General features: G+C 40.1%; 1 protein-coding gene and 1 long non-coding RNA gene across 6 annotated transcripts; both read left to right on the forward strand.

The window, feature by feature from the left end:
- Window positions 1–6,561: 6,561 nt before the first annotated feature.
- LOC147655140 (uncharacterized) lies at window positions 6,562–26,805 on the forward strand. The gene is made up of 4 exons (XR_015283847.1): window positions 6,562–6,849; window positions 17,645–17,786; window positions 20,697–20,809; window positions 22,702–26,805. It is a non-coding gene; the product is annotated as an uncharacterized LOC147655140 (long non-coding RNA).
- An 8,001-nt stretch (window positions 26,806–34,806) lies between these two features.
- ETAA1 (ETAA1 activator of ATR kinase) lies at window positions 34,807–44,171 on the forward strand. Of its 5 annotated transcripts, XM_086879253.1 has the most exons (7): window positions 34,841–35,065; window positions 36,583–36,720; window positions 36,986–37,062; window positions 38,564–38,682; window positions 39,009–40,818; window positions 41,038–41,149; window positions 42,940–44,171. In XM_086879253.1, exons 1-7 carry the CDS (start codon window positions 34,885–34,887, stop codon window positions 43,053–43,055), a joined length of 2,553 nt encoding a protein of 850 aa, XP_086735379.1. In that variant the 5' UTR covers window positions 34,841–34,884; the 3' UTR covers window positions 43,056–44,171. The 5 variants fall into 5 exon arrangements, with proteins under 5 accessions (XP_086735378.1, XP_086735379.1, XP_086735381.1 ...); XM_086879252.1 differs by having other exon boundaries at window positions 34,807–35,065; window positions 39,009–41,149; XM_086879255.1 differs by having other exon boundaries at window positions 35,021–35,320; window positions 39,009–41,149.
- The last annotated feature ends 27,918 nt before the right edge of the window (window positions 44,172–72,089 follow it).

The following is a 72,089-nucleotide window of genomic DNA, read 5'->3' on the forward strand; positions in this document are numbered from 1 at the left end:
GCCTCCTATACACACATACATATATATCTGCTTCTAAAACAACTGGTATGAACCCTACACTACTGTTTCTTCAGGAAAGAGAGGTTCAAGCAAAGTATCTTCCACTATATGAAGGTCTGAACTGAAGGTAAACTCTGGGAAATAATTCTGTGCACAAGTGTTTAGTATGCCTATGTGGACAGTTCTGGTTTGAAAGCAAAAATATTCTTTTACATCACTGCATAAAACACAGGGGTCAGAGCAGTGGAAAACTCAGTAATTACTGGGCACCAGAAGGACTGAAAGCAAAGGGGAAATTGAACTTTAATAAATAAATAAATAAACAAGCAAATAAATAAAATCATATGCATTCCATGAAGGAATCTTTAGCATTTCTAAGTTGTCACTTCAAAGAACTCGGTAGTTCTTACTGGAGCTACTTACCACAAAATTCTGATCAAAAAATGTATGACTAAGCGTTAGTCATAAAAAAAAAAAAAATATTTTGAGACCTTACAACAAAAAGCCCACAAAAATTTAATTTCAGATAATAGGATATAGGATGTAGAAAGGACCCCTGGGTCACTGAGTCTATCCCACAGCTGCCACACCTAGAATTGCAAAACTCAGGGAAGACAACAGCCATCTCCAACGAGCAGGCTGGTGGCTCCCTTTAGAGCCTTTTATCCCAAGGGGTATCCCTCAACTACCAACAAATACTTGGGAAATCATAAGGGGGCAGATCTCCATCACACACTCAGCTCCCTCAAAGCAGGGTATAAACACCAGCCCTGACCAGACAAGATCTCAGGCACAATATTGCTTTCTTGTAGCTTAACCTGAGGCCCGAATGGCTCCTGCAGCTCTGCCCTCCAGCAGAACCCACAGGTGAGACCTGAGAGCTCTCCTGCTCAGCTGAAAGGGCTCTCCTTGGATTCAGCATGAGGATCCCTCAAACAGGGCTCCCTACAAGTTTCCTCTTGTGGTATGAAGCACATGATGTGTCCACTTAGAGGGGAAAAGTGTTGCTCTTCTCCTTCTTACACGCTTTCCACACCAGCTGCCTTCAGATTGCCGGATTAGACCTGGAAGTTTTCAAGCGCTTTTTTGATTAGGAGAACCCAACCCAGGTTTGATTTTGCTCTGCACGAATTTCCTAGGTCTAAACTATATTTATAGTGCAAGCTGGATTCCTCTGGCTCAGCCTTAGCCACCAGCCTGAGGTGCTTCTTTTCTAAATCTCAGGTTTGGCGATGAGGATCAGACACCTGCAGAGCAGGGCTGAACATACCTGCTGGCACAGCTGCCCTCGGGAGGGAGGGTCTCTCTTATTGACAGAAGAAATTGCTGAGAGCAAACAGATTCCCAGCTTAAGCCCCTCAGCTATGTGTTAAATTTTAATGTGAGATAAAGCCAGCCCGTTTCTACATTACACTTTTTAGGAAGTTTGACCTTCTCCCAAAAAAAATGATACACAACTAACTTCTAGCTGTGATGCCCTTTACAAAGCAGAACTTTCACCAGAGAAACAAGAGCTATTCCTTCATACTCTGCCAAATGAAACTTCTGAAAATTTGTTTATCCCCCTAAACAAGTGTGTTTTCTCACTCAGTAGCTGTCACACCCTCTGGCTCTCTGATACAGATATTTTTTCTCACTGTACTGAGGGCTGAGCAGCTTGGTGGGGTAAAAGCCTGTACAACATTATAAAGTAACTGCAGTGCATAAAATAATTTAAATAATTTCTTTCTTATTTTCTACCCCATACATGAACAATCAGGTTTTCTTTAGCAACAATAGCTTCTGCCACAACCCCAGGGGAAGGAACCTAAACCATATGTACATAAAAAAAGGTAACCTCAAGTTTCCTCTTCATAGCTCTGATGTGGAATACCACAGGCACATTTAGTCAATTGTCCTTCAAATGTCTTCTGTACATGTGGCTTTTTTCCCCTTTATGCTTGAGAAGATCTCAGAGACTCAGCTTCGGGGAATGTAGTCGAGTTAGACTCCTGCTCATTTCTGTTAGCTGAATTCATGTTGTAGGCTTCTGTTGGGAAGTGTCATACTGTTGCATGATCTTGGTTGCATGTAAAGTGGTGGTACTCACACTGGCTTTTCCCTTCCTAGGAAACTGCTTTTCTATGGATGGCTATCACTCTGAACACTTGGCACACTAAATCCAGGGAACTGGGTAAATTGCGATGTTAATTATGAAAGGAGCGGCGGTGAAGTTTTCATCCTCCTCTTTGTCACACTGTTTCCTCCAGCAAGGAGTTCTGCATCCACAGTTTACACTGGGCAGAAATAAGTCCCCATCAGAGTGAACCCAAAGATATGAGAATCTCACCATGTGCCATTTCGTCACACAGGATGCCGAAGGTTTTGCTCCTCAAGCTGAAAGTACAGCATCTCAGAAGACTCTGCTTCTCTGGGAGATTTACCAAGAGAAACATACTATAAAAGCACGTTGCTGAGGTGAGTAGGTGTTAGTCCAAGCCTTGTAAGTTAAAAGTAACATCTAATAATCTCTGCTAAATGTAATGGGTAGTCGAAGAAACGAAGCTAACCCAGGCGTAATGATTAATCTTAGTGTGAGTCATGACCCTGGCAGCTGCATCCTGAACCAGCTGCAATCTATATAATGCATTCCCAGGAAGACCAGACAACAAGGAGTTGTATTAGCACACAGTGCAGATGGTATTAATACATGTACCAGCAGCCTCAAACCCAGCCAAAAAGAGCAAAGGTCTTCATTTACTAATATTCTTAAAAGGATAGCAATTTGTCTAAGATATTTATTATGCTTATCGTAATCAAAGAGCTTGATTTCTAGAATTAATCCTTTTATTGTTAACAAAAAAATATTACCATGAAAAAAGGTTGCTGGAGTGGATGAAGTCTCTGAGCAATGCATAGGATTAGCCATCAGCAATACAATTTTTCCATCCTCCTCCCCCTACACAGTGTCAGGGTCATGTAAAGTCAAAACACTAAATATAGGACAACATCAGTGGGAAGCAAAGCAAGCTTAGCTGGCCACAATGGAAACACAACAGAGGCCAAGGTAAACCCATCAAAACAGCATGATTAGGCTAAAACAACAACAGGAGACTTGTGAAATCAACAGACAGTATTTGTGCCTTAACCCAGTTCTGTATTTATGAGATTCATTCTGGAGATCTGAATAGGTTATTTCGAGGAGGGAAAGCAGAGCAGACAGATCAGGACTGCTTGCAGGATCCCTTGTGGGAGACCTACAGGTTTGAAAGCATTTCATGGGTGGATTGTCACACAGGAAAGGCAATGCCCCTTCCAAAGCAAGGGAACAAAAGTGTTTACCTAAATCCGAGCTATCTGGACTGACAAGCCTCATGTCTCCAGGCGAGCACAGGAGATATGGAACCAGTTTCTTCAGCCTGGGAAAGATCTTTCTCCTGGAGAGCTCTGATGTCACTCAGCTCCTGACTTCTTCAATCTGTCACACACTTTGAACAGAGCTGCTGCTTTAGGCTTTCACTGTCTACACCAGTTTTTCCTTCCCTTCGGAGCTGTCAGTTCAAAAGGAAAATAGTCTGGCAATAAACTGGACTTTTCAAAGTTTGTCCTCTATTTTTGGTCATGCTCTCAATAGTCCTTAAACAGCCAATGTAAGAGCAAGCTGTAACCATATGGTAAGTTTTGCAGTGCTCAGCACCTGGACTTGGTGCTGCAGGAATGGTGACATGTCTGACAGGACCAGGCATGTGAAGGTCTTCAGTGGCAAAATGGCCAAAGAATTAGAATCAGTATTAAAGCATTCTGGTATTCAGCCTGCTTGTAGGTGCAGAGCAGAGCAGCAGTCTAACACGCTACTACACGCCTGTAAACTGAGTAGACGAGCAGGTTTAATTTTAGATCTAATGACTGCTGACAAGTTCCTTTTTATCACATCTTTTGCTTCAGTTTAAAATATGGTTTGAAAGGAACTTGACATACAGTTTCAAACCAAAACCCAGCTCCGGATCTCTCATCTATTCTATCATTTCCTCCTAAGCTGCCTGTCACTGCAGCAGCTGAATTCCAGCCACCCTCACACTGAGGAGTTCAGGTCTCCTTCTGACCTGCGCTGTGATTCAGAATCTGTATGGAAACCAAGACCAACTGGGAATGGTGCCATAAAATTTCATTTGCTGAAGAGGCTCTTTTCTAAATTAAGCTAGTTAGAACTAAGCTGATTCATAAAAGCATGCTGCATTTTTTAAAAGTCCACTTCTAAGCTATTCTCCCATTGCTTGAAAAACATACACCTATTGATTAAGGCCTGTCCTGACACACAGCAGCTCTTCAGTAATGCTGCAGTGACAGCAGTTGTCAATACAGGGTACCTAGATCATCCAAATAAAATGAAAGATCTTCAACAGTCATCAAATACAGTGACTGGAGATACTGGCGTAGCAGAAATTACATGAGAAAACCAATGAAATATTTCTATTCCTGCAGTCTGGGTTTGGCCCACTGAGGACAGTGTTTTTCCTGGATTAGGCTGTGCAAGTAATGACCCTCATGCTGTGGGAGAAAAAAAAACAACAACATTCAGTAACCTTGAAAAGAAGAGATAAAATTAGTTCTTTACAGAGAGTTTTCCCTACATTATTCTAGGCAACCTTTTGGAGTCTTTCCATCCTTAGCCCACTGTAAAACAAATACCAGCATTACTTTATCCTCTATATGTTCCAGGGTACTTGCAGGAGGAAAAGCATGAATTCTTGTATTACTCTGTCCTGAGTGATGAGTATTTGCTGCACCACTCTGTCCCCCAGGAATGGATGTCCCAGCAACTTCTGGACACAGATGTAGGGCAAAAGGGGAGGCATACAGAAAAGGAATTTTTCCCATTCCTATAATTTCTGGTGAGTAAATGGGTCAGAGGCTCACCAAGCTACTGACTGCCATCCCACAGAAAGCTCTTCTTTGGGAAACCTGATCCCCTCCACACTGCAAACAGCCATAACTAGACAGGATCCTTCCTCCCAAGTCTCCTGCAGGTTTTAATGACTCACAGAGAGACCTGATCTCAGTTCTGGGCTCCAAGAGAACAGAAACAACAAAGGTGGCTCCTAAAAAAGATGGCACAAATGAAGGCACAGTATAAACCAGCACACACCTAAATGAGCTCGGTGTTGTTCATTTGTAGTATGCTCACCCCCCCGCCCCCATAACAGCAGATTATTATTCACCTACAGTAACATCTGTTCCTTTGCCACAGTCTCACTGGTGTCAGAGCTGTGCTGGAGCAACTCCTACATCCCCTTCCAGGAAAATCTCCAGTGAGGCACAGTATTATAATGCCCTGACCACTGAGAGTTGTATACACCAGATGGATACTACCAAGCGGAGCACTTTAAGCACATACACCCTACAAATTAAAGCAATCAGTCAGCCTCAAAGAGGAGTAAGAAATACAAACAGATTTTTTTTTTATTTTTTTCTGCCAAAAATTCAGCTTCACAATAAAAGCTGCAATGCTGCACTTTCAAAAGGCAAGAATTGTCTCATTTCATTAAGATCATTAATTCTTAGTTTTATTCTCTGACTTGGCCTTTATTTTATGGCATGGTAAACTACCAACATTGATATTGTCTATTTACTATTTTTAAAATACTAGAGACCTATCTTTATTTTATTGAAGCAAACTCATTGTCAGATTCCAGACTGAATTTTCCTCTGAATTTATTTTTCCCTTGAAACTATCTCTTCCCCACCCTCAAGTTTCAGACTCTGCCAGAGAAAAGCAGTGGTGTCTCCTGAGCTCCTTTGTGCAGGGTATATACAGCCACTGCTCTAACCTGTATAACTTGAATTACTCTCTTCAGCATTTACCAGGGGTTAAAACACCCTTGGGAAGCTGAGGAGTTAAAGTCCTCTGAGAATTCCTCCCCATTCCTGGGAGATGTTGCACTGTCTGCCTGGAAGGCCTCAGTCGCAGCCACGTTCTCTGTCAGGGCAGAGGAGGGCAATCTGGAAGGGCTAAGTGAAGCAAAGCACAATTAATGCAGTCCTTAACCCAGGGGCTGGCCAGGAAAACGAGCTCTATAACAGCTAGAACCTTCCACAAAGAAGAGAAATATACCTGCCTGGCTGCAATTCAAGGTCCTGCCTGGTACAATTCAAGGTGTTGCAAGTCATTTTGTGGCGACCACAGCAATGCACACCAAATTAGTTTCACCATTATTTCACTCTTCCGTCAGATCAGGGTGCCAAAGGTGACAAGCCAGCAGTTTACTCAGTTTGCCCCTCAGTTTCTTCCTTCCTGGCTTTCAGCATCTCATCTGACAGCAAGCTGCCAGAGTTTAAACAATCTCAGCAGCACTCACAAACCATATCCTTTTTGTTGTTCATTTTACAAAATTAAAAACATTAAACATTAATGTCTCTTGAGTTTCCTCTCCCCCTCAACCCTCCCACCTCCTGAAGTAAAATATGTTTTTGTGATTCCACATCAGAAGGAAACAATACTCTGTTGTGCCCAATACTTTGTGGGTGTGGGTGTTTTCAGGAACCACATCTGAGAAGAAATCCCAGAGGTTATTGTAATCATTCCTTTCACTCCTGGGTACTCAAGCACAGGATTGCCTGCAATCAATTTGCTCTTGCATCCTAGTATTAAACTCCCTGTGTATAAAAGTATCACCAGCACTTTCTATATTAATCTACGTAGCAATGTTCTAAAGAGCTTTTTATTATGCTGCAAAGAAATTACAATGCAGAGCAAAAGCCACTAAAGCTTACTTGAGCATTACCACCAAATACAAAAGTTGGGTCTGATCCTTCAGCCAGGGAAATGGAGAAGCCTTGACTGCACTCATTGGCTTTTCAGGGAAAATTCAGGTACGTGCCTCTGTAGCCTGCCTTAATCTTACAACAAGGAGGATTACAAATCTACAAAGAACATGACAGGAAATTACAACACATTAAATGTAAAGCATATGAACAGGGACCTGATTACTCTCAAGCTCAGGTTTTTGTTGGATTTTAGTTTGTTGTTCTGGTTTGGTTTGTTTTTTGTTGGGTTTTTTTTTTGTTTGGTTTTTTTTTAGGTTTTCTGGGTAGATTTTGGCAGTTTTTGGGGGGATTTTTTTGGTGTGTTTGTTTGGTTTGGTTTTTGTTTGTTGGGGTTTTTGGGGTTTTTTTTGGTTGTTGGTTTGTTAAGTTTTTTTAATATCAAATACTTGAATCAACAAAGATCCCAGCATCATAGGCTGACCTATAAGTAGCCCTGCAAGAGGGTTTAATCCTTGAGGTCTATGCCCTGCAATATTTCATCTGAAACTACCCCAGTATTTTCTAATAATATTAAATGTACTGTTTAGAACCAGTGTTTGAGGAGCATGAGGGATTAATACAAAAAACTTGAGACTACTTTCTCACCTGTAAATTGACTTTAAGGAACTCACATCCCTCTTCTGTCCGGCCTCCTCACTGCCAGACTGAAAGTTTCTCAGGCATTCTGAGCTAGCTACACACAGCTACATCAGGAAGCATGATGCTCCCAGCTACACACAGGAAGCATCTCTCCAGCCAGCATTGATGGATATAAGTGGAAGTCCACAGGCAATAATCTTACATGTGGCCCTTGAGGATTTTCACTCTGGTTAACTTTTCTGCAAAGAATATATGAGCAGGACATGATGTCTCACTATGTTTCAAAAAGGTTGGGAATGAAGTAGTTCAAAAAAAGGATAATAAGCAAATTTTCAATTTGTGTGCTAAGCTGTGCCAAATGAGAGGACAAAAGTCCTGTGGCATTGTTTCCCTTTCCTGGCTGGACGTGCACACAGATATTTCTACATCATACATTAACTTCTTATCAGCTCCAAGTGCCTTTCCCACAAATGCTCAGGCACCAGCTGTAAAATTCACTTTGATGAACATCCTGAAATAAAGCACTGTAGTGATTCAACCCCAAAATCATACAAACCTGCCTAAAACAGAACCTTCTCAATATTTGAGTGATTATACACAAAAGTACCTCAAACCAATGAAAATGTATATTTTCTCTGCCCAATACAACTTGTGGTGACTTGTGCAGGCTGGATTTGATCCAAATATCTTGCAGGGAGATTCCTTAGCTCTGCATTAATCCTTCACATCAACTCTAATCCTCTCAGTAAACTGTTTGCATTTTGCAAGTTTTCATCATAAATGACAAGGAATTTTAGGTTAGATATCAGAAAAAACACAACAAGGTAAGAAAGGAATAAATAAAGCAAAGCTATTCAGGGTCTGACAGCACTGGATAAGTAAGCAGTATCACCCACAGGGCAAAAATAAGAACAAGAATGAACATGGGACTATATGTTGCAGGTTTTGTAAAATGCAATATAGGTTTGGAAGAGCTATAAAAGCAAGCCACACAGTAAGCAAATGCAGCTGTAACTGGAGTTTTATGGGAGTGATGGATTCCAAGAGTAGAAAAAGAAGCAACTCTAACCAGAAAACTCCAAAAAACACAGGAGAGTTTTATGCTTCTGTAGAACATGGAGAGGAGAGGAGAGGAGAGGAGAGGAGAGGAGAGGAGAGGAGAGGAGAGGAGAGGAGAGGAGAGGAGAGGAGAGGAGAGGAGAGGAGAGGAGAGGAGAGGAGAGGAGAGGAGAGGAGAGGAGAGGAGAGGAGAGGAGAGGAGAGGAGAGGAGAGGAGAGGAGAGGAGAGGAGAGGAGAGGAGAGGAGAGGAGAGGAGAGGAGAGGAGAGGAGAGGAGAGGAGAGGAGAGGAGAGGAGAGGAGAGGAGAGGAGAGGAGAGGAGAGGAGAGGAGAGGAGAGGAGAGGAGAGGAGAGGAGAGGAGAGGAGAGGAGAGGAGAGGAGAGGAGAGGAGAGGAGAGGAGAGGAGAGGAGAGGAGAGGAGAGGAGAGGAGAGGAGAGGAGAGGAGAGGAGAGGAGAGGAGAGGAGAGGAGAGGAGAGGAGAGGAGAGGAGAGGAGAGGAGAGGAGAGGAGAGGAGAGGAGAGGAGAGGAGAGGAGAGGAGAGGAGAGGAGAGGAGAGGAGAGGAGAGGAGAGGAGAGGAGAGGAGAGGAGAGGAGAGGAGAGGAGAGGAGAGGAGAGGAGAGGAGAGGAGAGGAGAGGAGAGGAGAGGAGAGGAGAGGAGAGGAGAGGAGAGGAGAGGAGAGGAGAGGAGAGGAACTGACCAATTTATGACAAAAATCCTACATCACAACAGACACAGGGATACTTGTAAGACTTCAAAGGAAAACACATCTTTTTCCTGACAGCCTTTCAGTATAGCCATTTTGGTATAATAACAATCTTTACCATGAGAATTGTATTGACAGTGATCATAGAAGAGTGAAGTTCTTTAAACAGGCCATTTTCCAATGTATTGTAAGGTAATTTATGCACAATTTTAGGCTAAATCTCAAATAGTTATCTGCAAATCAGTATCACAATGATGTTTATTAACTGCTGCATCCAAAGCAAATCTGAATTTGTGAGCTAAAAAAGAACATGAATGAGAGGAAAAAAAAACAGTAGCAGAAATGAAACTCTCAATTCTGTAACAGAGTTTTTCACTTCAGTTTCAATTTCGACTGTGTTAACTTAATGAAGAGCACAGAAAGGAGATCATCACATCTTGAGTGTTTATGTTTAAGCACCTGCAGCTTAGAAAAGTTATGAATACAGCAGAGATTCTCCTGTTACCCTTTTTACTTTCATCATTCATGCATTTGCAAATACAGACCTTTCAAAACTCCAACAGCAATGACAGTGCTTCCAGCTGCACAGGATCTACTGGTTTTCTAAAGGCCATCAGGACAGAGAAAAAAAAATTCAGCCTTCTTTAGGTCTCCTTTAACAGTCACACAAGCTCCTGACATTTGGGCCCAGCCCTGCGTGCTCCTAAACCCTGGCTTAGGGTTTACAGAGTCAAGCCCTTAAGTGTGGTATCAATGAAAAATAAGCAGAGGCTCCAGAGCAGAGAACAGCAGCTTGAAAGGCCCCCACACAAATCTGGAGGTGCGTGGACTCCATCAGCTGCACATCAGAGTCTGTGAGCACGCGGCTCTCAAAGCCACGGCTTAGTCTGCTCGGATAATTTCCTGCTGCTAACATGGGAAAAAGGGATCAGCATCCAAGCACCTCTTTCCCCCCTGGCTTTTGGAGTCACTTCTGCACTCTCTGCTCATGATCTTTGACATCCAGCACCATGACTGCACTGGAAGAAGCAGAAAGCAGCCATGTATTTTCTCACTTTTCTCCTTTTTCGGGTGAAGGAGCAGATGGCACAATGGCAGAATATTCTCCTGTGGTCTGGGAGATGGAAGTTTGCTTTTCTGACACTTAATCACCCCCCAGACATCCCAATCCCAACTGGGACACCCTCCAATATTTTAAACCAGTACCATTTGTGCTGTTCACATAGTGAGGCTATCAAGATCTTCTGCAAGCTGAGGGAAGCATCTTCTGAGTAAAGGCTATGAATTCTGGAAAGCACTTAAGAATTCTGACTGTATCTTAGCCTCTTGCCAGCTCCTTTGATAGCATAATGCTTCTGAGACTCTCTTCAGATGCTGTAAGACCTCCAGCATAGGGTTCTGTTTGAGGAGGCACCTTTTCCTTTCATTGGATCTGCCTCTACCCTGACCCCTGTCTTCACTGCCCTGATGAACACAGAATTCAGTCCAAGAACAAGGACAGCATCATTTCTTCCCTTTTTCTTTCCTCTCCTACATATTCCTAACTGAAATACAAAGGATCAAGGCTGCCTACTATATGCAGGATCTGTCTGGTGTTTTAGAACAGCAAAATACAGGCCTGGTGCTCTGCAACAAAAGAATAGTGTTCCATGAAAGACAGCATGGCACGGGATACACACAGTGCCGTGGGATGCACGGCATGCCCATCCATCAGGAGACTTCCTGCAAAGTGGTTCAAAGTTGGGTGTCAAAAGGAAGTGACTAAAGTGGATTCCATGTTAAATAATATCAGGCCTTTAGCGTTACTTGAACTCAGGATTTTCAAAGTGTGGGTTTATAAATCTTTATTTTGTAAAGGGAGTGATTTTGAAATAGAGCTCCAGAACCCTAGAGAGCTGTCTTTAGGAGGCTCTGATCTTTCTAGAACACCTATCTTGTGTGTCTGTAATTGCTCTAGTTTAACAAGGCTCCACAACATTTCAAGAAAGAAAAAAAACCCTTTTATTAATCCTGTTAACCTAAGTGACCATAGTGATGGAATGTGCTGCTGTGGGTACCCTGTAAATCCCTTGGAAAAAAACAAAAACCAAAAGAAGAATCTCCATGATGAAATTAAATATTTATTAAACATGTTGCCAGTGTCCCAGGTGGTATGAAGAAGCCTTGTGGTATGCTGAAAGGCTTGATCTTTCTAAGTATTATGAATGCTGATTTAAATGATTGGGTGAAAGCTGAGGAAGTTATGGCTGAAATTTTGGCTAAAGATGACAGGTCTGGGTTTCAAGTTGCACAAAGCAGTCTGAGGGATTAAGCCAACAAAACCCACTCAAAGATATCCAGTTTCAAAAAGGGTAATCTTCCTATCAGTGATTCACACTCAGACAATGGTGAGGATTCCTCATTACTCTGACTTTGCCATATTAATCTTACTTTACAAATACATGCAGTGATTTATATCATGTTTAATTAACTGATTGAGGGCTCCTGTGGTAAAATGGCATCACATTAAGCTCTGTCCTTATGGCAAATGCGAATCACATCTTCAGCCTTGCAAGAACAAAATATCATGGGATTCACTGATGACAGGATGTAGGAATCGAAATAAGGTCCCTCCTGTTGTTTGAGAATCCAGTAAGGGTGGTTGCCATATGCTCATCATTTCCAAGGGAAAAAAATGACAGGATAGAAGAAAGAACTGCTCTAGTTCATCCAATATGTTCAAATCTCAGATGAAAATGATTGTACAGCAGTTCTGTACTGAGGCCAAGTTTTACATGAAAGTGCATAGCAAACTTTCAGAAAGCTTATAATGAGAGATCTTTCTAATGTGATTTTTTTTTTCTGTATTTAAATAAACTGCTGCATGAAATGACTCATTTTTAAGAGGAAAAAAAAAAAAACAGAAAAAAAACTAAATAAAGGCTTCTCTGCCAGCACCATAAGACAACACAAAATTTACTTAGCTTTTGCTATGAAGAGTTATTCCCCTCAAGCACTCACAACCTGTTTTTGAAGATAAAAACTACAACTGCTATTGTCTGATAAAATTAGATGTTGTATATAATTTGCTACTAACATTACTGAGATTAAAAGCCTTGTTTATATTATTACAAAGTTTCTTAAAATTTAAAAAGCGTTTTATTTTTAAAAGCTGTCTTATTAAGAGACTGCAATTTTTGTAGTTACAAGGAACCTCACATCCAGTGAATTCTCTAGCAATTGACAAATCATTTTACATGAGTCACAGTTTGCTCCCAGGAATTCAGTGGATTTTTGAAATTTGTTTCTATGGTAAAGAGGATAGCAGTGGGATGGGAGAAGCAGGTTTTGCACTTTGCAAAGCTATCATGAGATTTCAGAAATGTCCCCGTTCCTCAGCAGGACCAAGACTTTTTGAATTTTATACACAAGAATGAGAGATGAGCAGACAGTATCTAAAAGGTGGGAAATTAAAGCACACAACGCTGCCTGCTTTGCCACTTTCTCCCATTTTCCACAGACTGCCTCAGGTCTTTGTCCAGTCCGACACATCAGGGACACACCAGGTCTCGAGATCTCCTGCTCACTAGCACTTTTCATAAACAGTTAAATGCACAAACAACTCCAAAGCCTGGTTCAGGGCACTCTGTAAATCTCAGGTTCAAGTCCCCAGGCCTGAACCTTGATTTTCCACATTCCAGGTGAGTGCCCTGACCGATCACGGCGCTACCTGATACTCCAACTTTGCCATCTCCTCCTGGTCTCGGCCAGAAATTCCATCCGACGGCTGACAAATCTCTTCTGATGAAAGTTTCTTTGAAACTGATACCTGCCTGCAAAAAAAACAAAAAAACCAAAAAACTTTTCAGTTTCCTCAAGCCAGGCTTTTCAGGCAAAGAAAGAGAAAATTCCCAACCCTTTCCAACCATTTCACTGATGGTTAAAACTGAGCCACTTGTACAGCTGGGCAACCATCAACTGGGCTGGTGAGTTTGGCAGTGCAGCCAAAATACACTAATATAAAATTTTTTGCCCAAAAAACACCTGGGCAAACCATCTTTCCCACCAAATCTGCTGAAGAGATGACTTTGTGGCATGGTGGCCCCGTGCCCCCTTTTCATCCTTTATCAGAAGTCACCGTGCTTCACTGCTGCTAGAAACATTAGCATGGTTTTGTGATTAGAGCAGCTTTAGAGTCGGTCTGGTCATCCTGCCCCTGTTCAGGGCTCCTAAAACTGAGGAGGTTACTAAAAAGTAACTAAAAAGTAACTAAAAAGTACCTAAAAAGTAACCCCCTTCTCCCTTTTCTCTGCCCCCACAACAACATTTGATATTTTTTAAAGTTTTGAAATTGTTTTCCAATTTCAAATTGTCGGTGAAGCGCTGTCAGGATATAAAACCAGCTTGGTTTGGGCTTACTTAGTGGGAGAACTGCTATTACAATAACTGCAAATAAATGTGTATTATTTCATACCTTCTGTTAATAATTTTCAAACTTACAGGGATTTTAACACCTATGCCATTAGTCCACAATAATTTGTGGTAATTTCTGAAGTTCTGAAATGCATTTTTTTAATTTAACACGTCATTTCAAAAGTATTTTAAAATAAATTTTAAAATAAAGGAATTTAACATAATCCATAATGATTTCTTGCCAGAAAAAAAAAAAAAAAAAAAGAATGTCTAAATATTCTAATAATTCTGATCCAATGCAAGGAAAAATTCAAAACTGACTGCACATGGAATTTTGATGCCAAACAAACTCTTTTTAAGACACAGATGTATCTGGTTTAATATCCTGAGATTGCTTTCACATTCTATGCAGAATTAGCTCCCTGTAAAATATACTTTTCACTTTACTGTTTTAAGAGGCATTTTAAAAGTTTAACATATATAGATATAGATATAAATATTGATAGAGATAGAGATATCTAATATAAAATATCCTGAGCAACGATGATTAACTATTTTTGGCTAATTCTTGCCTAAAATTTACTATTAACTATTTTGAGGACTAAACTGCATTTCCCTTCAAAAATAACCTGCATTTGAATTTTTTTTTCTAGTATTTAGAGTAGAGCTTTAAACTATGTAAAAGTACCTTGAAATATGTGCAGGTCAAAGTAAAGCTTCATTTTAAATATTTCAAATTGTTATAGTTACTGCTTTGAGATAATATGACATTTACAGTAATTGCTGAAATTCCAATTACTTTCAGTAAAAGCTGCTTCTTTTGCAAGCTGTTAAAAATATAAAGGTGCATTGGATATTGCATTGCTGGAGACAGAGTCTGCAAGTAAAGGCAATTAAATGTGAGTTTGATGATACACAACGTACTGGACTAACATTAAAAAGACTTTCCCATGTTTGACTGTTTACCAGTTTTGTCTTTAAATAATAGTCTTCTTTTGGCATGTAATGTATATCTGCTTGCACTAAACATAATTTATGAATATTTTAACACATGTGTACTCAGTGGGGTGTATTATCATACTGATATAAATAGAATTAATGAGCAGTCAACCTGCCACATGTCATGACATATGACAGGGCAGCCAGAGCATGGGAATAATTCTTTCTGTTTCATATTAGAGCTTCTTTTCCCAGTTGAATTTTTGTTCCCAGATGCCAATGGACCTAATTTTCTAAGGACCATTTACAAAAATAGTAAGAAATGACAAACCTGGACTAATTTATCTTGAGTCACTTCAAAGAATGATTATTTTTATGCCATTTCAAATGCGTAAATAAACAGATTAAAGGGAGCGTCCTTTTATCAGTTAATTTTTAGGGTTTTCACAATGAGAGGTTAGATATCTGCCTCAACTTTCCTTCTTAACATCCAAACATTTTATTTGTTGTTGATTTTGAATTTGTTTCAATGGCATGTTATCAATTTCTTCTGTTAAGGGTCTAGAATATAATGACTGACTAAATACAAAGATGACATGTACCAGATAAACAGTTATTTTGCAGGAAAAAAAATACAGCTGCAGGCAGGTAGTATCCTTTTAGCCAATTATTTATTCCAATTTCAAAGGCTGGGTAGCAATCTGATGAACATAACTACTAATTTTTTTTGATAAAGATATAAAGTGACAGAACCCATAGAATACAAGGCTAGACCAGATTCTCTGTTTGAAAGAAATATTGAAGTGCAACGTCAATTCTGTTTACAAACAGCTGCTCAGTGGTCAGTTAAAGGCTAAGGTTCATAACAAAATTAACAAATTAGTATCAGACTGACCAGCTAGCATCTAATTAAAGATCACTGACTTGAAAAGTTTTCTTTCCAGCAAAGAATGCAAATGTTCTTTGATGTCAAGTTCTGGGCTACTGGAAACAGGGACGAGGGTACATACTCAGGTCTTTCTCCTTTTTAATTTAAAATCACTTTTTTAAAAATTATTTTACTGCCCATGAATCCTTGAAGTCATGACTCATTTTCTGGTAGGAACAAGAGTGTCTCCTAAAGATGGATCTAGTTCAGGTTTGAAGACTTGAAAGACATAAAAGACACTTATATTTGGCTCCTAATTATATTAAGGGACAAGGAGACACTCCAAGTTTTTGTGTCCGACGCTTTTCCCGGCAGGGCAGCACGTCCCTTGGGAATGCAGCTCTGTCACTCTCAAAGAAAAGGGGCACCATCTAGTGCTTTTTTGGAGGAAAAGCTGCTAATACCAGTAGGGATGTAGCGAGGGGGGGGCAGAGGAACACACGAGAGGGAGGGAGAAGAAATGACATTCCATTTTTTTTCAAAAGACAAAGAAAACCTGTTGGCCTGTTTCATCTTCCATTTTGAGGCACTGCAGTATTTAGCTTCAGGCTGTGAGTAAAAATTGTCAGCCTTCACAAGGTGGAAGGACGGATTCCTAACAGCTAAAATAATATATACAATTTAAAATGGAGAGGGGGTCGGTATACAGACATTATTCTGCTTAATAGGTATTTCTTCTGCCTATTACTATCCTTACATATTTCCCTATCAGTCCTTTTCATTATACATTCTCTCTTTTATTAATCTAAAGAAAAACCTTCTTAAGTAATTTTCATTTCATTGAAGACTACGCCGTGTTGTAAATTTCCTGGAAATGTTCTTGCAAATAATCTTTCCAGAGTTCACCCAACATAACAAAGAGATTCTATGAAAAATGATTTGTACCACAAAATCGTTTAAAGTGCAATAAGCTCAAGTTAACCACAGATACTGCTGGAAAAAAAGCTTGGGAAGTTTTATCTGATTGGCAAAATATGTTCATACCTGAGTCCAGGGAAAGAGTGCCCTTTGATAAAATTTCATAGCACTAAAGTCACATTATCTGAATGATTTTTGAAAACAATTTAGGGGGGGGGACGAGGAAATATTCTGCTGTAGCTTAGGGAATAGATGGCTTTTGAAGAATTGTGAAATAGTAGCTCAATAGTGTTTAATTTACTGAGACTATGAATTGACAGAAATTGTATTAGTCAAACTAGTAAGTGCTCAGTTAAAATAACCAATGTTTCAAAGGTACATCTGCTCCTTGGGATCTCCAGGTTGGAAATGTTTGTTGTGAACTACAGGAGTTTCTGCCTTCAGACACCCAGAAAAATCCCAGCTCTACACAGGGTCAGAGCTCAGGACATGCTGAAAAACTGAATATGCTGAATATATTCTAGCCAGAGCCCCCCCAAAAACACAGTTAAAATCAGAGCTTGCTTTTAACCTCTGGGCATAATCTCAGATTCCCTGGGTGATTCAATCTCTTACTCAAATGTGTTGTAGCAACAAGGGAATGACAGACCAGTGCATAAGACTAAATAAACAAGAAATATTTCTACTAGAATAGTGCTGAGCAAAGCAAATATGTGTCTTGGTGAGTAATTCTCAGAGGGAAGCCTATCCCAAGAAACAAAAACAAAATTGTATTTTATGTTTCTAAAGAGGTTTTCTTGTGAAGTTGATCATGCTTATTAAGGAGACTTCTCAGACAGAAAAAAAAAATTCAGGTATAGAATTAAGACTTGACTAAGAGCAGGTAAATTGGGAGCAAATATCCCAATTTTTTTTATTTATCCCAATAGTCAGATTCCCAAATCCTAAATGGAGCTAGGAAGCGTATGCAGCTCCTGACAGTGACTCAGGAGTGCTCTGGGCTAGTGGCCTGACCACAAGCTGGGGAACCATACCTGGGGGACACTTGGCCTGCAGCAGATCCCAGCACGTCCATTCAGGGCCTGCTGCATGGATATTCTGAGCATCCTTGTCTTCTAGTGAAATCAGGAGCTTGGGGCTTCTGCTGTATGCATTGTGGAGTCAAGTTACTTCATTTTAGGCACCTACATTTTCAAATGACACTGTTTAACCTCTCTGTGCCTCAGTTTCCACATCTGTAAAACTCGATAGCTACGCTTACCTTGCATGGGTGTCAGGAAGATTATTTCAGGTCTCTAGAGAACTTTGAAAAGGAAAAGCAAACCAAACTGAATTTATGTATTATTTGTCATTTTTTTTTATCCCATAAAATGGAAGTCAGATGCAGCCCAGACTGTGAACTATAAAAAAATGTTCACCTAAGTCTTCCTTATGGCTCTAATGACAAAAGGCCTGGTGAATTCAGCATGGCTTTACAGGAAGAAAGCAGCTCCTGGCAACTGACCTGGCAACACTCAGAGTAAGTAATAAGTTTATATCTTAAATAACCACAATATTTGCTAACTTGTTTTTCTATATGTTTACATTATATTTTTTTTTTAATTCAATTATCAATGCAGTTCACTGTGCATTTCTGATTATTGAAAAAAAAAACTCTCTTAATCAGAAGAATCTCTGAGACAGAACTTTATTGGGAAGGAAAAAAAGTTGCCAATAAAACCTCTCTTTGGGGTTTTCCTTGGTGCAGAATAAACCTCATTAGATTCCAGGCCGACTCGATCTTGCCTTGGCAGGTTTCAGATCTTCTAGAATTGATTAAATGAGCCCATTAGAAAAGTCTGCACCAGTTTATCTCTAAACTTGAAGAATAAGAATAACTTTACTTAATACATCTTGTTTAAAGGCAGCCACTTGCTTCCATGCTGGGTACCTTTGCAAAATGTGTCTCCAAGTTCTTTGTCTGAAGCTTCCCTTCCCTTGCTCAAAGTGTGCCATTTTTCTCTGCTCTTCCCAGCCTCACTTTCCTGTCTCTGTAGTTCAGTGAAACCCTCTGGTAATGACAGCACTGGAGTGATGATGTACTTTCCTGATTTCCCGTTAATAGTAGCACTTGATCCAGCAACGAGTGCCAGCTCAGCGGCAGAAGGATGCTTTAATATTTTCTAGAGGTAAAAAGACCAATTTATAGCCTTGGCTAACTCAGCAGTTTTGCTCTGTCTTGGCACAGAAAGGGATGTTTTAGTTAAAACAAAGCCAAAAGGGAAAAAAAAAAAAAAAATCCCCTTATTTTTGCTCAGTTTCGTGCCAAACAAACAAAGTACAATGGATTTTTTTCTCCCTGAGGAAACTTGTGAAAACTGCAAAATGCTATGAAGGAGTTAAAATTACTGAAGGAGAGGAGAGAAAAGAGAAGGGGTTAAACAGCAGCATCAAAAAGGAAAGCAATTTGTTTTTCTATTTTGATAAGAGACACATAATCACAGACTATCCAACAATACATGTACCCTTGCTGAAGAGCTGCTGATATTCTACATTAACCTTTGATAGCGAGAAGTGTTATTTCCCCTACTGTTTTCCACAATAAATTACGTTATATCTGGCATCCAAAGCTCTAGGAAGTGCTCAGCCAGCTGGAAGCACCAGATTGGCCCAACATCCCTAACGTTCAGATTATAAATAAAGGGTACCTCACACTGCTTGTGTAACAAAAACAAGAAATGCAGAGGAAGGGCAACTTCCCCCCTGCCCACAGAAGCAAAAAAGAGTCAGTTGGGGAATGAAGAACAGGAATTCCAGAGGGCTGGGTTTCTGCAGAGAGATGCAGTCCCCAGCACTCCAACCCTCAGACAAATGCAGGACTTCAGCAGAGTAATGAGACTTCACTGTTTGCATGTTTGCTGAGGATTTGCACATTAAATAAAATTAAAAAAAAAAAAAAATAAGCCAAGGGGAAGTATATCTGGCTCTGCTCTTCCCAGATGGTATAACCACACAAACACAGGCTCACACAGACACATATCTTCCCACTCTTTAGGCAGCATTGTCTGTTCTCTTCCAGCCGTGAAAATAATTAGCTCAACCACAACCTCAGCTTCAGAGGATGTGGTCAAATGTGGCAGGCTGCATGTTTCTCCCACGCCCCCAAATCAAGGGATATTATGGCTGTAAGTATGTAACAGCATTGTGATAAGGTTGAGGAAAACCCTGCCTGTTATGATCTGGAAGGTGAAGATATCAAATAGGAAGAGAACGAAAGATGGTCCCAAGACACAAACTCCAATATCTGAGAAAGGTTATAAATGGGCTTTTTGGGTCCAGCTGTTCTCAAGGAAATCACTTCATTAACTTCAGTGGGAGCACAACTGAACCAGTGCTGAGAGCTGCTAAACCAACTCTACAGATGGAAAAATTAACCTCATCTATTTATTGTAAGGGCTAAACTATGGTGGTCCCTGGTGAGGATGTAATGGGAAGTCAGATACAAGGAGCTGTTCTCCTCACCACCCCTTTTTGGTAGGGGCTGGCCACAGCTGCAGTGCCTGTGCTCTCCTGAGGGCAAGAATTAGCCCAAAATTGGTATATTCCATCTTCATTACTCCAGCTATTATATAAACACGGCTATATGCTTGCTTACTTAAGCTGAAAAATGGAAAAGAGGAATTAAAATTAAGGTTAATAGAGCTAGACAGAGTATTCCCCATTTACTTTGCCCTCACTATGGCTGCTTCAACCCTTCTGCAATGAATGGATGCTTTCCCCCACAAAAGCATTCTCTTCTCTTCTCTTCTCTTCTCTTCTCTTCTCTTCTCTTCTCTTCTCTTCTCTTCTCTTCTCTTCTCTTCTCTTCTCTTCTCTTCTCTTCTCTTCTCTTCTCTTCTCTTCTCTTCTCTTCTCTTCTCTTCTCTTCTCTTCTCTTCTCTTCTCTTCTCTTCTCTTCTCTTCTCCTCTCCTCTCCTCTCCTCTCCTCTCCTCTCCTCTCCTCTCCTCTCCTCTCCTCTCCTCTCCTCTCCTCTCCTCTCCTCTCCTCTCCTCTCCTCTCCTCTCCTCTCCTCTCCTCTCCTCTCCTCTCCTCTCCTCTCCTCTCCTCTCCTCTCCTCTCCTCTCCTCTCCTCTCCCTTCCCTTATTTTTTCCCCCTGATGACCTCTTCTCTTCCACTGTTACTGCTGCCAATGTGCAGCTTGAGATTTTTGATAGACTCTAAGACAGGAGCTGTCCCACCCATATCTCTAAAGCCATGGGTAACAGCTCTGCAGAAATGTACTAATATTATTTTAGAAATTTGCTTTGTCTTGTGGTGAATTTCATGACTGGAAGGGTCTTGAAACTGGGCAAAGAAATGGCCAGAAAGATGTCTGCCAATGTCTATCCATCTCTCCCTGAAGTTGGTCTGTGCCTTATTCTGAAAATTTCCATTTCATTCCCCTTTAGGCAACTGAGATGCTGCCTGAGAAGCCTGCTGGGATTTGTAGGCCTGAAAGGGTTGCTGAGGTGAAACACATGCCACAGAATAAATCAGATGCCCTGACTTATTTCAGGAACATGTAAGTATTTTGGTTGCTGAGAGGGACAGAGGGGAGGCTAAGCTGAGTGCAAGAATCACAAGGTTGGTACTGCCTGCACATCCCAGGTTTAGACAACCCTTCCATGTTTGTAGTGGCTGATGTTTCCCACCCAAAAATCGTTCAAATCATTCAAATTGCTCAAATCCAGTTGTTGTCCCCCAAGAGATTGTTTGGAGGTTTTTTTTAAGAAATGGTGCTCCACCCCAAAGGAAAAGCACAGAGGTACTGTTTTGCTCTAACACTCTTTATACCATTATGAGAATTTTCAAAGAAAAGAAAGACACAAAGTTTTGAAGAAAGAGCATTGCATCCATGGGGGTTTCTTTCACTGTTGGGGACAGCTTACTGCACAGCTTGTTTAAGGATTCTGGATAGTGTAGTCCCAGCAGACATTTCCTGTACTAAGATGTATTCTCATTAGAGTTACCAAAAGGGAGTATTCAAAACATTACTTATCTGCACATAATCACTGTATCACGCCATGTATCCTTTATTTTAATTCCTACTCGCTTGCTAATTACACACCACACTGAAGGTCTCACAACTGCTCCCCTTTCAGCAGCTTTGTTTGCAAAGTGTCTGGCAATAATCTCCCAGCAGTGTATTATCATGCCCTTTTCATCACACTATTTAATCAATAGGGTAATGACCTCATATAAGCTAGTTCCAGGACCTAGCCATGCCATGCTAAATAAATGAAGCAAACAAAACTTTGGGCTACATGCCTCCTGTTTTAAAAACCTAGATGTGAACCATTCCAGCAGCAAAAATTATTATAATATATAGAAATGGCAAATTCTTCACATCTCCTGCCAGGGAAAAAATAAAAAAATAAAAAAATAAAAGCAAAGCCATTCTACAGTACTGTGGGGAAATAACTGGTTTCTTTAAACTGACATAATTGCAAAACATGTGTGTTCTTGGTCAAGTGTTCACAGGAAGATTTATACTGATAACACTGGAAACAACCCTTTCCCCCATTACATCACGTCATCACTTACAGGACCGAATGGTGACCATCACAGCTAATGAGGTGAAATCACATGCAGCACACTTCCAAAGCAGAGGCTGGAACCAGCGTTCTTTTCAAAAGGATTTCTGCTGTAGTGAGCAGAAGGAAAGCAGCTTCTCTCCATTTCCTGAGCTGTAAACTCACAAAGTGTGGTTCACTTTGATTTGCATCCCATGTCTGGATTATACTCTGTCTAATAAAGTGCATGTGAGATGTGCTCAGTAATGTGTGAACTCTGGAGCACATGTAGCATCACTCTGGTGCAGCAATTCTCTTGTCCAGAGGAATGGGGGTAATAAATTGGGTCTGTCTGCTCTTTTTAACCACAACTTTTCCTAATACTAGTAGGAATTAATTTCAGAAATTTTTTTTTTTTTTTTTTTTTACATCGAATTTCGTTGTAACTGGTCAACAGAGAGAGGAACACAACTGACTATCTGGCACATGGAGTGACAGCATATCCCTTCATTCTTTGGGAAATCAGGGCAAAATATCCACAAGAGCACAGAAGTTTCACCTCACAAAACCTCTGGCAAAATGGCCAGGACAGAGAAAAAACTTTTTTCATGACATAAGCACAGCTGGGGTAGTTCAGGGACATCTGAAAAGAGGATGAGTATGCATTACAAGAAGCATAAACTACATAATTTTGTGTTACCATGGCAGTAGCAGCATACACTTCTTTCACATGAATGGAGACCCCTCCTCCCCAAATAGTGTGAAAGAAAAAGAATAGGTTTTTTATCTGTTTGATCCCAGATATTAACTGAAACCAACCAATATACCTTGAGACAAATTTTTACTGGAAATTTTTCACTGCACCAATACCACTTAGGTTCTTTTGGCACTTTTCTTTTAGGTGTGTTATGAAAATGACAACGTGCCAGTCATCCAAGCTGTCAGCACCAGCTAAAATCTGTTCTGAGGCAGAGTAATTTACACTTGGATGAACACCTCCCAAGAAGTAATCACGTAAATACCTTCATGATGAAATGCAACTCACTGCTGGTTAGGTAACTCCTATAATGAGCCTAAGTGTGATCTGTCCCAAAGACCTGAAATGGCTTCAGTGCAAATATTCTTTTAAGATGATCTAGGAGTTGTTGGAGCAGTAACCATGTAGTGATGTGAAGCACTTGCTGTGTTGCAAGACATTAGTTCTGGACTACAAAACCGCATTTTGGAAAATATTCTCTCAAAATGTCCTACATGACACTAGTCTGGCAAAGTAGAATTTTTTAAAAAACCAGCATCCTCAGACCCTTAAAGAACTGAAACTCTCCAACTGGCCCATTTGGTAGTCTGGCCCCTGGAAAACTATTACCTCTACTTCTGATGCAGAGGAAGAAATAGCAGACAATAGCAAAAAATGAAGTGATAAGACTAAGGAAAAAGAAGAAAGAAAATTCAAGACCACCTTCTGAGTTGGATTAACTTCCAGCAGTGGGTGGTTTCACTAGACATTTACTGGGTCCCTGATACTTATCAGAAGGCTCAGAACGAGGCAGTGTGAAATATCATTGCCAGGTAACACTACCTTGCCTTCCCCTCAAAATCTTTCCTTGGATTACCCAGAAAGAAGGACATCTCATTGAAATATTTCCCTAATCCATCTTTACAGAAAATATATTATTCCTATAACTGTTGACATTTCAGTCCACTATTTGTTAAGTACCAGAAATCCTGATGCATCCTGTGAAAAGGATCCACTGCTACAATGGCAACACATCCCTCCAACAGCTGAACAGGGGTGGCTGGAATGAAATATTTGTCCTCTGTCCTTTGAGGTGCTACTCAAGATCTGGTAGAAGGATTAGGCTGGACAGGATGGCAATGTCTTGCCTTCACAGCTCATCACTTTGTACCAGGTAGATTGGCATTTTGGCCTTTCAATTGCCACCAGTAGTTTCCAAGATAACATTGATTTGAACAAACACTCTTGCCAGAGTATCTCACCACTGTGTACATCTTCTCCTAACTACTTTTGTTCTGCAAGCATTCTTTTAATTTGAAGGCAAAATTCCTTACTCCAGAGCATTCTGCTTATGCACCAATATGAAATAAAAAAGATCAGTTGGTTTTCATCTCTTACCATGTGAGTAGTAAAAGGTCACAGCTTTCCCTTCATCCCTGTAAGCCTTTCTGCAGTCAGAGGGCAACAGACCACCTTGGTCTGTTTTCTTCCAGATATCTATATTCTACAAAGAAAAAGAAATGAGGAAGATGAAGAGAAATAAAAAAAATGTGCTAACTTCCCCAGATATTTAATAAAAAAAAAAAAAAAAGTTAAAAATCATGCATGTTTGGAAAGAGAAACACATGATCTAATATATTTATGAAATGTTTCACTTAAAGCCCTAAGAAAAAAAAATAAAAAACAAAACTAAAACCAAACAAACCAAAACAAAAAAAAAACAAAACTAAAACCAAAAAAAACACCCCAATAAAATAAAAAAAAAAACAAATCAAACCAGACAAATCCTAAAAAACCCCAAAACCATTACCTCCATGGTGCAGGTTGCAGGATTTAACCATATGACAAGCAGCAAGGAAAAGACATCATATCAGAAATGGCTCTAAGTCATCCTGAGACCTCTTGGTGTCTGATCAAGGATTGAAGGAGTACCTCAGAGAAAAGTCCATCTGATATAGATGGGGTAGAGGAAAATAAAAAAATCTAAGACATCAGAGCCTCAGATTTTTCACAGTTTGTATGCATGTCAGTATTAAAGTAAAAAAAGTAAGGATTTGATAAAAGGATCTGATAAAAAAAGCAAAAGAGGCATATAAGTGATAACTAACCTGATAGAGAACTAAAAGGGATAATCAAATTAAAGCTGATCCACATGGGTTTCTGGGAAACAGATTTTGTCAAGCTAAATTGATACCATTTTCTGATGTGATTACAAATGGGACTGCTAAAGACAACCATCTTGATAGATGCCTGTAAGAGAACTGGCTTTGCATCACACCACAATTTGACTGAAAAGCTAAAAAGCATAAGAGATGGGATTCATCCACAGTAATTATAGCTGTCTAAAAGTTTGGCAGCTTGTCTTAACTTCTCTATGTTCCCATTATAGTTTATGAAAAGAAAAAGACACTGTCAAAAAGTGATTTATGGTTTTTTGAGATAAGTCCACTACCTCTTTCTGCGAAGGTCTCCATCTCTCTCCATTGACTGTTACGAGTTTAGAAAACTAGAAATCATTAGAAACTAATTTTTGGATGGCTAAACCGAGATACAGTGAATCAGAATCCTAAACTACTTAAAAACAGTGTAGCAGATACATCTGACCCATCATTATGTGACTGGAAAGCAAGGCACTAGTATTGGAATTGGCTCTTCCCTCCTAGACTATTTTTCACTTTTGTTTTAAAAAATGACATTTTCACAACATGGGAAGATGGCTAGAAAATGGAAAATAATGGAGAAGACAGCTGGGTTAGGTGAGCACAACCAGACATTATGTACTTCAGTATAGCCTAGCAGGAAGGCCATGGATCAAGGAATGAGTAAAATGAGATAGATTTAACGAGGGAAGACTTGACTCAGGAGAAAAGAGATCCCAAAGAGGAGGCAAGGTTTTTGAGAACACAAGTAACCAAGATTACTATGAATTTTTGGATTACTGCTAGAGTACTGATAAGAATACTGAATTTTTAGAGTAACAGAAAGCTACTACACTCATTAGGTGTATGGACATTTACAAATAGCAGCAGGGAGGTTGTATCATTTTGCATCAGTGAAATTACTAGTGTTCCTGGTGTTGTTTTAAGAAAGACTATGAAAAATTCCATAGATTATGAAGAAGCCAGGGGAACAATTACAGTATTAGGAAACGTGTCTTACTACTGGAGACTCAAGGCACTTAATCAATTAACTTATCAAAGCAAAAGTTAAAGAATTATTTGATCACAGGCTACAAGTGCCTCCCATAGGGAACAAAAAATTGATAATGGAAAGCTCTTCAATCTAGCAGGCAAAGAAAGAACAAGAAAGAAGGGCTAGAAGTTATAGAAAGACTAATTCAGTCTAAAAATAAGGTACAAATTTAAAACATTCAGGGAATAACTTGAAATAACTTGCCAAGAGCGATGATTTATTTTCTGTCATCAGAAGACAAGTTTTAATCAACACTTGGCCTTATTAGAACTTTCTACTTCTATTTCTAAGACTATTAATACATTAATTCTAAGAATCTCAGAATGGAGGAAAAGAATAATTGTTGTAACTTGGGAAGAGTTCACTGCAGTTCATAAACAGCCAAGAGATTTATTTTCCATTTGATCACCAACTCACAGACCCTCTACTATGAAGTTTCCCTAACTGAAACACCTTCTTGCTACTCCACACTGTGCAAACCTTTCTTAATTAATGAGTACTAACTCAATGTGGACTGTGCTAAAATTAGGAAGCAGGAAGAAATCGTGATTTGCAATTATCCCTTGCAGAAATACCTGGGCACAGTACTTTTGAGTCATTTTAGGCATACCATTGTCGTCCAAATGTAAATGTAAAACACAAATCACAATATGGTAAAGATCTCTCAGTAGGCAATTAAAAATTAATCAGCTAATTAGATCAAATGAACAAGAAAATAAGGCTCAGGAAAACATCCATTCTAATTAACATAATATTAAGTTACAATAGACTTTTTCAGACCAGAAAAAAACATCTTTATTTCAAATATCAAACCAATCAATAAAAGGAAACAAACAGTTATTTCTTACCTTGTTATCCCCATGACCAAAGTCAAAAGGAAATGACAGTAATAGTGAGTCAACTACCTGTGCTACTGTATTAATTTCTTATTATTTCTAATCTTGTTAACTGTTTGAATCCACAATTTAACCAGCTTGTATTAAATTTATGGGGCTTCTACCTGTATTGTGCTTGCACTGTACTTGCTGTGTCTCTTAAGAATCTTCTAGGTACTTAAAAATAAAACTAATGCAATCCAAAGTCTCAGCTGGGTTTCTCCTCAGCTGAGTGACTCCTAACTAAAGCACAGGGCTGCACTGTGGAGACAGAGGATGGTAAAATAAGGAAAAAAAGTAGAGGGATTCTCAAGTCTGTGTTGGGGATGATAACATATACCCTCAAGGAAGGAAATAGCATTATAGAACACCTTATTGAATAAACCTCACTGGTCAAGCGGAAATGCTCAGGCAATCAGACAAGGGATGGGGCATGGTTGAACCTAATTAGATAGATTGCACAGATTAAAAATACCTGCTATTATAGGACAGTTCCTAAAATATTTTTTCAAATGTCATATTAGTCCAGCAAAGACCAACCACCTCAACCTTCTGGCTGGAGTCACAGGACATATGCCACAGACTTCTGGGCACGCCAGGCAATTTGGCAGCTGGGAGATGACCACGACTCCCAGAACTCCTGTGCAGCAACAATGTGGATGGTTCCCTGCATTATCCACAAGCAGAGCATTGTGCAGCCCTTCACAGATCTGTAACGTGTTATCCAGATTCAAAATATCCAGTGACCCTTTTGCCAGGCAAAGGGGTCACAAAACATAGCTTCCCTGTCCATCTTGTGAGACAGGCCTGGTTTGGGAACTGTGCAATCCTTGGGATCCTTGAACTGTGCAAGAGCTGTGTGGGGTGCAGTGTTATAGGCCAGGCAGGACACAACTGCATTATTTACAGGGGTTTTTTTGGGGGGGAAAGAAATCTAGAAGGAGAATGTAATGGTTTAGAAGCAGGCTTTGCAAACCAATTCCACAATGAATGTATTTCACTTTGATCACCCCTTCTAGCCCGTAACAAAATTGAGGCAGTATTTTGTTTTGCAGAAATTAGTACCTTCAAGACCTGCAGTGGATTTATTATTTCTGCTAGGGATTGCACTTCCTTTCTGATCCATGGCTGTAAAATCCAGAGGGACAGAACAGCACAGAAAATTACTGCAAAGATGTAGTGTGACATAGGAAGAGTCAGAGGCATTATGTGTGAACAACACGACAAAAGGAAAAGCCATCTGAAAATAAATGAAAAAATTAATAATCAAAAGGGTGTCTAATTCTTATCTGGGCACTTGTTTGCTCACTCTATGAATTCGAACCCCCAAGCCATGGCATATAAGGCTGGAAAGGACACTGGGCCCAGAGCTCAATCCTGCTTTAAAAAAAGTGCCATTCCTCAAGGAATGCTTGATGAAGCAATCATTCCAGAGAAAGAAATTGTTCCACCAGAAAACAAGTGAGGCATCAGAAACATAAATTTTCATCTTGCTTCATTCCTGAAACCATGGCTCTAAAATTCCAAGCCAAACCTCCATATCCAGTCCAAGCTTGGTCTTGTCATCGAAACAACTAATAATGGGGCACCTGTGGGACCATGAGGAACCAGCCATAGACTTCAAATCATCATCCAGTGATTACAAAACCACTGCTGGGAGAGGGTAACTTCTAATCACTCCAGCATTAAAACCAGCAGCAGTTTATCTTGCATAATAAGAGTCACACACACACAAGGAATAGGGAGACTTCGCTGTTAAGCTTTTCCATGTAAGCTGTGACTTATAGTTAATGGAATACAGGCTCAAAGGATGCTTAGAATTTATAAATTAAAAGCCTCAAAAAAGGCACTTTGGTAACAGAAACTGTCTTTTCAGTTGCAAGCTAGGAGCCCTTGACACAAAAACAGTCTATCTAGAAATTCTGAGTATATTGGAGAAACACAGAGAATGATTGTGTTTGGAGAATTTCATTGGAGAAAATCAGTTTGATCACTGATTTTTAGTACACTATTTAGGCTAAACATTCTCCTGGAACAGATGTATCATCAAAAGCTAAACCTGCTTTAAATAAATAAGAAGTGTGTATTTCTTCTCCAGAATTTGTGATCAAAAAGCTCTCCTCTCTGACCATCCACTGCTTTATGCTTGGTAGCTGACAAAATACTTCACTAATTTACACTGTAGCATGTGAGAGTTTTAGCAAGTCAAGGTCTGAAATACAGCTCACTTTTCGTCACTGATGAAAAAAATCATCTACAGGATTTATAGCAGATCAATATTTGTCAGGCTTTCCAAACAAGCTGGAAACCTATTCTTCCCTGTTCTTTAAAGAACTCTCTAACTTGTTTTCCTATAAGGGATAAAAAAAATCCAGAAACTAAGAGAATAGAACAGAAAACCTATTTCTCACTACTTGATAGCCTGGAGCTGTAATACAGCAGAATCAACAGATTTAAGCAAACCAAAACAAAAGGAAAAAAAAAATCTTGCTGCCATAATTTCTATGAACAATTTTTGATCCTTGTTTATATATTCTCTTCATATATTAACAATAAGGCAGCAGAGGGTGCATCTCAGCTGGGAGAGCACCTCCTCCATGCCACAGCAAACAATAATAGTGTGGACATGAGCAAAAAACAGAGAGAAGCTCTGAAAGCTCCTTGGCACAAGGAGAGACACAGCAAATAACTGAGTGGATGGGTGATGACTGCCTCAAGACTCCTGCTGGTCATTCCTCAGTGCAGGCCTCCCTGGTGTGAGCCAGCACAACACTGGCGTGCCCAGGTGATCACAGCTGCTCCAGGAGCTGCTGAGCTGTCTCCAGGCAGCACAGCACTGAAGCTGCCTGACCCAGCTAAGGTTTAAGGCGTAAGTCTCCGCTGTCTGCACAACCCTGACTCCTCTGCTGAGTGCAGTTCACTCTGATCACTGGACAATAGATGTGGAATTAAACCTACATTACAATAAATACCTGGAAGGCCCTCCCAGTGGCTATCTCCAGTTTTCTGCCAAGGGTCTGAACCTCCAGGGCTCCCTACAGACCTCTGCAACTTGTAGTCTGTTCATTGCCTGACCTAATTCTTCTAAATGGCTTAGCCATTTTGGCTGACAATTTCCTCTAAATGCCCAGACACCAAGCAATGGAAAATTTTCTTTAAATTCCAGTTAATGAGCAATGGAAAATGTCATTGCAATGAAGTTATGCAGGTACTTAAGTGCTCTGCTGGATCAGGTCTTTGTGAGCTACATTTTTACATTTGATGAGATTTTCTGAGTGTGATAAATAAATTAAGATGAAGCTCTATGATAAGAAGAGGGAAAAAAAGAAAGAGATATATGTAAAATATTTTTAATGTTCCTATGGTTCTCGGATTGCATGGCAGAGAGAAAGAGGGAAAGAGAATGCAAAAGCATAAACTAGGCTTGTGTAAATTACTCTGACATTTAATAACTCTCTACTAAAAATTCCCAAGCAAGGCTACTTCAGATATTTTTAAGGTCATGTATCATTTACTGTCTAGGTCAATTTATGCATCAGCAAAAATTGCTGCAAAGCTTTCTGGACAGCACTTTAAAATTAAAGGTACATGTAACTGTTTTGGCCATATTTTTCTCCTCACCAGTTTTTGCTCTGTGAGCACTTCACCTTGGAAAATTAAAGTAACATTCTGTAATAAGTGAAGTCAGTATGATATTTCAAGGCAAGCCAAGGACAAGCTTTATAACTGTACTATCAAAATGCTATTAATAAAAGCAAAAATACACACACGATGCCTGTATTCCCCTATGGATGGAAAAAATTATTGTCCATTAAGTTAACATTTCAGATATTCTCTCAGTTTTTCCTAAGGTCCCAAAACCATCAACAAAACACAAATCTCTTCTTGTTAACTCGTATAATCTGCTATCACACAGTGCTCCATTTCAGTAAACATTCCAAGGCTTCTTAAGAGAATATGTGGATAAGCAAGATTTCTGGGATGAGAAAAGGTGGGAAATACTGTACTTTCATAGTTAAATTTTATAAAGGAGTCTTATTTTATTTTTGTTTGGCCCCACAGAGCCCAAGCTGTATTTATAAATTGATCTTACATTAAGCATCTAAATTCTCTCCTCTGTTTATGTAGCTCCCCTCACTGCTGTACCCAATGGCTCCATAGTTTTCCCCAGGACAATCCAGGCTGCAGTAACTAATATCTATTACCACCCATGAAACCAGGGGAGGCAGTGCAGCAGGGAAACACCCCAGCTGGCTCTGAAGGGGCAAAGCTGGCTAGAAGATATCAGGTTCCCTGAGTTACACCACTCTGAGTCCATCCCTGAGCTTTGCTAAGCACCCTCTGCAGAAATACACCACAAGCCACACGGGTACATGCACGTTACTCACCTGCTCCTTCCTGAACAGAAAACGTGTTTAAAGTACCATATATAACTGTACTGAGTTTTAGAGCTTGTACCCACACCTCTTCTAAAACAAATTAACCAAGGAAAATACATCTTGGAGAATTTGCTTCTTCACCTGGTGTCAGGTAATCAAAATGCAGAGACACATGTTTTCATTAGAGATAAATTATGAGAGTGGGTGTGTGTTTTGCTTCCTTTATTTTCAGTGGTTAAAAAGAAATTAATTTCAAGATGAAAATGCCGTTTGGGAACAAAAAAAGCCCAAAACAGCTCACTTTGAAAATATCACAGAGCATTTAAAAACACACTAGAAAAAAAAAAAAAAAAAAAAAAGCAGTATTTGTCAAATTAATTTCACTATTTATAATAACTTCCATGCTTTCATAAATCTTGATATTTTCCTTTAAATCACTATTATTGATTTTCCCTTTTCCCCCGCCCTAACAAGAATGAAAGATGAACTATAACACAGTCACTCCCTCTCTTTGTTATATTGATGCAATACATTAGGCATTTTGAAAAACTCACTAATGAGACAAATTCTGTCCAAGATAAAAACCCTCACTTTAAAGCTCTGTGTTCAAAGGACGTTAAAAATGAGCCTTTTTCAGTCTTATTTTCAATGAATTTATTACACCAGTGGGAAATTCTTAGGAAACTTCTCAGATCTGCCACATTTATTTAACTTCATTTTAGATATTGTCTCATAAAATAAAGTGAAAAGTTTTCAGGCAGTTTATACTACTATTAAAATCTGAACTAACTTTATTATTCATTCAATCTCCTCCATTATTTATCCCTTTTGATTTGAAAGTAGGACTCACAACTGCAGCACCAGGAGTTTGCTGCAAGTCCCTGGAACACAGCCCCACCACAATTAGCCACTGATCCAGCTGCTCATATCACACCAAGGGAATGCAAACTCCCTCCTCCTTGAGGCTACAGCTCCACAGAGGAACCCTCCAACATCACAGGCTTCCAACACTACATTCCTTAACTTAATAAACAGTATCAGCTCAGAGTTGAGCTCTTAAGCTGCAGTGACACACACACACACACTTTGACTCATTAGGAAAGTAGGATTTCTTTCCCACTATGAACCTGTTTAGCTTATCTGTACATGCAGATTTTATTTTGGTTTTTGCCAACTTTTAGTAACACAACTTTACATAGGCTTAAATTGATGCAACAAGATCTCCCATGCAGAATGAAATACATGTTAAATATGCTTCTATTTTTTCCCCAAAGTGCTTTTACTGCATGACTAAAACCTCACAAATGTCTGAAAGACCTGTGGTAAATATTCACATTTTTATGAATGGGTTTAGTGAACAATTAGCTCAGAGAAAGGAAGAAATCAAAGTCAGCATTGCAAAATTTGTAACACTCAGTGAATATGACAGATGTTACTTAATTTTATTTACTGATGACAGTATTTCAGATTATGCTTGTTAACAGAAAGAAATACAAAGGCAGACCACAGTACAGTACCCAGCTGCTAAGAGGTCACTGGAAAGTGGTAGGACACATCAAGATTTAGTAGTACTTTCTAGAAAGTGTGTCAATTTCAGTGTTTTGCGTTCCTTCAAGATTTTTTGAGTTTTGCTACTGCAAAAAGTTTCTTCTCAGTATCTATTTCAACTGTAACTAACCATAGTTACTTACATAGTGCCTATTGCATAGAGTCCAGGTAAGGCATTTTTAATTACTTTATTGCAAACCTTTACTTTAATTACTATGTTGCAAAACTACAAAGCAATCAAGATTATCATGCATAGATAGCTTTGCCACACTTTGTGCTGGTGTACAGATCTACCCACACTGGTACGATTACAAGTACCAGTAGCAACATTCAGATGTCTATGATGGATTTTGAAGCCTAATTCTTGACCCACTTTTTCAGTCCCCTTTATATTTTAAGCTCTGCTTTATATTTTACAGGTCTGGACTAAACAATTTAACTATTCAAATGTCACAACTTTCTGCTCTTGTTATTAATTTGCTACATATATAATACAGTTTCTCTGTTTTAATACATAGTACCTATTTTTTATTTTTTTTTCTTGTTAAGAAGTCTTCTGTTGGCTTTAATTACACTCACGAGAATGGAGAAGTGAAGAAACATATTGTTCGCCTGAGGCCTCAGGTGGAAAGAAAAGGTTTCATGGCTCAGGGAATCAATCTTTAGTGACTTCAAAACTTTTTACTCCTGATCCAAGCCTGAAACCCACTGCTTACATGTTACAAATTAAATATGATCCCAAAGTACTCCGAATCAATTAAATAAAAACCAAGCAAAAGACAAGTACAGAGTAGTCCACTCCTTGACCCTATATGCTCAACAGATATGTTTGTACATTTATTTTTAGAGCCTCAGGGAGGAAATATCCACATTGTTATATGCACATATGTTTGCATTTATATTGCTTAAAATAACCATGTAATATCACAGTCCACCAGGAACCCCATGTTAACTTCTTATCTACCAAATTTAGCTTCTGTAAGCATCGCTCCACCAGCACCAACTGCCTCACTGGAATGAAATGGTTTATGCCTGCTGAGTTTCACAGAATCACAGACTCAATCAGATTAGAAAACTCCTCTGAGATCATTGAGTTCAACCTATGACCAACACGGCAACTAGTCCACGGCACTAAGTGCCACAAACAGACTTTCCTTAAACATCTACAGGGACTGTGATTCCCTGGACAGCCCATTCTAACGCAGAATCACTCTTCCTGTGAAGAAATTCCTCCTATGTCCAACCTAAACCTCCTCTGGTGCAGCTTCATGCAATTTCTTCCTCTTCTCATGCATTTTCTTCTTCATGCAATTTCTTCTCATTTTGCTGCTGCTTGTCTGGGAGAAGAGAATGACCCCCACTTGGCTTCAATCTCCTTTCAGGGAGTTGTAGAGAGTAAAGTCACCCCTGACCATCCTCTTCTCCAGGCTGAACACCTCCAGCTCCATCAGCTGTTCCTCGTAAGAATTGTTTCACCATTTCATTGCCCTGCTCTGGACTTACTCCAGCAACTCCTTGTCCTTCCTGAACTGGGAGGGTCCAGAACTGGACACAGCAGTTGAGGCACAGCTTCATCAGTGCCAAGTACTGGGGAAGAATTCTTCCCTGGTCCTGCTGGCCACACTATTCCTGATACAGGCCAGAACGCCACAGAACTTCTTGGCCACCTGGGCACATGCTGGCTCATGCTCAGCTCCTGGTGGCCAACACCCCCAGGCCCTTTTGCTGGAACCAATTTCCAGCCCCTTATCCCCCAACTTGTACCACTGAACGGGGCTGCACTGGCCAAAGTACAGAAAAAAAAGTGTAGAACCCCACACTGGGCCTTGTTGAACCTCATACTCTTGAGCCCATCAATCCAGCCTGTCCGAGATCCCTCTGCAGAGCCTTCCTGCCCTAGAGCAGAGCAACATTCCCACCCACCTAGGCGTCATCCCAGAATTTGCTAATGGTAGATCCGAGGCAATTCAGGCCAAGCCGAGGCAACAGACCGCAGGAGGGCACATCCAGCCCCTCTGCCCACGGCTAAGCTTTTCCTTCCCCCAGATGTGGGGGCGGCAGGGCTCCACCGCCCCAGCGGCGGCGGCGGCGGCAGCGCCGGGCGGGAGGACCCGGCGGCGCCTCACGGCGGGCGGGGCGGGGCGGGGCGGGGCGGGCGGGGCGGGGCGGGGCGGGGCGGGGCCGGTCCGCAGTTCTCCGCCGCGTCCGCCTGCCCGCCCGCCCTCGCAGCGCGGGGCCAATGGCCGCTGGAGGCGGCCCGGCGGCGGCCAATAGGCGGCGGTCTCGCGAGCTGCCCGGCAAAATGGCGGCGCTGCCGGTGGCGGGACCGCTGAGGTGCCGCCGCAGCGGCCGCCATGCCCGGTAGCCGGCGGAGGGGGCTGTCCCTCAGGCCCGCCGCCCTGAGGAGGCGCAGCGGCGGCGAGGAGCAGCTCACCCGGCGGCGGGCGGAGCTCCCCGCGGAGGAGGGGGCGGTGGAAGGCGGCGCGGGCCGAGGCCTGCCCGCCGGGGAGGCGGCGTGCTCGCCCCGCGCTGCAGGTACGGCGGGAGCGGCCCCTGGGGGCCCCGGCCCTGCCCGCTACCTCTGGAAGGCGGTGGGAGGCGCGGCCGAGCCGTGAGGAGGGGTTGGTGCGGTGTAAATCTCCGCTCGCCCCGAGAAGGGGCTGTTGCTGTCAAGAGCTTGTTGAGCCAGCCTGCCCCGGGGGCCGGGCGGGACAATGGTGCCCTGGCGTGCGTTATAAGAGCTTTGCCAGGAGGTCGAGGCAAGTGTGCCTGCCCCTCTGTTCAGCCCTGGTGAGGCCACATCTGGAATATTCTGACCGGTTCTGGGCTGCTCAGAACAAGAGAGGCATGGAGCTCCTGGAACAGGTCCATCAGAGAGCTACAGAGTTGGTTAGTGGCTTGGAGAATGTCTTTACGAGGAAAGAGTGAGGGAGTTGGTCCTGTTTAGCCTTGAGAAGAGAAAACAGAGGGCACAACATCGTGTATAAATATCTAAAGGGAGGGTGCAAAGAGAGTGGACCAGGCTCGGCTCAGTGGTGCTGAGCAGTAGCACAAGAAACAGGCAGAAACTGATGGACAGAAGTTCCACCTGAACGTGAGGAAGAACTTTACTCTGCAGTGACGGCACTGGAACAGGTTGCCCAGAGAGGGTGTGGAGTTTCCCTCACTGGAGATATTCCAGAACCTTCTGGACACAATCCTGTAGCATGTGCTCTGGGATGACCCTGCTTCAGCAGAGAGGTTGGATAAGGTGATCACTATGGTCCTTTCCAACTTTACCCATTCTGTGATTCCCATAGCAAATACTGGAACTAACCAAGGAGAGGATAAAACATTGGCCATGCTATGCACTTCAGGGCAAAACATCTTATAAGATATTTCTCCCTGTATAGTAATAGCATCTTTAAAATTATTTCTGAAGGCTTTCACATCTGCAGCATCATTTCTGAATGGCAGGGGTGACTAGCAGAGTTTCACATAGGGTGTTTAGTTCACTTACTGATCAAAGGCAGCTGTAAGCAGGTTTTGAATAGCTAAATCCTGCTTTTAATAGTCCTAGCTGGGAAGGCCCAGGGGAGGAAATACAGACAAATGTAGGTTATGACCCAGAGAAGTTTGGAGGCCCATTAAAATAGTAGTTCAACTCAGAGTCTGGGTGAAAGACACAAAGCAAGTGAGAATACAAAATATTATTTCTTAGAGGTATACATAATTCTTCTCTTAATATAAGATTAAGTCAATATATTCCTCTCAAGTGTAAGAATTGACATCTTTACAATCAGATGCTGGGTGTGAAGGTGTCAGGATGATGTAATGTTCTGTTATCTCTGTGGTGATGTAATTGGCAAAGCTAGGAGTCCTGTCCTATATTTAATGTCTAGTTATGAACAGTTTTCCTTTTGTGAGTAAGGGAATCCTGGTCAGTGTGAACTTGATTTTTATTCTTGATGTTCCTAAAGCATCTTCTTTTGTCTTGACCTGTTCTGTGTTCTAAGTGATTTTTGCCTTTTATTTGTTGTTTTTCAATAAAGATGTTCTTTCTTTTCACACAGAGCCATGTTTACATAAGACACCAAAGAGATCGTTGAGTAGGAAATCCCGAATACCTGCTTTCAGCTCTCCTGTTAATGACACTGAGACACAGCAAGAAATCTTTTGGGATTCTCATTCACCAATTGCACACAGACTAGGTAATGCCAAAATCCAGACTTCAGGACACCCGTTTGAGACATGGAGTGAGAGTGTAGTAAAAGTTATAAAAGATTTTTTGGAAAAAGGTTGCTTTCACTTATAATGGTTGTTTGATTTTATTTTCATTAAAAACCTGTAAGTTCTTCAATATAGCATTGAATCAAGCTTCAATGTTTACAGGTTTATTTGAATTACTTGAGATGTACTGTACTTCATAAATTGAATAGATTTCAAAATTTTTAAGAAGTTTGTTTGTTTTCATAGGCAATGGAAAAACCAAGCAGTCTACCAGTAGATGCGCAGTAGAAATTTCGGAAATTGTTAATCGTATTGCTCCCCAGGTAATCATAACCTTCTAAAACAATGCTTTGCATGTGCAGTAATCAGAGAGAATAGTGCTTCAGCCTTAGCCTTGCTTTTAGTTACAGTAGTGTCATGGTAACAGTTGGGCATGTAGAAAACTGGTTTATAGAACTGCATTGAATTTAAAATGGTAAGTACAGCATTGACTGATTTTTGTGTGAGTCACAGATGCTGTAGTAAAGGATACATGAAGAAATTTGCAGCAGCTCCAGTTTAGAAGGGTTTGCTTTCAGAATACAAGTTACAGCTTTTTTGTCTTAGGAATATTATTTATTTATCCTTAATTACTCATTTGTTAGAAGGTAAGAGTTTCTTCACATACTGGATTTACTTGTTTTTAAGCATTTTGAACAGTCTTGATTGACTGCTGATTTACAAGAACAAGACCCAGATGAGAGATATTTTGCAATAAAATAAACATAGTAACCTTGCTTCAATATTCTAAATAATTTTCCTCTTTACCCCAATATCTCTGCCCTTTCCCTCTTGCTGTCAACCTGATGTCCACAGCTTAGAAAGTAAAAACAAAAGTGCTGTTGGATTTTAAGTGCAAGAGGAAAACGTGTAATTCCTAAAATTTGTAGTATTTAGCTTGCAAAACATGCCTGCTTTTTTGACATGGCTGTTTAAAATATATTTACTGTTTAGCATATTTGTGAGAAACTATACTAAAAGAATTGGAAAATCACTGATAAGGGATGCCACTGCCTACCTTTTAAATAGTTACAGTTCTGCCATAAATGTATTCTGCTGATTGTTTTTATTTTTTTAAACAAAAACAAATTTTAAAAAAACTTAAATTTACAAAGACTGAGAGAATCTATTTAAAACTACCCTAGTAGTTAGTAAAGTTCAAATTATTTTTGCTGGCTTACATGCAGTAATTTGCTACATCCTATTGCTTTGTCCCTCTAAACAATTCATCACAGTATTATATCGCTTTCATTTCAGAATTCAAATTCAAGCCTGAACTTTGAAGCTCTGAAACAATTCCATTTAGTTTCTAAAGGTCACTTAATTCTATTTAAAGGCTCTTTTTCTAAATTAGTTGTAGTGGAAGAAGTCAGAATTTTCTTCTGTAAGCATACAGAGTGTAATTTATTTCAAGGTCTCTAATCTGTTTGTGCTGCTGGCCTCTCAGACAGCTCCTTAGTAGTATACTGAAGTAAACTAGATCACAGCTTCTAACATGAATGTGTATAAACCTGGAGCAGACTACTAGATTTGTATGCCAAAGTATAATTCAGTTATTTTAATTGAAGTTCCTGCTTTAAATTGATACGAGTAAAGTGATATGACTGTCAATGGACAATTTTGCAGTAATCTCACCTAACTTGTTTTTGCCCTTATCTGTGGCTTTCTACAGGTTTCATACTGCATTTATTTAGTTTAGCAACTTTTAACTCATGTAAGATGTGTGTCTAGTCGAGACTTTATCTGAAGCCAAATTTCTGAACATTATAAATCTTAATTATTCAGGATGAAAAAGCAGCCTGTAATGAAGGGTCCCTCATAGGAACATGGATTGGTGAGGATGCTATTCCCTGTACACCTGTGGTAGTAAAAGGGCGAGCTAGGACCAAGTTAAGTTGTACAAGGTAAGTTACAGTTCCTTCTTACCTATCATAACTGGGTTTTCGTGAAAAAGGCTATGTGGTCTTCTGTGTATAGTGAAACATATAATTGTACATTAGCATATAGACTGCTTTTAACTGTGGGCTCGTTATGTCTTCTTGGAGGGGGTAGATGTTGGCTGCATATTGGAAGCAGTGGGATTTAGTCATACCTTTGTAGCTGTTAAACCAGAGAATGAACAGCTCATAGGGTCATGTAACTGAACTTGGCAAAGCTTTCTCAGTAGTAGTACTGAGAAATAGAAATATTAGAAAATAACTTTATTTTCTGTATTTTCTTTTTAATCCAGATATCCTAAGACAAAAAATCCCGAAGAGGAACTCATGAAATTGGCTAAGGAGTTTGATAAAAATCTAGTAGAGTTAGATGCTGTTCAGGAACAGGAAAAGCTTGATCATAACTTAATTGAGACCAACTCAGAGTCTTCAAGTAATTCTAAAGATGAAGTAAATGTGAAAAACCAGAAATCAATTCTTGGTGAAGGTTCTGAAGCAGATACTGCTGTGTCCCTGAAAGCAGTTGGACAGAGCACTGGCATCCCTGTGGCAGAGCCCTGTCAATCCAACAGTCAAAAGTCTGTAGACCTGGAGGCTGAAGTAGCCCTTCACGCTCTTTTTGACTCCTCTACCCAGAAATGCAGTGGACAGTTGAGCCAAGAGCTGTCAGATATTTCTCTAAATAATAGTTTTCATAAAATTAAAAGTACCTTGGAAGAGGAGAACCTTCCTGAGAAAGTTGAAGAGACACAGCATGGTAATTCAGAGGCATATCAAAAGGATACTCCGATTGCCATAGGAAATGTTGACCAGATTTTACCAAAACCTGCTACTGACACCCTGACAAAAAAAAATCCTCCTAATTTGAAGACACAATTGATGGCCTCTACTAAGCTTGCTGGAGTAGTTAATGATGACTTTGATGACTGGGATACAGATCTTTTGGCAGATGACTCTTTTGTGATGCAGATAACCCAAAATCCTGAATTGATAAGTACTGAAGAACCACCACAAATTCCTGCAAATCCACTTGTGCACAATTTCAGTGATGCTAGCGGAACACGGCAAAGAAGTAGTGGCAACTCAGTAACTCTTTTGGGGACTGTAAACAAATCTAACAGTTTGCAATATTCACCTTTGAAACATGCTAGTAAAAGCTCACAAAATGTTGTAAAATCATTGTCTTTACAAAAACCGTGCAAGACAGAAAACTCAAGGGCAGAGACCAGGGTCTTGCATGGCAAGTGTGATGTTAAGCCAGATAAAATCAAATCTGTTTGGAAGAGTACCCAAAACAGTGATTTGAACCACATTCCTGTTTCAGTGCAATCTGAAATCAAGAATGGAAATGAATCTACTGAGCCTAAAAGCGATGCTCTTCCTCTTTTTCCTTCAAGATCTAATCCTCATAGACAGACAGCAGAAAAACCTGGAAATAACACTCCTACTATTTCCTGTCAGGCATCCAGTGTTTCTACCAACATGAAACCTAATGATCTAACCAAAGTGGTTAACCAAGCTGATACAGGTCACTCAAATCAAGATGAAATACCAAAGAAATACCCTCTGTCATTTGAGGACTGGAATGAACCAAAATCCTCTGATGAGATATTAGGTATTTGTGGATCAATTAGTCTTTGGGATGCAAACTATGAGGATGATGAATTGTTATATCAGGTGTGTGATGATATAGAAAAGCAAACTCAGAGCCAGGATGTTAAACAAGGAAATGAAAAAACTAAAACTATTCAAGGAGCCAGTATTAATTCCATATCAAATGCTGGTAACAGCTTCCCAGCATCTAAACAAAGACTGCCTGATCTCTTCTTGGCAGAAAACACAAATGCAAAACAGGAGGATCTCTCACTGAAGGATTCCAGTAGGAATTCATCAAAGATAGTGCATGGGCTGGCCACAGCAGGTCATGTAGTGAACTCTAAGAACGTCTCAAATCCTCAGGCTGCGATCTCGGGTCCTTCTGTGGAGTGTAAATATGCACTGCTTAAAAACTGTCATCAAGATGCTTCTGAAGATGCTGCCAAGACTGTTTCAGGGAAATGGTACAGGTCAAATTCTGTGCCAGCAGGAGAGACAGGTTCTGAAGTAAGTCCTGTTAATGCAGTAAATATTTTTAGTAGAAAAGAACTCAACAGCTCACATGTCTTGTCTAATGTGGGAAAGATTCCAAGTAGCAGCTCTGGTAACAAAACTTCACTTGTGCCTTCAAAGTTTAAGTTCCGAAAGATTAACAGTTCTCAGGGTGGTCTTCATATAGGGTCTGAAAATCCAGGGAATCATTCTGGCATTGGAATTACTCTGCAGGGTTTGGAAGGAAGCAAGAATGAGGTGAATGTGACTTTGCACAGCAAGCTTGACAATAAGAAATCACCTTTCAAGAGGCACCTTTCAGAGTCTTTTGCACAGTCTTCTTCAGGTATTTGCCTTTATTGTATCACTGTTAGACTGTTATTGTGTGTTTCCTTACTGTAGTCAGAATGTCAGAGAAATTTGTTCTGTACTGCAACTTAAAATAGGCTTCAATATTCATCCATTCAGTTAAGGTGTTAGATGTTCTAAGGAAAATCTGGAAGTTATTTTCTCAAAAGTAAAATTGTACTGATGCTTATTTTGAATTCCTGTAGTTCAGGACACCTGTTTGCATTCCACTTCTCTAAATATCTCACAGCCTCTCTCCATAGACACTCAGGTTCCCTAGGATCAAGTGTAGGCTGATGCAGCAGTCAGCATGCTGTTTTCTTAACTTATTACTTAAAAATACTGTTACTTTGATGCATAGTAAAACCTTACTTAATGATGGGACAGGGGAAGAAGACAGCAGATGATGTGGAGTGCCAGTTTCTTTGTATTACTGCACACCTGGAATTTGGGACCTCAAATCACTTGACACTTCTCAGAGCTCAGCCTGTATTGTTGTTTGCTCTGTGGCTGGAACTGCCAGTGAAATACTCTTGTGTTATCTATCAGTCTAAACACTAAGATGCCTTTTCATCCGCAGGAGGGGTCAGGCACTTCTTACTGCCAGGCAACCAAGAGTCAGTGATATTCTATGCTCAGTGTTACTTGCTGGGGAAATGAACCAGTCAAGTGCCAGTCAGTCTTATTTTCACTTGATCTCACAGCTTGGCAAAGTTTTAATCAATATTCATTCTGATAAAACATGACTTTAAGAGTGTCCTATATTAACCTCCCATTTTCAAGAAGCGCTGTTGCAAAAGCAACAAAACAATTAATTGTTGAAGGGTGGGTACTTTATCTGTTTCTTCCCCAGCAGAGAGGCATATAAATGGAAAGTAGCAATTTTGGATTAAAATGGGGAAGGAAGGGGTGAGATAACAACTAGTTATTCTATTAAATGTTCATAGAGTAAAGGAATGAAAGAAAATAGCATAGGTTTTCTTTACATATAAACCATAACTTTCTTCATCTTAAATTTTGAGGGAAAGGACATTAACCAAAAAATTGCTATTTAATTTTTCCATGGACATTTTCTTGTGAGAAGCAAATATAGCCTTTGTTCTATTTATTCCGTTTGAATACTTATTAAAAATACATTAATTGGAAATTGGTGTGTAGAAATGGTAAAATTATCGGTATGTGCACGGAGTGTTCCTGTTGGTTCCAGTGAGGTCAGGATTTTATAGTATGGGAATTTATAGTTCTGTAACACACCATATAAAAGGCTATGCTTAGCTATCATCTTCTTGTCTCCTTTGCCAATTTTTATTGCTACTTTTGACCTTTTTTCAACCTATCTTGTTTTATTTGTGTGACACCTGTACTGTATCTGACCCCTGCGCCTATACCATCCCCATGTCCATATCTCTGCCTAACTCAGTAAATTGTAGAGCCCTTTTCACTCTGATAGCCTTAATTTTCTTAACCCATCACCATCTCCTATGTTGACTCCTGATGTCATAAGGTTCACTTGAAGGGCACCCAAGTAAAATTTCCTTGAAGCAAATGTGTGCATCCCAGTGCACTCATTGGGAGGCAGTAATCAGTAGCACTACAAAGGTCATGCATCTTGTCCCCTTCCTGCCTTGGGGACAGGATAGATGAGCCATTTTTAACTTGGGTGCTCGGTATGTCAAAATAGTGTGCTCCTGCCATAGATCTTCAGACACTGAAAATGGCTGAGTTAAAATACATATTGAACAAACCTGACATTCCTAATACATGGTTGGTTTTTTTTTTTATTTGCAGCATCTACGGTAGAGCAGAAAAATAGAAAATGTTCTCAAGAAGAGATTGAAAGGAAAAAACAAGAAGCTCTTGCACGAAGAAAATCCAGAACACAGGCATTCTGTAAAGATGCTTGAAGTTTGTTTTGTCTGTGGAGTAAGCTTTTGGTAGGGAAATACTGTAATGCCAGGAGACCCTTTCCAAACTCTGTTCACAGCTATTGATGGCAAGCTTTTTCTGTTTTCCAACATGAAAAGACCTCAACCTGAACCATAACTAATACTCTGGAGGTGCTTAGTTTTAATTAAAAACAATCAGTTATAAATGTGTAGTCCTAAACTACATTCAGCCAAATGAAATTCTGAGTTCACACATTGAAATGATATGGCCTGAAAATCATGGGAGTATTGGTATACACACATAATGAAGGTGTCAAAAACAGACTGGATGTATTACTGCAAGTATTCTAATCTATAAGACTCTCAAGCACACACAGATTAAGAAATACTAATGTTTGCTCTAATGTTTGCTCGAGGAAATTTTTAAAATTTTGGGTTAAATAAAGTACAATTTAGGAAACATCCAACATTGGAAAACTAATGGAAATGAACAAACTTTGGAAAGTGTGCTCAGTTTGTTTTACCTAAGGTAAGAATTGTACATAGAGAAGGAAGAATTTAATATAAAAGTTCCATTATGCAAAAAAGTGTCCTGCAAAGACCATGTTATATTCTTTTAAATTCATTTCAGGAAAAAGAACTGGAAATACCCTAAGGAAATTGGATCACCTTTTTCTAAACAGACATCACCAAGCTAATTAAAAAAGGTAGCCTATGCCATTTTAGCAAACCATGTGCAATATGTAATACACCAGGTGAAATCTCAGCAACTTTGCATCAGTTTAGCCATATGGGTTGTACTTAGTTTCAAACCAAAGGCTGTTGAATTGTAAAAATGCTGTGTCACATCAACTTAATGGGCTGATAGAATCTTTGATCTGATAGATGGGTGTAGAGCTCAGACTGTAAAAACTGCCTTTGGGTAAGCTGCAAGATTTTTCAACTGAGAAGTGCTTCTATGTAAACATGTGACACTATGAAAAGTGACTGTAATTTTTCTTTGTAAATAAATAACTTGGAAATGTTCCTTCAAATGTTGGAGGAAGCTTTTGGTTTCTATAGTATGCTGTTTTTGTAACTCTTAAAAATGTAAGTATTGTATATTTGTAAGTCATCATTAAATTTTTTTTCACATTTGTCTAGTCTGTTTTTGAAAATACTATATTAGAGAAACTGGTAAAAGGGAGGGACAGGGGGATTCCAGATGAACTTTACCTGAAGTCCTCACTTGGTAATTTCCCTAATTACTTGATAGCTCGATTTTCTACCCATACTTAGTGACAAGGTGCTTCCTTTGATCCATTTAACAATCCTTGATGGACAAACTGTTTCAGCACACAACCAGCTGCAGTGCAGTCCTGAAATACTTAATTTGGGGTCTTTTTGCTTGTGTTAACCACTGTGGGGTCAGTGTCAGTTGATTAAGGACTCGGAGCCCCAAGGCTACCAAAGACCATGCAGGTACCCAGGAAGCCTTACAGTCTGTGGCTGCAGCTCTCTGCCCTGCAACTGTTGTGCAGTATATGATAGAGTTGGATTAGTTTACTCATCTGACTGAAAATTAACCCAGAAAAATATTTCCAGCTTTTCAAAGAAGTTCACCATCATAATATCCTCAACAGCTAACATACCATGAAACAGCAAGATTTTGTTGTATTGTCAAGCCTCTGCTGGCAGTTTTCAGTTTAAAAGACAGAAGATTTGCATGTCCATATGACAAATAAGTGTAAATCCCAAACAGCAGCTCTTGGAGAAATTTGATTTATCCAGAGAATGTAATTTGCTCTGTGTATCTGAGGTATGCTTGTCTTGGTCTAGATTCTCCTAGAACACCACAATCAGGTAACCTACCAGATGCCAAGAAAAAGGCAATGAGAAAAGACTAGTACTATCAGTATGAAATATGAGAGTTATAAAACTGGCTTTTAAGGTACTGATGCACAAGAATGTTAAATATTATTGAGAAAGATAAAAGAGAGGCTGTTGCTAGAACAGTGTTCAGCTTAGCAATCCTTCCCTCCCCCATATATTCCCCTAGGTACAATTCTATAAAGAAACCACAGGGTAATTGTTGTTTTCAGGGATATATTTTTTTAATTATCATTTGAGAAGATGAAAGGAAGGAGCTATTGTAGATCTTGAGTGGGTTTTTTTTAGGAAGGTTTCATTCTGTGATGTGAAAGGACTAGCTTTTCATCAGGTTTGAAATTGGGATAAATAGTAGATAAATAATACAGGCTAACCACATTATAGCTCCCCAAGCTTGGCATGGAAATGGTACACCCGGAATGCTGTCACTGTGTGCCCTTGAGCACGATCAGAAAGTTTAAAACCATCTAACTGCTGATTTCTCAGCACCCACGATAGAAAGACCCTGGAGCTGCCCACCTAGAATGCCACCACTGCTCTGTCCTTGAAGATACTGGCCAGAATATACTGGCTCACCCTTGGTCATGAGCATCGGTGCTGCAAAATGAGAGTTCAGTGTATCACAAGGGGAATGCTCTTTTCACAAGGGGTGTGGAAAGAACCCCTTGCAAACTTCCCAGTGTGATAACCAATTACTGTCACTTCTTACTTAAGTACTTCCTATGTGCTGCTCATTTAAACCCTATTTAAAGAATCAGTGTGACACGTACCAATTTTGAGAGTGAGGCAAATGCAATCCATTGCCCGCTGCTTTTAAACTAATCATGACAGAGAGACTTCGTTATTTATTTTGCTTTTCATAAGTACCTATTTTTAGCATTTATTAGACTTCAAAAGCCTGTAATTTTGTTTTTATTAAACATTACTTTCCAAATAGAATTCACTATATCTTAGGAACATGGTTTTCTTACTTGATGGTGAGACAAACTGCCAAGGTTTTTTTGTTCACAGCCTGGCTATCCCCAAATGCCCTACTATACCATCTCTCAGTTAACAAACTGAATAGAATTACTTATTTTTGTCACTTGACTTGCTTCCTCTCCTCACCATTGAGAAGGAAATGCAGCCTCATCACCCCCAAGATTTTACAGGTTGTGCTCAGAATCCTTTGTGCTTCCTGGTGAGTTCTTGGTGGCCCACTGGTATGCCTCAATTGTGGAGTCTTTTGACTGCTTGTAGTAGACAACAGATCTTTGTGAGGAAATTATCTACATAATTAATTAATTATTAATTAATAATTAATTAATACATATGTACACTTAAGAAGTTTAGTATTTCAATAGCTGATGTTTCACTATGAAGTCACATCTTCCTCCAGGCAAAAAAGTCCTGTACAAATAGTAACAACAATCTTAAATACATTCTAAATTAAATTATGACTGTCAGGTTTCATTATAAATTAATTTATGACTGTTTGCTTAAGCACTCATCTTCTTTTCATTCAGAGCATACCAATTTTTTATGTCAGTAGAGCAATCAGTGAGCTTAAATGTAATGTAAATGGAATTCCTGTAGGTTCCCACATCTAGGCATAATTTTTATTCCACAGATATTGACAGATTTCACAATGACTGATGTTGCTTGCTAAAATCCAAGTACCATCTTTCTCAAGTAAAACCTGTAGTGGATTTTTTTGTTTCTTTTAGGAAAGGCAGATAGAATCGGATAGAATAATCATTCACCATTATTCTCCATATCTGTATCTAAAATTCTACACAGACATACACTCACACTCTTCCTCTTCATGCTAGGGAGGGATCATATTTAAAGCATTTGAGAAATTTAGTAATACTGGGGTTTTATTGTGTTAGTTGTATCAGATTTTCAGAGAGGCCAGCACCCAGCAGCTCTTCAAATTTTGGCCTATAAGGCACAATTAATCTTGGGGCTGCAGTTCAGGAATAGCAATGTAATCTTATACTATGTGTACCACTTATTACATCTAGACCTTTATACCCAGAGGAATAACATAGATGAATTCATTGATTTTATCTTCTTAAGCCTAAAAAGAGCTACAATTTTTCAGGAAAGAATAGCTGGAAGCAACAGATAGTGACCTAAATAGTAGAATTCCTAAGATAAAATAGAAGAAAATGAACACAAATGCTTCATTGTTTGAGAGCTGTATTGTCTGCAACACACTCCAGTGAATCCAGTGTTTGTGGAGGAGGCCAAGGCAGATATAATCTGTGGAGCTAAAAATGACAGCCTGAGTAAGTAGCCATCAGAGATGAAGCTGGGAAGACTCTGGCAATTGTGCTGTAAATCATAACTGCAGTATTTGTTCACAGCTCCGGTTTCTACATGTACTGGTGGTTTTGTCAGAATAGTCAGAATAGTCCTGCCTCATAAAACACTTAAAGATATCTAATGTACTGTTCTTAGGGAACTAAATATAAATTTCAGTGACAGTTGTCTGGGTATAATGTCAGTATGGAGCTGGCAGCCCATTAAGGGCCTGATCCTGCTCTTGGAGTGAATTCCTTAAAGCAGTGGAGGTAAGGGGGTGACTCAGGTGAATAAAGGATCAAGCCCATGCATTTCATTATTGCAAGCAGTTCTTGCCTTTATCACTAGCATTTATCAAATATATTGATTACGCACATTTTCAAAGTTTTTTGGAGAAAAGGTTGCATTTACACATAGCTTCTAAAGACCACAGTTAACAGCTTTCACCTCAAGCAATGTGGTTAAGTGAGGTGAGGACTAAAGGATTTATAGATTTCTGTTTAAATGAAGGTTGTCTGCTCTTTGCAGCTTGTACTCACTAAAGGAAAAATTTGATTTACGTTTTAACCCTGGGAAATCAGGATCTGTGTAGACATGGGAATGAAACTTTGCATACTCCCTGAACAGAAGAGATCCAAATAAAATATATTCTAACTGATCATGGCAAGTTAGCTTTGGGGTATTATTCCTTATTTTTTTTTGCCTGAGCAGGAGGGATTTCCTACATGCCTAAAGCTGAGCATACATCAGGCACGTTTTGCAGAATTGTGGCTCTAGGGGCAAGTGTCAAAGGATATTTAAGCACCTTGGGAAGTTGCTCACAGGGGAGTCTCACTCCCCATGGTGGTTCAGAGTGGTGTGATAAAGAGCTTGATGAACAGTTGGTTTTGAATATCCCACTAGATATTTAGCTGCACCTTTGGGTGTTAGAGACCTTCAGAAGGCTGAACTGTGACAGCAAAATAAATGGACATAATGAGAGATAGAGAAATGTGCTTTCCAAGGTTAGAGTAAGAGTTAAGAAACAGTAAATGAAGTGTTAGCACTTCTGTCGTGGTTTCACCCCAGCCAGCAGCCGGGCCCCAGGCAGCTGCTCACTCACTGCCCCACCAGCAGGGATGGGGAGAGAATCTCAAAGGTAAAAGCTGGAAAATCCGTGAGTTGAGATAAAGGCAATTTAATAGAGAAAGCAAAGCAAAACAAGGAATTAATTCAGTACTTCCCATGGGAAGTACTTCAGTACTTCAGTACTTCCCATTAATTCAGGCAGGGGTTCAGACATCTCCAGGACAGCAGGCCCCCATTACACCTAACAGTTACTTGTGAAGACAAATGTCATCACTCCAAATGCTCCACTGCTTCCTCATTCTTCCCCCCCTCTTTATAAACTGAGCATGATATCATATCGTGTAGAATATCCCTTTGGTCAGTTTGGGTCACCTGTCCTGGCTGTGTCTCCTCACAACCTCTTATGCACCCCCAATTTCCTCACCAGCATGGCAGTACAAGCAGAAAAGGCCTTGGCTCTGTGCAAGCCCTGCTCAGCACAAACAAAAACATCTCTATATTATCAGTTCTGTGTTTAGCACAAATCCAAAGCACAGCCTCACACCAGCCACTGTGAAGAAAGTTAACTGCCCCAGCCAAGACCAGCACAACTTCTTTTACCAATAACGACTTGCAAAAGATAATTTTTAGACATTATCTCTCAAGTTCTACAGCAAAATCCTCACATATGCTTAGAAATTAACAAATCTGAACTCCTGACTTCTTGGTTGATCCTTACAGGCTATAGTGTACCTAGATAGGGACAGATGTTTTTGTAAACTCTAATGCTGTAAAAGAAGACAACATTAACTGCAATAACTATTTCTTCATTGAACTTGAATAGGTATTAGCAATGAATAAATGACCCTGGATTTTACTCTATCTTCCATCTTGCTGAAATTGCAGCAGGCTGACTTGTACTTGTGACTTCAATGTACACCATCTATCAGAAGTGACAGTCAAACCAACAAAGACCTCCATTTCCAACATAGTGTCAAAAGATTTCAAGATTTTCTCCTTTTTTGCAATGCCAGGTTTCCAGCCAATAGTGAGAAAGGAGAAGAAAATTGTGTTTGTTTATGGGCTGGGAGTGAAGTCTCACAGATGTATTTTCTGTACAATTTTCTCTCTAGGCTGACAGAGGCTCTTCACAGAAGCCCGTTATCCATATCTCATATGGACTTTTTTGAAATTCCTCAGGGCTCTTTTCTTTGTAACTTTTCCATTTTGTAATGCCAAAATGTCTGATGTGATGTGCTGTGCAGTTCTAACTAGGAATCTTGTCCTGTTAAGTCTACCACAAAAACCAGACTCCTGCTCCTTTTTAAGAGACTGGAGCAATCTACTATTTCAAATTTACATTTATTTTTAGCTAGATCTGTACATCAGATATTTTCTATTTCAAAAGTCATCCACTCCTAACATTTCAGGATTGCAAGTCTGATGTGCTAAAACTCTGCAGTCTGTAATCTCTGGAAGTGGATGGGAGGAATAGTTGGACTGCTTCTAAAGGATGTGTTTGGAGTCAGAACAACAAGTTTTTATGTGCTATACAGAAATCTTCAGACCTGAATTTTTTTAAAAGCTCCAATGAAAAATTTGTAGAAATCAAAACAAACTTTGAATACACTCCACCAAAGTGTCAAATCTTGGTGATGTAACACCTTAGAAAGGGTCTGACCTAATGGCAGTTCTGTAATAGATAACCAGAGAGATATGAAGAAAACTTGGAGGACAGCCTGTGGGAAAACTAATGGAGGTCAATGGAAAGAAATTTGATGATGGTTTAAGATAATGTCAATCAGTATAGTCTAGGTAAAGATGGACCCTTTTTCATTTTCTTGAAAAGTCTGAGGCACCAACAAATCTACATAAAACACCTTTTAGGTATAAAACTGCCAAACAAGTATATATTTAGGAAATTAAAATATTCAGACATTCATGAAAGGGAGAGAGAGATTCTTGGAAGACATTTGTCATCTCAGCAATTTGCCTGTGTTCCAGAAAGAACACAAGTAGTTTTGTGAGCACTGAAAGCAGTTGATTCTGATTTCCTACAGACTAACTGGTGGAGTTTCTAAAAGATGTAAGTTCAAACTGAACCTTTTTAGGTTGTGTTCCATATCATGAAAATCCACCATGGATTCTCTAGTAAGAATGGCTGCCTACATGAACTCTTCAGCAGATTCAAGGATTTTTTGGGACTTTTTCCTCCATCATCTCACTCAGTTTCATCAAACTTCTGAAAAATACTGTTGTTTTTTAGACTCTAAGGAGCTGACTTTTTTCCTCACCCAGTCTACTCGGTGGGATTTCTCCATCCTTTTCATTTTATGGTAGTGTTGTGCCTATGATGGCCTGACCACATATGAGAGATGGTTGCTTCTACCCTTCCAATCTTTGTTATTCAAGGGAAATCTGTCAATGAATTAATAATTAATTTGGTGCTAGAAATGAGAAAAGATGGGAGATGGCCTGGGACTTTTATTCCTTTCCTTCTCACTCTGAGAAGTCTTCTGTGTGACTGTTTTCTCCACGTTGCTGTCAGTCAGCTGCCATACTGCTGATAGAAGCCAGGATGCTTGGGAGTAACAGCTGAAAGCACCAGTCCAGTAATATTTTAATTACTTTTCTATACAATAATATTTATCAGCTAAAATCAAGAAGCAAGTCTATCTTAAAATGAAGGTAGCTTCAATATTTACTGCAACTTAATGACAGCTTTGGACAAGAATTTAATTACACTGAGCCAGTGTACCATATACATTGTAGGGAGCTACCATGGGACTTAGTTTAAAGTGTAATTTAAAGTATATGTTTTAGACTGCTCCTCAACAGGAACTTAAATCAAAATATTTCCAATGATGGAGAACATTCCTCAAGACTGATTACATTAGTAGCCACAGTACTAATGGAGACTTACTGTAATTTTATGTTTTGTGGTATAAAAGACTTGCAGGAAAAGTCTTGGGAAGTTTTGCTGTAATTTAGTATCACTAAAGCTAAAAAATTCTACAGAAATATTTTTTCAGGGGACCTACTTTTCTGCCTTAGTGTTACCTAGAAATACATCTTTCTCACACCAGTTTTGTATCCCTGCAAAAAACAGAAAACACATTGAAATGTCATGTTATGCTCTGCAGAACCAGCTTCCCCCGAGAAGCAGACAACTGATAAGGATTCACAAGACTGAGCTTTTCCTTCCTCCTACTCACTGCTGGCTTTGTGCATGCTGATCTCAGGGAGATTTTGCAAAGGCCAGTAATGGTTTCCTTGTTCACTGTTACATTGGTTTTTTTTGCTGGTACCACTCACAGTGTTACAGGGAGATGAATGTGTTTTGAAATGTCTGTTTCAGGGCCTTGCTGTGAAAATGCCACCCAACCTTCACAGTATAGGGACATGTGAATAACCTGTGTCAAAACACAGAAAGTAGCTAGCCAGACAGCTAAATTCTCATTTACACTGACCTTATTTTACTGCAAAGAGTAAGAACTGCTGCTCCATGTCAGCACCGTAGGCCTTTCCTACCTTATGCTGCTGTTTGAAAGTTTAGCCAACTTAATTCAAGAAAATGGCTGATGCTAATCCCTGACTGAAAAATTTCTAGAAGGAAACGTAGGTAAGTTAGCACAGCACCCTGAGGTGGATGAGGAGCTAGGTGTGTCCTGGAATGAAACTGCATAAAAACAGGCACAAATTAGATGGGCTATGCCAAAACACAAAGGGATTTCTTTTTTACCACCTAATTATCCTGTGTGTCAACTTTTTAGTAGGCATTGTTTGTAGGACTTCACTTAGGTAAAAATAGCTATATTTCATATTGCTGGGGCACCATTCTATTGTGAGGTTATGCCAGGCATTTGCTCGAGGATGCTTCTACTTTATAGACAAGCAGGCTATCTCCTAACTGCTCCAAAGTCATCTAAAGCAAGATTTACACCCACACAGTGCTGTTAACAGCTCCACAGGAACTCTAACTAGCCACGAGTAAATAAGGTCCATAACCAAAAATGCTGAGCAGCACCTCAGCTGGTGTAAATTGTCACGGCTCCTCTGTGGAGCTGGGGACATTTTACACAACCAGAAGATTTGTGCACAGAAAGTCGACCTCTGATACATAAAACGTCCTTTTACAACAGAGCCATGTAAACTTTCTTTTGAGCTCAGTGGTAAACTTGAAGTTTCTTACTCCAGCCCCACAGGTGTGCTTCACCCTTTGCTGGACGAGACAGGTGTTTGCAAAGGTCCACTTGGTAACAGAGATGCCTTTTTAAGCTCCTTTTTCTAAGGTGTATTCTAAATGCCTGGGAAAATCTACTTTCAGCTGGATAACTCACACAGCACTTGGTAACCCACACAGGTTTTCAGTGCATAACCCACCCAGCACTGATAACCCACCCAGCACTGATAACCCACACAGATTTTCAGCGGATAACCCACCCAGCACTGATAACCCACACAGATTTTCAGTGCATATCCCACTCAGCACTGATAACCCACCCAGCACTGATAACCCACACAGATTTTCAGCGGATAACCCACCCAGCACTGATAACCCACACAGGTTTTCAGTGGATAACCCACCCAGCACCGATAACCCACACAGGTTTTCAGCGGATAACCCACCCAGCACTGATAACCCACACAGGTTTTCAGTGGATAACCCACCCAGCACCGATAACCCACACAGATTTTCAGTGGATAACCCACCCAGCACCGATAACCCACACAGGTTTTCAGCGGATAACCCACCCAGCACCGATAACCCACACAGATTTTCAGCGGATAACCCACCCAGAACTGATAACCCACACAGATTTTCAGCGGATAACCCACACAGCACTGATAACCCACACAGATTTTCAGCAGATAACCCACCCAGAACCGATAACCCACACAGGTTTTCAGCGGATAACCCACACAGCACCGATAACCCACACAGATTTTCAGTGGATAGCCCACCCAGCACCGATAACCCACACAGATTTTCAGTGGATAGCCCACCCAGCACCGATAACCCACACAGATTTTCAGTGGATAGCCCACCCAGCACCGATAACACACACAGATTTTCAGTGGATAACCCACCCAGCACTGATAACCCACACAGGTTTTCAGCAGATAGCCCACCCAGCACTGATAACCCACACAGGTTTTCAGTATTCCTAGCTAAACACAGTACTGCATGGCCAGCCAGTGCTGTGCTGAAGGGGTCATGAGGCTTGATTAGCCCTGATTGGCTCAGAGGCCAGGAATTTGGAGTAATTACCTTCACAGAATCACTGAATAGTCTGAGTTTAAAGGGACCCACAGGGATCATCAAGCCCTACTCTTAAATGAATGGCCCATACAGGGATCAAACCCACAACCTTGGCATTATTAACAGCATGCTCTGACCAGCTGAGCTAATCCTGGGCACTGGAACTGAATCATGTAAATCATGTAAATGTATTCAAATCAATTTTGTGATGGAGAGGGCAGGCCTAGGCCTGACTGCCAAGGGACAGCCAGCTGGTCCTGCTGTCAGCACACAGACAGGTGTGGGAGGGGAGAAGACAAGATTTTGTGCCACAGGGCCACAGTGAAGGGAGGGTGGTCACCTTCAGATTTTCTGGACTGCAGAGAAGTATTGAACTCTGAGTCAGAAGTCAAAGCTGGCTCCAAACTGAAGTGTTCCCAAAGGAAAACCTTTCCTATCACTCTGTAAAGAAAAATGGTTCAGCATAATATACAGATTGCAGGACAAGGAAGTGGAATACAGAGGTCATGCAGTGGCTCAAAACATTTAATTTAATCTGATTTCCTGTACTGGAGAAGTTTTGATTATCATAAAGGTTGTGGCATGTGGATCTGGAGACTGAATTCTGGATTCTTCCATTCATTTTTCTGTAACTCACCATTTAAAACCTTTAGGTCTAGACTTTGTCCAAACTGTATCATGGTCTTGACACAAAAAGAGAGTCATTTGCAGAACATGGAATATATTGGTCTGAAGTTCACAATATCAGGGGTAGCCCTGCATGAACTGGAAAATGACTCATTTGACTGCTGCACATCTGGACTCTTGAGTCAAGGCCTACAAAGCCTCTCGTTCATGACTTTAAAGAATTAAAAAATTTTCATCATCCTATGTGGCATCATTCTCTTCCTGTATCAGAGGAAATATTTCTGATATCTCACTTAATGATCCACACACTGCAGTAATTTGTTATTTCTGTCATAGGGAGTTCAGTGTTGCACTCCTCCAGCACTCCTTTTGGTTTGGCAGGGGAAACTTTGCAGAATGAAATAAAAACCTATGAAAAAAAAATCACTGTGCTCTGTAAAACTGAGATAGCCTCATTCTAACTCCTACATAGCCTCAGTCCTAAAAACCCACCCAGTAAAAATTCTGTGTAGCAATGCTTTCCAAGACACAACAACTAATTGGGCGTACCAAGAACTCCTGTCCTAACTTTTAAGGGAGAACTTACAAAAGAGTAGCCAGTGTGTTTCAATGCAAGATAAGAGCAGTTGTAGAACTTTCAGCTTTGGCTTCAAGGTATTCACCATTTGCTTTATTTATTTTATTTTATTTGTCTTGGGTTGTAATTCACTACATGAGAAATGCAATTATTTAATTTCTCATTGTAGTGACTATTCTACTTTCTTAACAGCAGTTAACTGAGGGTCATTCATGCATCTCAAACATGAAAAATGCATGAAAATGCATTTCAAACATGAAAAATGCATGAAAAAACATGAGTACCAATCTGTGCTCTCTACCATCTCCAGGTAACGTGGGGAACAGGGACTTCACTGGGGCTGTGCTTGGGCACGAGAAGAGATTACAGTAACAGCCCTCTGGCCAGCATCACAGTTTCTGTCTTCCAGTGCATTAAAGCCTCTGCTTGACTGAAAGGCACAGTTCAAATCTGAGAGATGAGTTTTAATGAAAGATTTCAGGAAGCAAAAGAAAAAATTGCTCAGGGATGACAACAAAAAAATGCTTTCTTCTTTATGGAGCAACGCAGCAGAAAGAACAGAAAGGAAAAAGGGGACAGAGGGAGTCTGTCAAAGAGAAGAATGGGAGAAGCAGTTGGACAAATTGAGTGGAAGATAAATGGCAGTAGAATCTCAAGCAGTAGATTTAACCGAGTTTTTTAATGGCCTGAATTTCTTATAGCAGGTAGAAAATCAAAGAAGGTATTGGTTGGTGGAGACAAGGCAGTTCTGGCAAGCAGTATTTTAGATGGAAGGAGAGGAAGTGGGAAGATCTTGCTGACATCATCTTGCTCTGTTCCATCAGGAGCAGAGATGATTATAACATTTTTAGCTTGTGTTGATGAAAAAAGTCATGATCACCACCGTGACAAAGAAGACAATCAACGGCAGAAGGGGCAGCAAGATAAGAAAAAAGACGGTCTAGGAGACAACTCAGGAAACAGCAAGTGTAACAGGACTGACAGAGGAGATGAGGACCTGAAAATCAGGAAGTGGTAAATAACTAACCTTAGGAAGTCAAGCCATTAGGTAAGTGACAGCAGGATGTACAGAAGAAAATGGCCGAACGTGCAGATGCACAGAGAATTGTCATAGAAAAACAAGTGCATCAAGGATTCCGACGTGGAGGCAATGGGAATTGCCTCTGTGAGGCAATGGGGAGAGCAAGTGGGAAAGAGAGACACAAAAAAATAAAGGAGCTGTCAGTGAAGGTGCATATCCAAAGCAAATTGAAATGAGAGCAGGTTACAGAAGCCAGGTGTTGGGAGGGAAGGATCAGTGAAGAAAAGGACAGAGATTGCCTTCAGATGAAGCCAAGTACAGAACCTGGAGAATTCTCTTACCAGAGACTGAGAAGCTTCTTAGTAATGGCAAGAAACAACAGCTTCTGAGAAAGTGAAGGCAGACATGAGAAAACGGGTTGTTAGAAAGATAGACTGAATTAAAGGAATTTCATTTTTTCAGGAGCAAGAGCATCCTTGAAGGTAGACTCGCTAAGAGAACAGAGCAGTTAAAAATACACAAGAATCGAAGAATCGGGAGATAACAGAAGGCAGAGAACTTGCACTGGGTCCAGAGAGAGATCAAGTATAAAGAATGAAGAGAAGGAAGGGAACTAGGATTTGAGGAAGACAATGTAAGAGGAAGCTGGAGGTCTTATCTTATTCACTCTCTCTTTTAAAAAAAAGGACTAGATCCTGGCAGAGGGAGGACAAAGGTTAGCAAAAAATGACATTTTATTAGTCATGAGCAAACACAGAGGATTTGAATCTCCCAGCTCAGTCTGAACATCTGTATGAGAGGCAGTTCAGTCTCTGGAAGAAGTCCTGACCCTATTAAAGTCAATGACAAAACTCCTGTTGCCTTCAACAGAGCCAAATTTTCACCTTGTGTCTGTGGCCAATCCACTGAGAATTCCAACATGAATGCCAATTAGTGCCAGTTTCAAAGATGACATTTGTGACACAGATATGTGCTCCACTGGAAGATGAGCTAAGATATCAATTGGAGTTTGTATAGACCAGCAAAAGTAAGTATGATATTTGCTAACAATTTGCTGAGGCAAATAGATACACACACATAGAAAAAGCTGAGATTTTGAATATGTCAAAAACACACTAAAAATGGTACCATGATTGATCTAAAGACAAACAAATAAATAAAATAAATTAGTAACTCAGCCTGTGTGTGGCAGGTCTAAATTAATAAATTAACAAGTTAAAAGACATGCATAAAATAATGTTTAATTTAAAAAAAAGGGGAGGGGGAACCACTTTAAAGACTAAATTATCTTATATTTTTTACTGAATTAATATGAAAAAGAAATTACCTGAGGATGGGGCATTACTGCTGAGAGGCTTTCAGATGCTCAGCTTACATGACAGCCACTATTAGCACATATAGATTAATAGTTTAACACCAGATGGAATATTAAACAGAATGCTTCATTTTGATTTCACAAAATGTCCATCTGAGTATTATACTTAGTAATGTGCCCATCTGAAACGTGTGCAGGCTGGAACAGTGCTCGAAACAGTTAGTCTTTTAAATGTTTTAAATGTCAATGCCTGTTGATGTTCTTCATATCTTTATCAAACCCCATGCATTCACTTTAACACACAATATCAGTTCAATATCAGGATTTAATATACAATATCAGTTCAATCTCCTGATGACAGTGAACACTTCCCAGTTTATAAGTCTGTGCAAAACACCAATTTTACAAGTGACTGTTGAATCAGACCTGTGGCTTCCAAACACTACTGTCCCATTTATGAGTGTAAATCTGGGCTAATATGGCATAGATGGACACATCCTTCTGGTTTGCCCAAATTATATGTAGATCAGAATCTCCCCTAATGTGTCTGATTGCAATTCTCCACTCTGTTCTATTCTTCTTATATAAACATTTAATCCACTCTGTTTAGAGAAGTAAAATAATTGCTTAAAGTCAAGCAAGAGAAAACCACAGTAATACACAAACTACAGTAATATATGCTGGGTAAGCCAATTTTCATCCACTAAGAGATTCCTGCTTCAAGGCAGATCTGTACCTCCTTCTAAGCCAGCTTCTGAATAAATATGTGATCCTATCAGGAAGTCACCACATTGCTAATCAAATGCATACCTCCAGACACTGATATGGCCTCTGAGCAGCTGAGGGCACACTCAGAGGAGACTGAGGCTGATGTGGGTTGCAAATCCAGCCTGACCATGCACTGGCAAGTTTGCATGTGGAAGCTTGCACATTACCTGCCTTACAGTGCACCTAGCCCTAGGAAATGCGCTAAATCTTTTCATGTTATACACACCAAATTCAACAACAGCTTTGAAAGAGAGAAAGAAAGAAAGAAAGACACAGATCAGTTTTTAACTATTCCCATTGTGTATGGTAAAATGAAAGTTAGGGTAAACAGTACGGTGTAAACTCACTGCTCTTCTGCCACTATGAGGAATAGGAGCTGCTCAGCACCTCAGTACCTTTAACATGTGAGACTGTTGGATGAACAATCCCAGCTGAAACAGGATGAGCAATCAGGCTTTTTCAACCTGTGTCACACTGCCAGATTGGCTCTGCTTGTGCTCAGCATGCAGCTCTCCCCTGATTTCAGCAGCAGTCTTGTGCAGAGATCACAGGCAGAGCACAGCGGCCTGGTTTGTTGTCATACTGGTGTCAAGGAGACAGGGCACAACCCCAACAGGCTGAACATGACCTACCCTGGCATGTGAAGTTAGGCTCTGAATGACCATCCCAACAGTGGAGGTAGAAAGCTGAGAAAATTAAGAGGTTTTCTTCCCATAGCTGAAGTTTAGACAGGTTTTCCTTACGGAGACCCTGACTTGTCCATTTCAGAAGAGAGGTGGGGAGGGGGGTGGGTTGGGAGTGATGTGCTCTGTGTGTGTATGTTGAGTGAGGAGAAGACAGGTTTAATTAATCTTAAATGCCTTAGCAATTCAAGAATTGTAGTGCTGGATCAGTTCCCCTCCTAACATGATTAGCAAATATTGACTTTTGAGTACAATAATAATGTGTCATCTGAAACCCTTGATAAGTAACTTAAGTACTTCCTTAGCTTGCATCTTATTAAATTAGATGAGGTACGGTTGAGACACATAACACAAAGCCATTGAAATGAGAAATCGGACCTAAAGATTTTAGCATTGATTAAGGAAAGTCAAAAGTTAGATTTAGAGATGAAACTCTGTGGCCCATATTTTGATCTCGGTTCGTTTCTGTGAGTACAGATTGCCTCACTCTAAGATTTATGCTGATGCTAGTGAGGTATTCAAAATTCGTTTCAGGGTTTACTAACATGGATATGTTTTCTTTGGAGTCCTTAAGCATGGAGTGAAGTAATTTTTTTTCCATTTTTGCAATACTGTAATTGTCATAGCTATAACAAGTGTAAACATTTGCTCTTTGTGACTTCTTGGCATGCAATCCATCACTTGATTATGTATGATGACCATATAATGCCAGTTTTACGGAAGGTTAACTGGCAGAAGTTTTAAGCTTTTGAAGTTAATATAAGAGAGAAAAAGCAAGGCGTCACACTTGTGTGCCTGTGAATGTAGTACATATAACATACTCAAATCTGTTCATAAGGTTTAGTTTAAAAATGTGTACAGCAGCTCAACCAAGAAGGGAGTTAAAAGATGTGATACTCCTCAGATGCAACCTGACAAATCTTACTTTATTGATTAGTTTTCAAAAGCAGTGCAGTGAGAGCACTACACTTACAATAGACTTTGGAATGAGTAGTGGGGGGAAGAAAAAAGCTCCAAATGTCATCAAAGCAAATGGTCTGTGAATGTTGCTTCAAAGCTAGTCATTAGTTGCCAGGGTGTTTTGCCACAAAGCTTGTAAAGAGGTTTTCCTGGAGGGGAAGGTATGACAAAATGCATTTCTTGGCAAGATGACTTCTGCTTAAATAGCAGGACACATTAATTCTTGCTTGATACATAAAATTAATTAGAGGATTAACATCTTTTATGAAATTTTGCCAGAGATTTTTTTTTCCTTTTTACTGGGAATAGACCCCAGGCCTTTTCTGTACTCTAATGAAATTGCAAATTGACTTGTGTTCAAATGATGCTTGACTAAAATGAATAATTAAAAATGTATTGCTAACAATGAGATGGGTCAGCTGATCTTTTCAAGGATTAATTAGTTTCAAGAACCATCTTTCATATGTAACACAGCAAAAGCCAATGCCAGCCCACCTTTTATTCATGCAGTAGCTCCTCTTGAAGTCAATGGACCCATTCTACTCCCAATTATCCAAGTTTTTTTTCCAGATTCAATCTGTTTAGAGTGGGTTTTCCTCTACAACAATTCAGAGAGGAGTTACGCCTGAAGGAGTTGAGCTGTTATTCTATCTACAATTCAACGAGCCCAACTCCTCTCTATTAGGATCTGATCCAAAACCAAGCTGAAGTGACAGGAGTCTCCTGTTTGTCTTCATTAAGCTTTGCCTAAAGATGAACAGTGTAACATGAGTGTAAGAACTCCATGACTGTGAAAGGAATAATGTTGAAATTCTCCATAAGTGAACAAGTGGATAAATGAAGACAGGGTAAGACTAAAGGGAATAAGGAAGTCTGTGTGTGGTTGTGTCCATGCTTTTCCATGAAATATGAATAGAAAGGTTCAGGAACTAGGAAAAATGACTCAACATAAATTTTTCAGAAGCAGGTCAGGAATTTAGTTCTCTGTTTTTTTCAGGAATTTAAAGTGTTTAATTTTCAGAAGCATCTAAGTGCAATTACTTTAATTTCCATTTTAACATGTGCCTTGAAAAATCCCACTGAAGGCCCATCTGCTTCTCCACACCTCTTTGAAAGTAACTCCCCATTAAAAACAGTGACTTGCATACTGTGGCATCTAACTCCAGCGGATGCCACACAAAGAAATACTTGGAGGTTAAGAGCAGAAAGCTGGAAAACCTGCTCAGCTACAGTGATTCTGTCCCATTGGGTACCTGAGCTAGTTCATTTAGGGCTGACGTGGGTATTGCTGCACAGTGCTGCCCTATGCTATGGAGAAATTGTCTCAGGTACTCTGAAAACTTAACCTTTAGCTTCATGTAAATCGAGATTTACAGAGGCATAAAGGTGCAAAGGGAGCTCATGATTAGATTCCAGGACCCAACTGGTAACTTGCTGCTGAAAATCTCTTTCATTGATCTTTCCCTTTTAAAATATGGAATGTCTGAGTTACTTCCCCAGTGTGTGCAAATAAGCATGTTTCACTTTTTAAATTCCTTGATCACCTTGTGTGTTTGTAAAAGGTCCCCTTCTGCACTGGGAATTTTAAAAAAGGAAATCTAACATTCAATTTCAGTGTTTTCTCAAAACACCTAAATCTCAAAACGCTTATTTCTACTTGCATTTTTCTGAGCTCCTGCCTCCGATGGATTTTTCAGATGTGTTTTATGTTGTGTTATGATGTTTCTAATTTGGGTGATGAAAGGTTAAAAGATACGCCTGTATGAAATTACTCAGTGGCTCTTGTGAACTAACATCAGAGCTTATTGAGTATGATCACTCTGTCATTTGCTTTGGCTACAGCAAAGCTTTCAGATACAGTAGAGCTAAGCTGGGATCCCCAGAGCCTACTACAGAATTTGAAGTGGGGTAAAAAGACATCGTCTCCTTGCCTAAGACCTGCTAGCCATGGGTAAAGAGACGATGCTCTGGAAAATGTTGTTTTTCTTTGGCTGCCCTTTAGTCAGATCTGCTCACTGCTGGCATTGTGCAGAGTCAGCTTAAAAGGTGTATTTAGCATTGAGGGATTTGGTAAATACTGCTTTATTGTGCTTCATACTCCCTACAGGGCATTCTGAAGAGATGAATAATAAGTGTGAGCAGGAAGAGCAAGTTTCCAGTCCTGTCAAATTAATTAGAGCAGTGTAGAATGAAGTGAGGTTTGCCGTTAGGTAGGTTCAAAACAGGCAAAGGGAATCAGTCAGGCATACACAAAAATGTTACCCCACTTCTATTATTATTGTTTTCTTTTGAATCAGATATAAAATGTAGCTATGTTTTGCTAACCATAGCAAAACCTCTTTCAAATATTGTGTGTAAAAATAAAGTAAGCTGGATAGCAAAGCCCCGCTGTGGCAAAAGTAAAAGTTGCCAAGCGATGACGCTGCCCTCAGATCTGCTGTTCCAGAAGTGTTTGCTTACAGTTTTAAGGGAATTACCGACACCGAGCTTAATGTCATTTAATTCCGTAAAGACATTTTAGAGATTGACTCAGCTCCTAGCTGTAAAACAGTCCCTCTGATTTGCCAGCTGCCTGCTTCATCATTTTCTGCAACTTGCCTTTTTCCTTACAGCAGCCCAAAAAAGCCATTATTAGTGTCATACTTGGGCTCCAGTTCATGTCTTTTCCTAAGTCTTTTCAGACAGACATCAACATGGTAGGTAAAAAAGGGTCTGATCCAAATCCTGCTTCAGTCAGTGGAAAAGATTCCTGCTGAATGAAGTGAGGGCTGGATGAGATCAGTAGACCCTCTTTTCATGCCCTTCCCAGACAGGAGTAATCTCTATTGTGCATTTCCAAGCTCTGGTATGAAATTACTCAAATTCTGAAGCTACTGCTTCTCCTGAAAACTGGTCCCCAGACTAAACAGATCATCTGATAAGAAAATTGTTTCCCCTTTAATCACAACCCATCCTCTATTTTCTTTCCCCTGAAAGTCTTAATTTTTACTGTCCTTCAGTTTATTTTCACATTTGAAGTGATAATTAGGCATATAACAAATTCATCCTGCACTTTGCATTTGTGTACGTTTAGGAATTTTCATACTTCTTTCTAACTAAGCCCTTTGTATTTTTGGAGCATTTTATTATTCTTCTGTGGCTTCCCTCCAATGCATAAGCCTTTCTCTCGCTTGCATGTGGTACCTGGAGATGTGAACCCTTTACCACAATATGCTACAGCAAGTGTCCCCATGGACAAGAATATTTGGGTGAAATTAGGTTAAATCTTAGTCACCCTACACTACTTTTTGGTGATAAGGGGAAAAGAAAGAGTTCCAGGCTCTAATTTACATCATCCTAAAGCAGAGGCTTAAAGCAGGTGAGACTGTGTCCCTGAGGGTCTCTTTCTCTGCTGGGATGCTTACAAAGGAGTCTAGAAGTGTCTAGAAGGCCCAGTGTGGCTGTAGAATACATTTACCATAGACATATTCCATCCCATGAAGTGAGTCATGCCTTTGGAAATGTGCAACTGGAAATGTTATTCAGAGTGGCTTTGAAAGGAAACAAATGTTATGTCAAACAAAATAAATCTGTTGTGAAAAAGAACTTAACTTCTTATCCAGGGAGGCTAACGAGTATTAGGCTTTTTTATAACCTTGGAAGCTCCTCCTTTGATGTTTACAGAATGGAAGGTTGTGGTTGCTGCTGCTGTTTGTGTTGAAAAGTGCCACAATGAAGACGCACCAGATTTCTAACATAAATTAACAAAAAATTATGCTGAAACATGAATGAAATGTTTCAGCATTCCCTGCATCCCATTGTCAACTTAGCCTCAGGATTTTTTTCTAATTTTGGTTTATAGACAATTTCAAACTTGTTATGCTCGGCCTGATTCAGAACAAAATCACACATTAAATGTGGGATTTCCACCCAAGCTGACACACTGAAGTCTGCTCCATCTCCACGTTGTTTTCCATCCACAGCCTTCTTCAATCTTTACTTTTGTTCATCTCTTTTAATAGAATACAGGAATATTCACTCCAATTTTCCTCTACTTATCATCTTTTCTGAAGCTCCAGTTTACATGTCTCTGTTGGCCTCTGGTAAGTACAGCTTGTTCTCTAGAGATCCATGTACTGTACTCGACTGTGAGGGTGTGGGAAGGAACACAGAAGGTAAGGGAGTAAATCTCATCCTTATAAAAATTTCCAAAATTTATCTGATGTGAATCAGTAATGCTCAGCTGACTATTGCTGTGTGCCTCTAAAGAGCTCAGATCTCACCATGGCACATTTCTGTGGCACTAAAATCCAAGGGAAAGGCACGTCACTGAATGCTCTGTCCTTTTTAGGGTGGTACAATGGCATGGGGGTCAAAAATGTTGGCTCACTGAAAGAAAACATGATGAGGAGAGCTTCAAAAACTGTGACATTCCTGCAAGCAGGCTTCTGCTGCTGATTTTCTTTCAGCTCCCTAACTTCAGTTTCTGGCAGCCAAGGAACTCCTGCTTTAGGACCTACAGAGGGAAGATCGTCCACAGAGGGAATAGTTTTGGTGCTGGGGACAATACAAGTTTTGGGGCCTGAGAGTCAGAGACAGACACTCCCTTCTCTTTTTGAGAGGATTTCATAATCCTTTGGGTTTAAATCCAAACTGGAAAAAATAAAAGACATCTTACAATTGCAAAACTCGCCATAAAACTGAGCGATCTTTCTCCCCACAGCTCCATCTGAAACAGATGGAAATTTCTTCAGTGAAGTGACCACTTAATTAAAAATACGTGATACCAAATTAATACCATTTCAGCAGGTACTGGGAAGACAAATGAAGACTGTCTAACCTTCTCCAGGTGTCTAAGACAACTATCTATTGTGTTTTAAGGTGTCTGGCAGCTGTTAAGTAATTTAAATGATGCTTGTCAGCTCCCAAATAGAAGAAATAAATGAACACAAAAGAGCAAGATTTCAATTAAAGTTCATCATGTAAAACAGGCCTCATGCCTTCCCTGACCACAGAGATTAGCTTTTGTGTCTGGAATTGCATTTAATAAACCTCCTCCCTTGACATGGAACATCTGCTCCCTTTAGGACTATTGTTTTACACCCATAAATAAAACATAAAATTATATTTTTGTCACTCTTCAGGCCAGATCTTCAGCTGGCATAAATCAATGGCAAGCAGTCAACCTCAGCAGAGCTCTGCTGACTTAAACCAAATGAGGATCTGGCCCTTGACGCTTTGGTGCTGAAGAAAATAATGGGTGTGGGCAGAGTGTGTGGGACATTGTTTATCAGAGAATGTGTGTGAAACTACGTGGAGCAAGTAACCACAAAGCATGATTGATCTCTCCAGCATATTTTAACACTTTTTTTTTTTTTTTTCAGTGTTTACTGAAACCTTTTAGGTAGTGCAGTCTTCTCAGATATCATTTTATGTTTGAAAAGCTTTCTAATTCAAAATGAAAAGTTACGCGTCGCTCCAGTGAACCTCTAGCTTCAATTACTTGCTGTGCAAATGGTTGGCCTGCATTTTGACCAATGTTTATGGTGCTTGGCAATTTTTCAGTAGCTACTTTACCCTGATATGATTAATTTCTTGCTTAATACGAGGTTTTGCATGCGTAGAGCTAAAATAATCCTACAAGGCAGAAGAGAAATAAAAGAGCTTGTGTGTTTCAGCTTTAAAAACATTTGAAACATAACATCACAATTTTAAGCGTGCCAATGATAATACAAGTTAGCCATGGATGAAGACTACCACAAGAGACATTAAGTTCCTGATGGGATTTGGTAGCCAGAAAGCCATGACTTGGCTAGGAAGGTCAGCACAGCAGATCATAGCCGGGCAGCCTCGGGAGCAGGGAAGCAAGAGACAAACCTGGAGCTCATCATGCATGAGTGCAGCAATAGAATGAAGATTGGCTACTGGTACTTGTTTGCTTTCATGATGCCAAATCTTCTCTATGTGCCAGTATCCCTTTGTACCAGGAGTGTTCACATGTATAAATGTCCCTGAAGATAAAGGCAATATAACTTGAGTGAATTTTGATTTAAAAATATGTTTTGATATAAGCGCCTGAGAAATCTCACCGGTGTCAGGCTGGAAATCTGGGTTTGTGCTTTGCCTTCTTCATCAGGATCAAACTTTACAGCAGGAGACTAGATAGTGCCACAACCCTAAAAAGACAAAATTTTCTGACAGGATATGAGGAGAATGAGGTGCCCAACCACTAAGGCATTGTGAAGCAGAGACATTTCCATGGGCCCTGGCACCCAGGTCTCTTTGGGCTCTGTAAAAGGAGAGAAATGGAGCATTATCACCAAGCTGTCTGCCTGCTTCTGCCACCCCAAGAGATAAAATTCCTCTGATTCAGTTCATCATTTAGACTCTAAATGCAAGCACATTCTCTTCAGTGATTTAAGCTAAAATATTGTGCTGCAGACACATGAGACTTAGGTGGGCATGTGATCCCATGTGCTGATTCGTGGGGCATGCCATCTTCAGCAGAAATTGCAAAAAGAGATCACTGGAGGTAGCAACTTCTTAAACCACCTTCAAAGGAAGCCCTTCAAAACCCCAACCTCCATATTTTTATTTAAAACAATCACACACTTGTCACCTTAATAGAACATGTGTCTCCATTGCAAATTCCAGTAGTCAGACTAGCTGTAAATGAGCTAACCATAAGTAAGGCTGCTTTCTGGCAGGATAGACTTGCCTATATGGAGCTGCCACTGCCAAAAAGCAGGGTAAATTAGTCCTCTTGGTGTCCTCTGCTGACTCATCTTGACTGTGTTCAGTATCCACAATGGTTCATTTACAGCCAGCTTGGGCACTTCTGCATTGTCATGTGGACATAGAGCAATATTGTTATTATTGCCTTAACATCTGCAGGAGCACAGGGACTGAGCCCAACGGGGATTAGTTACCTCTTACCTTTGCCTTTTAGCTCAGAGCAGGGCGGGCAAGAGGGGACAACACAGCAGCTCAGTGATTTCTGCTTACATGGAAGTACCCGAAGTAGATGGTTATCTTGGGCGATAATGAATGCTGAGTCACTCTGAGCACAGGAAATTACCTTACAGCCACAAAGATATGCTACAGGGAAGCCCTTGATGCTGACACTTGGGAGAGTTTTTTTTTTATTATTTTTGATTTTTTTTTAAGTTAGTGCTTTATTTTTTTTTTTTATTTGAAAATAAAATGGCAATATATGTGGGATTAATTGATCTACCCTGGATAACTTAGCCAGTTTGGTCCTTGCAGTTCTAAAGAGACCTAATGAAAACATTACTCAGGTTCCAACATTCTTATATAATGTATAAAGACAACGTTTTCACGGATCTCAAACATTCTGAGTGGTTTTGAATGAAAAAGAAAATTTTAAAAATTAAGAAACTTGATAAAAAATAAGCTGAATTAGCTGAATTCAAAACAAGTCCTGAAGCAACATCTGTGCCTGAAATGTGAAGCCATGTGGAACTTAACAAGGCACCTACCTGGACAAAAGAAACAGGACACTGAGCAAAGGTCAATCTATGCTTAAAATTTCAGATCCATGATAGGCAGGAAATTAGTCAGTATGGACACACTTCTCCACTTCCATTGACATGAAATGCTTAAGGCAGGAGGGCTTGTTTCAGTCAGGTGAAGTAAAATAAGTAATGCTGATAAAACCGCACCGGCACCTCTGCATCTGACAATGAGCACACTGGAACAGCTACTGGGTAAACAATTACACCCAATTTAACTTAAACCCCCATGCCAGCAAGATCTCTAACAACAATTCTAAATATACCATGTTAACAGAACTGTGTAGATTTCAGAAATTAACTTCACCCAATAGTGCAGCATTTTAGAATCAGACAGCGCCAAACATGAGGATACACTTCAAATTTCAGGATGACTTATGTGATCTTCCTCAGTACCACGAGGAGTGAGGAAGACAAGTTTAAAATGCCCCAGTGCTATCCAGTTTCGCACTCAGTGTTCTGCCTTGTCTAGTCTTTGCAGCAAAAAGGGGCAGGGCAATCAGCATGTAATGAAATCTCCTCCAAAATGTGAATGCAGTCCTTTCTTTTTCTGTATTTACTTACAGATCAGGGTACCCCTGAAGAACTATAAACAGCTGAGAGCAAGAAATAAAAGGACCTCTGAAAAGTTTTATGTCCTCTAAAATATAAATGTCAGGTGGCAATACTAGGCAGTTTATTTTTCTGTAGAAATATATAAGGTTTTTTTTCCATGAAAATATTTTCTCTAGGAAAAAAAAATAAATAAATAATCAACCCCAAAAAACCTCCATAGCTCATCACTGGCAATTTTATGAAATATATATAAATTTTCAGAAATACTGATGAATGCCTTTGGTAAGTTGAGATGACAATTTATTTTTTTTCTCCTGCCCAAAAGAAAATAATGAGCATATTAAAATGTGTTCACATTTTAAGGTTTTGGTGGTTTGGATGTTTTTCTTTATTTTATTTTTTTTTTCAGATAGTGGAGGGGTAATGAGAAGGACTAGACAGAAGTATGTCCAGAGATCTGTACAAAAATCCAGATAAGGTAAAATTTTGGTATAGCAGCAACAAACCACAATGGGCTGGGTAACTTCAGGAGCATCATTTGCTAAACTAAACATTACATTTTTACCAAGGTAAGGTCCAGTACGTGATGAGAAATGCTGGAGCTGAACATGTGCACATGGCTGGGGGGCAAGGGGCACACACACCATTTTCTGAAGGTGGAATTCCTCACTACTGTGCTTTCCCTCCCCAATTAAGGGTTGAAATGAGCCACTGGAATCTACTGTATATCCTGGGGAAATGAATGCCCTGGCTGCTTTCCAACTCCTATTTCTCTCTTTCTACAGCAAACAAACAATAGGCCAAAAGTAGGATGTTGTATGTCGCTCTGGGAAAAGAAAAAAAAAAAAAAAAGTGAAGTATTGATAAACTGAGATTAATTTTTTACAAAAATGTTTATATCAAGTGCATATGCTTTGCCTCTTGGCCATTATGGAAATGTCAGGGGTTTAATTGGCAGCTGTGAATAGCAGCACCTGCAAACAGCTCAGGGCTTGTTCCTGTGGTCTGGCAACATTCTTACTTTATGCTTTAAATAAAGGCTTACTCACTGAGACAGAAATAACTGACAGTGGATGATTGATGATTGCCCATCACGCAATGGGCTGACATCTACCATTCACTGAATCCATTTACAATTCCACTTCCAGATTTCATTAACAGGGCCAAGACATCTAGGAATGGGATTGATACAGATGGCAGCTCAGTTACAGAGTTCAGCTGATGCTGATCGTATGTTAAGCATGGAAAACAGATTACTATGAGCTCCAATCTATCTCATGTGGTACATTTTGGAAACCCTATCTGTTTACTCCAGGTAACCTTTTATAGTTCTATTTATCCTGCCTCGTTGCAAACCAGATAGCAATTTTCCATAGTGGAGAATTTATAGTGCCATTTACAACACGCGTTTATAAAAGGCTTACCTCTGTGAAATATTAAGACGAGCTTTTGGCATTCTAAACGTTCCCTTTTTGCTTAAGAAGGATCAAGAAGTGTTAGCACATAAAATCTGTGATTTCCCTCATCACAAATATCCTTTCCTGAGCAAAAGAAGTGGCTCACTCACCACCGCACCCCTGTGTAGGTCTCAATCCCCAGTGGCTGCGGAGCTCAGAGGCAAATAAAGAAGTTTCCAGCTAGAGGGGCCAGTCCCACCTTGCTCAAAACTCCTGCTGACCTCTGTCAGAGGAGGGACATAGCATCCTGCTAGCCCTTGTTTTTATCTCAAGTTCATCAGGTTCATGGGCTGCTCTTCAGGAAGGCTGAGGAAATGCAATTTTCAATTTTCATTAAGAAGCTAGGCCAAATATCAAATCTGGAGTTCAGTTTTCAAATCCCAGAAAATCTGGAGCTGGTCAGACACAGGATTTCAAGTCTGCTCACTGGTAGTGTGAGGGACACTTCCAAAATTCAGAGCCCCCTTCAGATCGAGGGCTAAAGGTTGGACACTTGTCCTTTGGTATTTGGGTGGAGAAATAGAACATGCTAATTTTACTTTGGCAAAAGTATAGAGTCAAAGCCTAGAAAACACTCATAATAACCTATTCCATGCAGATGAATGGCCTTAAATAACCCAAAGCAAGGAGAGTAAGCAGAGCAAAACCCAGGTATAACATCCCAGTAACTAAGGGTGTCGCTTTCTGTGTTGATGCAACTGCTCTGTAACAACCAGGGCTCTCAGGGCAGCTGCCAGAAGCTTCAATGAGACAGCCTCAATTTTCACATCAGTCCACAAGCTTAATTTTAACACCAGCCCAGTTTTCAAAACCCCCTGAACATACAGCAGACCCTTTGTTAGCTGCTCTATCTTTTTTTTTTTGCTTCTTGAGGTCATTGTAGCTTCACCCTCTTCCACCATGTCATTAGTGAGGTCTTCTGAAATCCAAATTTGTGCTGTTCTTATTCATACAGCCAAAAGATGGTGCAGTGGAAACCAGTGTTAATGTGGATCTTTAGCAGGTGCAGAGATTGCCAGCTTCCAGGCTGACACTTGCAATGGCTTTCTTGAAATAGCTCTGCTTCATCTCAGACTTTCTGAGACAAATCCATTCCTTCCATATTTCATTGAACTCTGTACATTTTTTGCCACTACTTCAACCTCCCTACATAATTGCAGGCAGTCTAGCTTGTAAAAAATCAGTGGTTCTTCTCTTTATTATGATTATTTAAAACAATTAAAGGTACTCACACATAAACCTGAGAATTAGCATTGTGCAAATATTTATACAGAAGTCAAAGCCAAGGCTTTTTCCCTGCTTTCTACATGAAACATGGAAGTTTTGTTTCAGAAAAATATTGTCCATTTTAGCTAAAGACAGCAGGTACAGCCTTCCTTGCCACTTCATTATTTAAAAACTCCATGCTTCTTGTCTGTGGGCCTTCTCTTATGTGGTAGTAATAGTCACTGGTATTCATAGATGACAGAACAGAGGTCTTCCAAGAAATTCCCCTAAAGCTGAAAGAAGTACATTTCTGTAATATTTTTAAAGTCAATAATGCAAAAAAATGGTTTTTAAAGCTTGTCATAGATACACAGAAAATACAGCAGCTGTAACAGAAACAGCAACACCTTGCTTTGGAGATGAGGACCTGTATGCACGAGTCTAAACAGGACTTTGAAAACTAACTTTTTAATTCCAGCTTCTGGAATTCTGGTTTAGTTTACAGATATTCACTGAATTTTTTCCTATGTAGCAGAAAGCTGGAGGTAGTAGAATATTTTTTTGCTATTCTTTGTAAACATCCCATTAAAAGAACTCTAAGGAGCTACTTCAGCCTGGCACTCAGGGGAGTGGTCAAAGCCACCTCTCCACAGCAAAGACTGGAACCAACACTTTGAAGTCAAACATGTGCCCTGGTGCTCTGTTGAGCAGGATCCTAAAAATACAACAGATCTGACCCAAGGTCGAGAAAAAGAAAATTTCACAACTGGTTTAGACACAGGCACCTACTTCACTGCCATCTAAAATGACATGAGACACATCCCACCCAAAACAAACAAAAATTTCTGGAGAAACCTTACTCATGTCCCAGGAGTGGAGACATTACAAGTCCACAGATCTTTCTTTCTAACTACTGTAAATCCTGTTTTATCAGTTTTCAGGCAGGAAAGAGATGAAACAGGAGAGTTAATAAATTAAATAGTGTTTGAAGGATCTCTGCCTCATATTTGCATCTGGCCTGAGGATGCTGCAGTGTGGCTTGTAAAGACAGAGAAAGGTCAGAAAAGCAGGAAAGAGCTCAATTTGTAGGTGGAGTGGTGTATTGTGATGGAGTCTTGACATTTAACAGGACATGGAGCACTTCTATGAACACAGGAGCACCTGCCCCTATGAAAACAGGCTGAGAGAGCTGGAATTGTGTTCAGCCTTAGAGAGGGAAATGTGTGGATGCCTCACAGCATCTTCCATCTGAAGGAGACCTACAGGGAAGTCAGAGAGAGGGACTCGTCATCAGGAACTGTAGTGACAAGGGGAAAAGGGTACAAATTGAAAGAGGGGAAATTTAGCTTGGATATTAGGAAGTTCTTTACTGTGAGAGTGATGAGACACTGGAAGAGGTTGCTTAGAAAGGCTGTGGATGTCCCAGCCCCGGCAGTGTTCAAAGCCAGGTTGGATAAAGCCTCGAGCCACCTGGTCTAGTGGGAGGTGTCGCTGCCCATGGCAGGGAGGTTGAGATGATCATGATCTTTAAGGTAACTTCCAAGACCTTAACATTTTATGGTTCCATGTTTCTTTGACATGGGCTGCCTTTGTTGTGGTTCAAAGCTCCAAGGCAGACCAGCAGGGAGGGCAGCTGGAGCGCGCCTGCTCCATGACGCCGAGTGCAATAATCTCCAGGACATGAGTGATGAAGAACACCTTGGGACAGTAATATTTGCTACTAGCCTAGCTAATTCCCTGAGAAAATGTCTTAGCAGACTTTCAGGTGGATTGGTTCTTTGTGACTTAGCTGTATTCTTGTCCCCAGATGTCCCTTACAACCCTAGGATAATAGGGGAGACACAGATGCCTCCACAGCACGTGCCAAGGACTCAGCTTACCCCCCTAATTATTGCTTACTCTGA

This window comes from Cyanistes caeruleus, chromosome 2, assembly GCF_971803275.1.
Source record: "Cyanistes caeruleus chromosome 2, bCyaCae1.hap1.1, whole genome shotgun sequence".
NCBI classification, from domain to species: Eukaryota; Metazoa; Chordata; class Aves; order Passeriformes; family Paridae; genus Cyanistes; species Cyanistes caeruleus.

Bases quoted from the DNA above. Each gene is read 5' to 3' on its own strand.
- ETAA1 (XM_086879252.1), top strand. From the start codon at position 34,885: ATGCCCGGTAGCCGGCGGAGGGGGCTGTCCCTCAGGCCCGCCGCCCTG. The intron at 35,066-36,582 runs GTACGGCGGGAG...CTTTTCACACAG, and splicing joins GTGCTCGCCCCGCGCTGCAG to AGCCATGTTTACATAAGACA. The intron at 37,063-38,563 runs GTAATCATAACC...TTAATTATTCAG, and splicing joins TTAATCGTATTGCTCCCCAG to GATGAAAAAGCAGCCTGTAA.